Source organism: Mus pahari, chromosome 1 (assembly GCF_900095145.1).
Source record: "Mus pahari chromosome 1, PAHARI_EIJ_v1.1, whole genome shotgun sequence".
In the NCBI taxonomy this organism is placed as follows: domain Eukaryota; kingdom Metazoa; phylum Chordata; class Mammalia; order Rodentia; family Muridae; genus Mus; species Mus pahari.
In genome coordinates this window covers 40,481,121-40,551,120 of record NC_034590.1, presented here as the reverse complement: position 1 = coordinate 40,551,120, position 70,000 = coordinate 40,481,121, and the positions used below count along the sequence as shown (strand labels likewise).

At 42.7% G+C, this 70,000-nt stretch overlaps 1 long non-coding RNA gene and 1 pseudogene across 2 annotated transcripts; both read right to left on the bottom strand.

Annotated features, from left to right (window-relative positions):
* Window positions 1–21,809: 21,809 nt before the first annotated feature.
* LOC110336780 lies at window positions 21,810–22,964 on the bottom strand (annotated as a pseudogene). Its single transcript, XR_002381232.2, has one exon. The product of XR_002381232.2 is annotated as a tetraspanin-7 pseudogene (transcript).
* Window positions 22,965–30,426: 7,462 nt separating this feature from the next.
* LOC115064065 lies at window positions 30,427–58,500 on the bottom strand. The gene is made up of 3 exons (XR_003843933.1): window positions 58,425–58,500; window positions 49,701–49,789; window positions 30,427–30,531 (listed from the first exon to the last, which is right to left on the bottom strand). It is a non-coding gene; the product is annotated as an uncharacterized LOC115064065 (long non-coding RNA).
* Window positions 58,501–70,000: the final 11,500 nt, after the last annotated feature.

Genomic DNA, 70,000 nt, shown 5'->3' with positions numbered 1-70,000 from the left:
GAGAGCAGGCTGAGCAAGCCAGTGGAGGCAAGCCAGTAAAGAACATCCCTCCATGGCTTCTGCATCAGCTCCTGCTTTCTGACCTGCTTGAGTTCCAGTCCTGCATCCTTTGGTGATCAACAGCAGTATGGAATGCAAGCCAAATAAACCCTTTCCTCCCCAACTTGCTTCTTGGTCATGATGTTTGTGCAGTAATAGAAACCCTGACTAAGACAGGTACCTAGAGGCCTAGAGGGCTTAGCCAATAAGCTTCCCTTCCCAAACATTCCTCCCTGAAAAGGGTATTGAATCTCAGTTCTTTATGTGTTCATTTTTTGCCATGAACAACCAATAAACAGTTTAGAACCATGGACTGTCTCTTTCACCAAAATTGGCCATAGGGAGCCATGGAGATAGCATATATGTATATGTGTGTGTGTGTGTGTGTGTGTGTGTGTGTGTGTGTGTGTGTGTGTGTGTATGCTAACATAAATTCTACAGTGCTAAATCCAATAAATGAAAAATTCAGAATAGAGGTTTAGCAGAAAATTTTAGTAAGCAGGGGGACATATTAGCACACTTGGAATAAGATCATTACTATTGTATAATTCTAGGAGCAGAAACGTTATCAAAGGTCGAAGTTTTAGATAACATCAAGGAAACAGTATTTTCCTGACATAATCAGGCAGATATACAGATGAACTCTCAGCAATTACAACAGCAGGCACAAGACCTGCACGAGCTACAAACAGACAAAATCCAGCACAGAGGTAAGGTAGACTTGAACTCTGACCAGCAGCTGACAAACTGTTAGCATTTGGTAGTTGCTGGGAGAGGGAGCCTATTTTCTCTAATAACATGGCCCCCAGTATGTTAACCACATTCCAGAGCATGCTCCACTCAGGGGAAAACCCCAAAGCTGAATGAAAGAGGTGGAAGAGTAGAGAGGGTAGCAATGGGAGAAGCTATGGAAGAGACTATGTTCAAAATATATTGTATGGTATTATCAAAGAATTAATAAAACAACATTACTTTAAAAGTATTCTGTGGCTTGAAAAGCATGAGGATGAAAAGGAGTCTTAGAACTTTGAGAGATCATCAAAAGCTGCAACAAGTACAAGGAGGATCTGAAAAAGGAGGGAGATAAACAAATCAAATAGTTGAAGAATTGATGACAGAAGAAATAATGTCATCTCAAAATTGATGAAAAAATGTTAAGTGGATATTCAAGAAGCTCAGCAAAGCCTAATCTCAAAGCTATGCATCCAAACACATCGTAGCCAAGCATTTCAGTCAAAGCTATACATCCAAACACATGGTAGGCAAGCATTTCAATGACAAAGAAAGCCATGAAAGCCCAGGAGTGGGCAACACTGGATAAAGAGCTTTAACAATATCACCAGTACATTTCTCATCACAACCCACACACAACAGAAGGCCTCCAAAGTGCTAATGGTAAGAAGAAAATGGTTGTCAACAAAGAATTTTCTACCCAACAACAAGGAGTTTTTCTATCCAACCATATTATATGTAAAATAAAGAAAAAACTACAACTTCATTGAAATTATAAACAGAAAAAAAAATCCATTGCTGGAAAATCCCTGCCTTAAGACTTTCAGACAGAAAGGAGAGATCTATAAGAAAATTCAAATATTGAAATGAAGAGCTCCAGCAAAGGAAAACACATAGGTAAATAAAAATGGGGTGTAAGTGTATTGTAGGCATAGATCTTGGTTTCTACTGTGCCTTTTAAAAGTAAGTCACATTTGGAAATAATTGCAAATATGTTGATGGGCATAAAATGCATAAAGAATAATTTCTATGATAATAACAGAACAAGATATGAAGGAGGGAGGGGCTGCACAGTGGGAAGGTTTTTATATAATATTGTAATTAAGTTGACATTAATGCAAACTAGATTGCAGTAAATTAATAGGTTAATTGGACCCTCAGGGCAATCACTAGGAAAATATCTCAAAAATATATATAGTAAAAGAAACAACAAGGGAATTAACATAAAACATTACAAAGTATCTATTTAACACAAAAGAAGCCTGTAAAGAGAACAAAATATATATATAGGGAATGCATCAAACGCAGATACAAAATGGTAGAGTTAGGTCTTACACATCAGGTGCAAATGGAGAAGAAAGTCTCCAAGTAAAGGCGGAGATGTTAATTAAAATAATGCATAATCTAAAATCATAGTGTAAGCTGCTACAGAGAGAGAGAGAGAGAGAGAGAGAGAGAGAGAGAGAGAGAGAGNAAAAAAAAAAAAAAAAAATAGTAACAGGCCATATCTGGTGAGCTTACTACCCAGGTGGTCCCAGCTACTCTGGTTCAAGACAGCAGTGGTTATGTCACATCTAAAGGAAATTCCCACATCACAGCTCTGAATTGCCAGGCCAAAGCAGAACTATATGGAATTTAGTCTTTAATTCCAAAATTGCCAGCCTACTTCTGTCCCTAAAGCGATTGACAAATTCAGACTATTTATATCCTTAATTAAAGAAATATCAGTGAAACAGTAGACTTAGTGACTCTGGGTGGTAACATAGCAAATTGAAACATTTACTTGGTCTCCTATTTCTTTGTCATATGGACTCACATATAGGCTTTTTAAAAGAATGACGCAATGGCTCTTTGATAAATGGAGACTTGATAAAGTGCCAGTAGATGGTATTATGCATAATGGTACAGCTAAATGGCTTGTCCTATTTACCTGTAACCAGTGATTGAAGTTATTATCCATAGGTGTATACCAGTGGTATAAAACTCAAGAAAAAGAAAGAAATAGAGGAGGGGGAGATGATGTTGATGTTGAGATGATGATGATGATTAATATTATTTGGATGGTAATGGTGCAGCTGGTAGTAAAGTCCATAAAAAACTGCTTGGGACATCCGGTCTAACCCACTCTGACCTTACAAGCAAAGGGGTAACAAATTCTTAAACCTTTAACTTCTGCAGGAGCTGCTAGAGAGAGAGAGAGAGAGAGAGAGAGAGAGAGAGAGAGAGAGAGGGAGACAGAGAAAGATACACAGAGAGAGAGAGAGAGAGAGGTAAATTAACTCAAAAGAAAAAAACAATAATAAATATCAAAGAAGAAATAAATAAAACCTCAAGTTTTTCTTAAACCAACTGCAAAACCGATAAAATTTTAGTTAAGCCAATGAACAGTGAAGTGAGAAAGAAAACAGAAATTGCAAAATGTGGAGTAAAAGAAAGTGATCCCTTCCAACTTTACAGAAATGGGGAGGATTACAGAGATATCCTGAAAAAGCATGCCAACAAATAGTCTAATTCGTAGGCAAAAAGCAATGTTTGGGAAAATGGAAACCTACTCTAGAGGAAGAACAAGCTTGAACTCCTAGACAGACAAGTCCCCTACAAAGAAATCGCAGGGCATGGCGGTTTAGCTCATTAGCCTTGCCAAATAATTAAATAGCTTACACCAACAAACAAAAGAAATGAACCTTCTCTAACTTATTCTATAAGATCATTTTCATCGTCTTAATACAAAATTAAGTCAAAGTCATGGGAAAACTGAAAATCACGGGCTGCTATGAAAACAGATACAGAAGTGTTCAACACAGCAGATGCCAAACCCAGCAATGAACAAAAATCATTACACACTGTCAACAGGTGAGGTACGTCAGGGTAACGTAAGGGTAGTGTAGTATTTGAAAACCTCTTCCTGTAATGCACCTCAGTCATGGAAGAAGGAACAAATGATATGTGGTTATCTCAACAGCTATTGGAGCAAATGCATTGATAAAATGCCACAGGGTTTGTTTGTTTTTTCACAGTGAAAATATTCCGCAAATAAGGATACTAACTGAACTTCCTCAAGCTGGTCTCTGAAGAAGCATACTCACATTCCTTGCTAATGAAATACTGAACAATACCACCCTCAGACAAGGAGCAAGGCAAGGATATCTATTCTCCCTGCTTTCCAACATTACCCTGGAGGCTCTAGCTACACCTAGTTAGGAAAGATTCCTGAGTCTTGAGAAGAGTGCAATTTTTAAAAAATATCTCATTTTGGGCTGAGTGCTTCCAAGCCTTTCTCTCCCCAAACATTGTCCAGTTGTAGGTCTCTATGTTATTGCCATCTACTTCATAAAGATTCTCAGATGAAGATCAAACAGTGCATTGACCTGTAGGTATAACAAGACCTCATTAGGCGTCATTTTATTACTACGTTCTTTAGGCAGAATAATAGCTGTAGGTTGTTCCCCAAGGGACCATGACCCACTTGGCCTTAGGTGCTTGGCCTCAATAACAGTATTAGGTACAACATCTATCTCATGTAGCAGGCTTTAAATACAATTTTAAAAGCCACTGGTTACTCCCAGTGGACAGATCTTACAGGCAGGTCACTGTTGTAACTTATAGTGTTCAAAGCTGGTGACTATTTTTATGGAAGCCTGTGTCTGTAGAAGCTTCCTAAAATGTAAACACATATAGAAAGACTTTAAATGGATATGGTTACCATACCGTTGGGGACATCATATGCTACCAAATAAAACCACCAGTGCAAGGAATGGGTTGTGTATTTTTTGAGTCATTGACCAAAGGGTTCCCCTAAACACTACAGGCTATTGCTAATGCTACTTTTTACTCTCCACAACCTGAAGCTAAGAACCTATTGCTAAGAACACCACATACTAGGGCATAGAACATGGAGAAGTCAAGCTGGTACTCAACAGGATGTTTTAGTGATGCTGGAAGGTACTACACATTGTACTGGAGGATCTCTTGAGCTGTAGTACCTCAATCAGTGTAATGCTTTATGATTGCTCCCATTCATCTGGGAATTTAATATATCTTCCCACCATGCCACATTTTCACCATCTATTTATCAGTTGATGAATGTCCAGACTGTTTCCATGTCCTAGTGATTGTGGATATGAACATGCATGAACAGCTATGAACATGGATGACCATGTCTCTACCACAGTGGTATGCAGAGACCTTTGGAATATGTACAGGAAGAGTATATTTGTGTCATACGGTAGATCTATTTCTATATTTCTGAAGAATCACCATTTCTTTTAGTTTTATCCCACTCCCTCATGCCCTCGTGGCACTCAAACATTTGAATGAATGAACAAAAGTGATAAAGGGGCATTCGCATTTCAGATGAGAACAAATGTTCTACTAATTGTCTTTGGTTATTAGGTAACTAGTGGGACCAACTGTATGTATTCTGTGACTTCATGTGATATTCCTTGGAGACCCAGAAAGCCCATAGCAGGTGACACCTGAAAAAAGTCACAATGTTTTCAGTGTGTTAATATAGCTCCAAAAGACTTGAGCTGTGCAGATCAAGTGAAATGTTGCCCACCTGTGCTCCTCAAATGTATATTACTATTGTGATTTCCAATGACTGTTGCTCCTGTCTCATCTCCCTAGCGACCACAATACCTAGGACATGGAAACAGCACTCCACCATCAATCTTCCTTATACTTTCTCTCTATAGTGAAGCATTTGCCTGTCACCAAACCAAAGCCTGCTTCACTGCTTGAGAATTTCAGTCATTTCCCATGCCCTGTGCACCAGCATCAATGTCTATGAAATTCTACCTATCACCTCATCTGTCTTTCTGCTACCCCCAATAGCTTGTTCACTTCTGCCTCCAAACGACTGCAATAGCTCTTACATGCAAACCCACATACACACACTCCCCACTAGACACATCACTTGTCCCCAACATTCCTCCTGTAATCCCTCCTCACACACACGGAGATAGAGCTCCAGGACCGTTTTTCCTATAAGGCCCTGTCAATCGTCTCAGAACCTTCACTAGAATAAAACAACTAGGAATTGGTATCTGCCTTTGTTTTTCTCAGGTTTTAATGTATCAGTCAGTGGATTTTTATTTTTGTTTAGTAAAATAAAAACAGAAAATATTATTAGCCATGGCCCGAGGTCCTCTCTAATTACTGAAGAGGAGATTAGTGGATGGGACAGGTAGTGTTTGAGAAAGCTTCCCTCTAGAGAACACAACTTGACTTACTTCCTTCCCTAAATTGAGTAGGGAAACTAACAGCTACTTCTATCTATCAGATAAAGTCCAGCTGGTCCTCCATTTGCATAATTTGGAAGATTAAACCGAAGAGCATGGAAAGCAAGAAGAGGTCAGCCATGCGGGCTCCCCCCAAGCACTGTCTGTGACTCCTTAAATACACCATAAAATATGTCTTCTTCATCTGAGGAGTGTGTCATCTTTATTTAGAATTGACTTTTGATAGAAGACACCTTCAGGAACTTTCTGGAACTTTACAGAAGGTAGGAGAAAGTTACACCGATGTTGCAGGTAAGCTTTCTGCAACAAGAGCAGCCCAAGGTGTCTTTGAACTTTGGGAGAATTCCCTTAGCCTTAGAACTGGGACCTCCACCTTCTGTTTAGCCAGAGACCCTGATGGAAACAGAGCAACTTCCCAGCGCCAGCCTTCCCACACTCGACTGCTACCTCCCAAGGCCTGAGCTCTGTTCTCACCTGCCCCATTGGATCTTAATCGAAGCAACTTTGAGGTGTCAGGAGGCCTCTGACTCTTAGAAAGTCCCACAGGCTCCACAATAGTGCCTAGCCCCAATTCTCTTAAGGATTCATCCCTGTAGAAATATCATCTAGACCCCCCACAAACTGTCAGCCAAGTCAGAAACTTCAAAAGTGTATGATTGACACCTAAAGGTGGACTCCAGATCACTGAGCAAACTGAGACGACCTCAGCTGATAGTTTTGTAAGTACAGAGGAACTTCAATTTCACAGTGAGGAAGTTCTTAATCCTGATACTTGGGGCACAAAGAAATGTCTAGTTTGATGGTACTGTTTTTCTAATAGTTAATAATTAGAATGGGGTCTCAAGTCTATATCTGGTCACAATTTAGTAATACTTTTTTTTTTGTTTTCTTGTATGTATGCGATTTTACCTTGTCTTCATGGCAAGAAAAATAATTTTAAGGGAAGAAGTTCACAGAGCCTTACCCCGTATGCTAAAGTATTGGTTTCACATAGGCTCTGGGAGAGGGATGAAGTCAGTGTCTTCAGTTGTGTGCCCACCATTGAGCCCACAAGACTCCAGCAGATAGCCCCAAATCCACAGTCACACAGACATCCTTGGTTAAGCTCAGTAGGTTACTAAGCAAAATGAATAGACAAGAACATGAGAAAAGTTTGTCGAGAAGAAGGGTCATAAGTGGGATTAAGAAGAAGATGGGAGAGGGTGGGGTGAGAGAGCTCAGTCTGCATTATGTACATGTGTGACCTTGTTAAAGAACACATTTCATTAATGTAAAAGTGCTTAGTTTTCCAATACCAGATGTTGTATTCGTTCCTTGTGTGTCATGATATGACAAATTACAAGGGAAAGTTTCCCTTTGGCTCAGAGTTCAAGGGCACGGTCCATTACATAAAGGAAGCTAGGGTACTGGGAGCTTGAGTTGGCTGAGTCTTGCTGCATCCATAGTCAGGAAGGAAAGAGATAAATACTGGTGCTGCTCAGCTCCTGATCATCACTTCTATTGGGTTCCAGCCCATGGAATGAGTCTGTCTACCTCAGTTACACTAACTTAGAACACCCCCCTCCCCTAAACAGATATGCACAAAGATTTATTTCCATGGTAATTCTAAATCGGACTAAAATGACCATCAAGATCTTTAACATTGACGTTAGTGGGGGTGGCAGCTGGGAAACAATCGGTTGAAGCAACCAATTAACCATGCTGGTATCCAGCAAACCTTGGCAATAGTGAGGGATTTGCACCACGGTAGTGGCCATGGCCACATAAAGAGTTGTGCCACTTACAAAGGAGGGGGAGGGGATATTTGGGAAGCAGCACACTCTTGCTTTAGAGATAAGAAAACCCACTGCGGGTGGAGCTTCGTCCCACCATCCCTGGAGGTAAGACCACACCCTACTAAGATCTTGACACGGAACAGATTTATATTTTTACTATTACTGACAGAATACAATGTGGGGAGACACTATTAGATTTCTTCACAACAACCATCCCCTCCCCTCTTTGTGTGGAGCTACCAGCCATGGATGACTGGCTGGAAACAGTGCTTTGTGAAACAAAACCCTCCAGGCACCCTAGGCTGGGGTGCAGAGTGACTAAGTCCTAGTCAGCAAGGTGGACACAGTGATTGACCGATACAAATTCTAGGAGGTCACCTTACTAGCAAAGCATCCACACACACCCTGCCCTGGACTCCTTTTTCTTTCTTTCTTTCTTTTTTATTTTCATCCTGCACCTCTTGCAGATATGATGGCTTGAGCCTTGAGAGCTATCTTGGGTCAGGAAAATGAGAGTATCTGCACCAATACTGGAAAGAACCTGAGAAGCAGGCGACCTCCCAGACCTGCTGAGTCTGCCTCAGACCTCAGACATCTACACACATTTGTATGGGAGAAGTACCTGCATTGTGTCTAAGCTCTGCTGGCTTAGGTGCTACCAAATCCTATCTGTAGTAGTATTTAGGCTTTGCCTCCAGTGGACTTCTTATTACTTATAAATCTATACAGCATCCACTGTCATGTTGGAACCTTACCACCACTTTGAGAAACTCACAGACAGGCTCCTACACCAGCTCACACAAAAGCTATAAAGAAAGGCATAACACTGGGATGATTTGTGAAGACCAGAATTTCCTCCAGAACCCCACACTCCATACACATATATCCATACAGGCATAGTTGTAAGTGAATGATGCTGGCCTTTAATCCACTGTTTCCTCAACCCCTAGACAACCACCCAGACTATCTTTTATCTCAACCATTGTCTGGATTCCTTGGGTGAACTCAGCTAAGAACTCTGTACCACGCTGAATAAAGCCTCTCTCTACCCTCTGCCTCACCTTTCCTGAAGCATAGTTTAGAAGCATGCCTTCTGCAAGTGCTGACTATTAGACTGTGGAAGGGCCAACTCTGGCCCTTGCACCTTTCACTTTTTTTTTTAAAGCTTTATTTATTTATTATATGTAAGTACACTGTAGCTGTTTTCAGACACTCCAGAAAAGGGAGTCAGATCTCGTTACAGATGGTTGTGAGCCACCATGTGGTTGCCGGGATTTGAACTCAGGACCTTCGGAAGAGCAGTCAGGTGCTCTTACCCGCTGAGCCATCTCACCAGCCCGCACCTTTCACTTTATGCACTAGCATCTCCCCAGTCAAGTCTGGAGACCACTGTTTGCTGCTCTCTGAGGTCTGGCTCCTGGATTGAACATCAGGCCTCCGGCAATGTTTCCATTACAGCTGATTGCTGGAGCAACATCTGGCTAGCCACACAACAGCACACCCCACCCAGCAGACAGAGTAGGCAAGTCCTGGTCCCCCTACCATTGCAATCATACTACTACACCAGGCACAGCTCTCTGCACCATGGTCGAGCCTGATAAAACAATAGGAAGTTTGCAGATGAAGAAAGACTAAATTCTAGGAGTGGCTTCACTACTAGAAGAGCGTCCTCCAAATAAGATGAATGCATGACAGCCTAACTAGAGGCAAAACCAAGTCAAGGAGGTCTAAGCTGAGGAGTGATGGGCCCATAAGCAGCCCAGCGGTGAAAGTACCCTGGGTCATAGAAGTCCGTGCTCTCAGTGCCAGGGAGCTTCCTGGCTGGGCCTTTAAAAGCTGGGATGAATTAGCAGCACATGTAAGGGCTGGAAATCAATCCTCCTAATGGGCTCCACATTGTTCCTTTCCTCGTTAGCATTCTTTACCCAGTCTACGGCCTCTATGTCCTAAGAAAGATGTCAAGACCTGGAGATGGTCCAGAGAAAAGCAATAAAAATGATAAAAGGCCAGAGAAAGAGGGGCTGAGAAAATGGGAGACAAGAATTAGAGACTGGAGAAGACTGGGTCATAAAAGACCTAACCGTGGCTTTTGCCTGAACAAAAGGTCAGAGGCATCCAGGATCTGCACGAATCACTCCACACACGGGCTGCGTCCAGAGAATCTAAAGGGAAGGTATTGTGAAACACTGTCTCTTGAAGCTTACATTTCATTTTCATCCAGCTGGTGGTGTGTCTAAATCAAGCAGACAGTTGCCTCTGGAAATGGTACTGTTCCTGTGGTTTTAGGTTTCACAGAGACTAACACTGAGATTCATGAAGTCAATTTTTGAGGGAAAAAATAATTGAAAAGGACGCCAGGCGGTGGTGGCAGATGCCTTTAATCCCAGCACTTAAGAGGCAGAGGCAGGCAGATTTCTGAGTTCGAGGCCAGCCTGGTCTACAAAGTGAGTTCCAGGACAGCCAAGGCTACACAGAGAAACCCTGTCTCAAAAACAAAACAAAACAAAACAAAAAACAAAAACAAAAAAAAAAGAAGGAAAGAAAGAAAGAAAGAAAGAAAAGAAAAGAAAAGAAAAGAAAAGAAAAGAAAAGAAAAGAAAAGAAAAGAAAAGAAAACATCTGAATCCCGAGAAAGGTTAGAGAATCGACTCAGAGAGGTACACATGAAATGGAAGGGGCCAATGTTGGACATTGGATGTTTTGTAAGTTTAGAGATGGACTTCTTGCCCAACCATGCCTAGATGGCCACAGTGGGACAAGAGTTATGGTTCTTGCTATTGGCCTGATCTAGAATGTCCCTCCAAGTGGTGTTAGTGGGAGGTAGTAGTATTTTTGACTGTTAGGACACTTAGGAGGTCTTTAGGCCATTGGTACTCCCTTGTACCATCCTGGTCTCCCCTCCCCCTTATCACTTTCTGGCCACAAAGCAAATAGCACTGCCTGTGTCTGCTGTAATACGTTATCTCCACACTGGCCTAAAGCAACAGGAACGGCAGACCAGAGGAGGAACCTCTGACACTATGAACCAAAATAAAGTGCTTTGATTAATAAGTTGATTATCTCAAAGGTTTTATTTAGTAAACGAGTGTCGTGTGGCCCATCTGGTACATGCCGGGTGAGCTGGACAGTGAGAAATCGTCAGGTTAGTCAGGCATGGTGCCATAGGCATAACATGAGGAACAAGAATTATGGGGGCAAGNNATCTCTTGTTCAGTTCAGTCAGGTATTTTTGCCTCTCCCCCCAAATGATTTGATGTTGAGTTCTGTGCCCTGGGTTGCACAGCCATTGTAGGATNTGAAATGCCTAACTCTAGAACAATACGCCGTAGCAACCTAGCTGGGAGAAAAACTCAGAAAGTAATTCTNAGGACACTAGGTGTNGTCCATTTAAAGTGCCATTCACTTTTAGCTNCACAAAGGGTAACTGATGTCATGGTGATCACTCAGTGAGCACTTGACCAGCCTCGTGGAAACTGTATAAATGCTCCTGGAAAATTAAGTCAGATGATGCCATGCAANAGGGANTCCTCTGAGGAGAAGCAGATGTGGATAGTTATGTGCAGTCCTTCCTGAGTACCTCATAGTCCACTTAGCACGTATCTTCACTTCCGTTCTGATTGCCNCCTGTGGTCCAGAGAGGCCAAATGACTTGGCCCATGGCNGAGTGGATCGTGTTCCTTTCGTTCCAAGGTGAGGGACTGCTGCATCAGCCAGCAGCCAGCACACAATTCAACAGATGGCAGGGACCGAGGGAGGGAGCTGAATGTGAGCTAAGGGAGGATGGCTTCGAACTGAAACCAGGGAGTTCCAGAGAAAGTGGAGACATGGTGACAAAGAGGCTGAATAGGCTCACATGTGACAGTCTTTCCCCATCCCACATGCATGAGAGTCAAAAAGAGCATCAAGGTTCTCTAAAGGAACAGAACTGATCACATGAATATATATATGTATACATACATTTGAGGGTATATGTATTCATGTGTGTGTACTTGTGTGTGTGTGTGTGTGTGTGTGTGTGTGTGTGTAGTGTGTATTAAGTGGCTTACAGGCTGTGGTCCAGCTCATCCAACAATAACTGTTTACCAACAGAAAGTCCAAGAATCCAGTAGTTGTTCAGCACACAAGGCTGCATNTCTCAGCTCTTTTTCAGTATATGCCTGAGTCCCAAAGAAGTGGCTTCTAATTCCAGTGAAAGAATGGATTTGTTCCTGCCAGCGAGAGCCAGGGGCAAGCCAGGAAATGGGGAAGAGACAGAAAGATTCCTTTCTCCATGTTGCTTGGGTTTTAGCTAACTTCAAAGCAGACAAGTTGACAATCAAGGATAGGCATCACATCTATGAAGGAAATAGGTAGGAAACTGCTAAGGCTCTGTCCTCCATGCAGCTGTAGACTTACACTTACTGTGATTGCTTAAGATGCAAGAATCCAGCAATGCAATCTTTGCTGTCAAAGGACGTTACCATCACACTAATGGAACATGGGGGAAATGGAGCGTTGGCTTTGGACACTGCATATGCAGAGAGAAAGCCTTTCCTACCAAACAGTTCTGATCAGATCCTAGAGCATCTCGTGGGACCTGATTACCTGCCACCTGCCACCTCCCTCCCACAGGAGCTCTTGGTTTGTACTGACGTCATGCCTGCTACTCAAGACATGAGTCAGGACGGCAACACCATTGCCCTGTTGCCAGATGACCAAGCTGCAACCTTCCTGTTCTTAAATGTCAGACAGATCCACTTGGCCTTAAAGAGAAACCCTGCCATTTGGAGACTGATTTAGGCACACTGCCCAAAACGTACCCAGACCCTCTCCATAGTTCCCATAGGAATTAGTTAGTTCCCTGGCAGGTAACATGTTATAAAAAGAGTAGTCCCCTCCCCCCTCGCCATGTGATTCCCTCGCCCTCCTATACACACTCTTACCGTGACCGTATTCACAACACTGTGTGACATGCTGGGGAGCCCTCATCAGAGACAGAACAGGCCTACTCAATCTTGGACCTTCAGCCTCCAAACTTAAAGAGTAAGTAAGCTTTTTAAATATACCTCACCCAGTCTCCGGTGCTTCATACTGCAGCACAGAACCCAGGTACTTAGGTTAAGGTCCCCTCTTCTGGGTTCGTCATTTTTGAGTACACAGCCATAGTAGCCCTTTCGTGGAGCACTCTGAAAATAAGCCATCCCCGTGCACCCGTTATGCTATAACAACGTCTTTCTTCCTGGAAACCCATCTCCTCCTGGTATCTCTTGGGTTCCAGTCAGATAACTGGCTCAAGTCTGAAAAATGTTCCAGGGCACATCCGTGGTCTCCTGCTATCACAAGCAGATGTAATGCAGAAAATTTTTCTGCCTTTCAGTTGCAGCAGATAATTCCCCTTAAAAGCTGCCCCGGAAGCCCTGTTGTTCTCACCCTTAACTCTAAGTTAGTACTTAATCACCATCTGCCTTTCATCGTCTCCTTTCCCATGTATTGATAGCTCCATCGACAGCTGAATAAGTTTTAAACTTCTGCCAAACCTGTAAATGCCTTAAACTCTGTGTCCACCAAGCATTCTTTTCTCTGAAATACCAGCCCAGCTCCCACCAGTGACAATTTTAATTGGGGCAATAAGAACTCCATCTACCATGAGCTAGGGGTTGCGATACCAGCTGACTGGTGGGCCTATTTTAATTCCTATTTTAGAAGCTGCTTTGGCATCCTGCTGGCACCAATGGCTGCTGGTTAAGTCTGACAAAAAAAAAAAATACTTTGGGATAGAGAGTGAAGATTTTGAGAAGTCACAGGAGAGCTATGAGAGTTCTCAGGATTCCCTATAGGGAGCTCAGAGGCTGAGTTGTCCTGAACGATATACCACTTCCTATAGCAGTGGTTCTCAGCCTGTAGGACACCACCTTTTTGGAGATTACAAATCAGATATCCCGTATATCAGCTATTAAAATTACTATTTGTAACAGTGGCAAAATTATAGTCATGAAGTAGCAACAAAATAATTTATGGTTTGGTGAACACCACAACATGTACTAAGAGAACCACTGTCCTGGAGACATGGTTGCCAGACCCTAGAACCTCCCAATCCAGCATTCCTTATGTGCAGACTGCCACCAGGGAGAATATAAGGCCTGAAGTGGGTGAGATAGTCTCTTAAAGACTCAAGGGCAGAACAATTTTTGGAGAGTGGCATTCTGGAATAATCAGCAGGAAGTACCCCTAGACCCTGGGCCATGAGCACCTTGATCTTGAAGAGAAATTCAGACATGTCAAAGCATCCTTCTCCATCATCACACACACACACACACACACACACACACACACACACACACACATGCACACACAATCCTGCATTATTACACATCATAAGGCAAAATTCCATTTGAAACAAAAGTCAAAGAGAAAATGAAAACCACATTTAGCACCAAAAAAATTTGCCCCAAACTGTTATACACTTAAGCCACAAGCTTGACTCAGATTTTTAGAGAATGAGGGGGAAATGTAATCTCCCTGTGAGCTCAATATCCAGTGCTCAGCTAAGGGTCTCTTCTCGGGGAAGACAGAGCAGGGAATGAGGAAGTCTCCCCTCTGTAGCCTGACAGAATGCGGGCTTCGCTTAATGAACTGTACAACAACGTCACCATCACACCGATGGGCACTGTGAACGTGTGCATTTCTCAGTGGCCTCTCAGCGGCCACTGGGATACTCACCCCAAGCCCAGCTCCAAAGGGTAGCAACTAAACCAGCTGAAGAACATACACCTTTATGTAGAAAAGACCGAGAGCACAGGAAACCCTTCCGAGGCAGCTCCACATTCCTTCCACCTTTCCAGAGACCAATGTATGAAAACATTTTCAGAACACCTGTCCATCTATGGGTAAGTTCTTAAAAAGAGGGCACACTAATTGCAATAATCTACTGCAGTTTTGAAACATTTGTTCGGCAGTCTTTGAAGACAAAAAAAAAAGCAAATCGTTTTCATTTGGTGGAAAAGCTGGTGATAAATTAAGGTTTCTCATGCCCCATAGAAAATGCCTTTTTGTTTTATTTCCAAATCTCTCCTGGTCCACATTCAGGGAGACATATTTATGAAGGAAGCAAAACAGATGATCTGGCCGCGTTGCTGAAAGAGGGATGCATCTGTCTCCAAGCACCGCAAGCCACTTAGCCACGATAAATCTTCCCAGCCCACAGACATTAGCATGCCACGATTCTGAGGCTGCTCCCTGAAGAGCTCATTCCCACTACTTACCATAGGTACTCTCAAGGCCCCCAGCATCCCACAACCCCTCCTCACCTGCTTACTGCAGCTCATGCCTCTGGATACCAACATACCCACAGTCCCTTGCAATTGGTGAGGTCAAGTTTCTTCTTCTCAAGAATTACCCTCTTAATCTTTTTGCAGATCTTCAAGTTCACATACTTTGTTCTCTTTTAATGGACTCTGACCTCCCTCCGGAATGAAAGAATAAGTGGTAGAATTTAAAATGGGTTCTACTCATCTGCCATCCTTAATGTAACATTACATAAACAGCCGCAGGGACCAGATGAGACACTGCTAAGGCCAGTAGACAGTCTCTGGGAGGCAGCGCCAAGGCCTGCTTGCTATACATAAGTCAGCCAAAGTACCATGCTCAGGATGATGTTCTAGGGCCAGATGAGCCAGAAAATATTGCTAAATCAGAGAGCTCGAGGGTCCTCTGCAGGCCTTCTAGGGGGAGCAAGTTTGGGGGCCAGAAGGAGTGAGGATATTGATACAAAACCATCTTCAATTTATTTTTATGGAATTCCTCTTTCTAGCTGGTTTTAAAAGACAGCAAAGCCTTGCCTTCCAACAAGTTGAGAGGACAAATGGGAAAGCCATCTTCTTGGCCTGGTTCCTACTTCAGCGGGCCAGGAGTCAAGCAAAGCTGTTTTTATTCGGTGGTAAACCAGGATTCATTTGCAATAGTTGCCATAACAAAGCACCACAGATTGTATGGTTTATTCTCAAAAAATTTACTGTCTCAGAGTTCTGGAAAGCAGAAGTCCAAGATCCAGTTGTTGGGCAAGGTATCAGCAAGGCTGGTTTCTTCTCATGCCCTTCATGCAAGCATTTAGATCTTTGGCTTCCCCATGTCTTCACTTGTCCTGTTCCCCCTGTATTTATGTCTACACTGAGGTTGTCATAAGAGCTCCAGTCATGGGGCAAAAACACACACTTCCCCAGGATCTCACCTGAACTTCATTGCCTCTTCAATAACCTTGTCTCCAAATGGAATAGCACTCTTGAGTACTGAGACTTACGCTTCAACATATAAGAAGCGAAACAAGCACAAGTTCATGCCATAATAGGCCAAAATCCCATACCCTAAACACTCTCATGGAGCGCAGAGATGAGACAGGGGAAAGAAGAGAACACACCGACAACTGTCGTGTAGGGTTACTGTTCTCAGCAACTGGAACTCAATCCCAATGGGGAGTTCCAAGATAGCAGGTTCATGAACTGTCCAAGAGCTATGCTAATTTCAGAGGAGGGGTGTAAGTATTTATGCAGAGATTCTGTCCCAGAAATTCTAAGGAAGTTAATATATCTTCTTATGCATGTACGTCTATGTGTATTTATGTGCAGGAGCCACACGGAGATCAGAAGAGGAATGAGACCCCTACAACTGTAGTTATACGTGGTTGTGAGTTGCCATGTGGTTTCTAGGAATGAAACCCTGGTCCTCTGCAAGAGCAGTAAGTGTTCTTAATCACTGATCCATCTTTCCAGACCCAGAACTTAATATATCTTGTGTCAAAATCTCAAGAAAAAAAAACACATGAGAGTTTGGGGAAATGGAAGAAAATATTTTCCAATCAGTATAAAGACATCAGAGTCTCAAAGGAACCTAGTGAATTAGATTGAAAGCAAGAGTATGGATGACAGCTATGCAGGGTGGAAGGTCATCACCTCCAGGAACCGAGAGCAAAATGCAGAAAAGAAACGCTACCATTTAATCTGTACGTCTTCTGGTCATGTGCCAAGGGCAGGTTTCTAGTATTAGCTGAATCTGATGCCATTTTCTAACATACAATAAAGAATAAGTGCATCTAGTCAAGGTCTCTTAAAGCCACGGGGGAATATTAGTGCCCTAGCACCTAAGTTTAGTAAGAAATTAAATTAGCCCTTAAGTTGGTTCATTAGCCTTAGTGGAAACCAAAGGCTGTGCTGTACAATTGCTGTTGCATAATAGTCAATGGTGTCTTCCAGCATTTGACAATTTTCTATAAGCCATGTAATTTCTTTGTAATCACCGCTAAAATACTTTTGAAAAAAATTACTAAATACTGTATGCAACTCTTCTTTGAAATCACACCTAGAATATCTTCTGGTTTGATGAACTCCCGCAGCATTCTGATTTCTTATCTTGAGTCTTAAGCATGAGTCTGCAGGGTATTTGAAGATGCAAGTAAATGGCCAAGACCTAGACCACCAGATGACTGGCCAGTGGCCTGCCTTGTGGGTAAGTTTAGACTTGTCTAGGAGGCAGCTATAAGTGTCCAAGGAGGCCATTCACAGGGAAAAACCTGGAAACTTGAGGGATCTTTGTGGGGAATGGCAAGTCATTATCAGCATTAATCCCAAGTGCCTTAGTACCTGGCAGCGTGCATGAAGACAACAGTAGACAGTGCTCCCTAGTGGCCAGGTGTGGCTGACATGTTTTCTCATGCAGTTTTCCTTAGATTTGTTTTGAGGCAGGTTAAAGAGACAAGAAGAATGATAGGGACCTCCATGTGGGCCACCCTATGAAATAAGTGCCTTTATTGCCCCTTGAACAAGTCAGCAACCTTAATGTGTTCATTTGTTCTGCTTGGCCTTTCTTCTTGCCCCAGATCAGTCTACATGCTCATGGATGTCCTCTGCTTCCCTTAGAGGGACTTCGCTTCCCCAACCCATGGCTAATCGCACTGGCAGTTTTCTCACCTGTGATGGTGAACATTGTCAACTTGACTGGATCTAGAGTTACCTAGGAGAGAAACCTCTGGCATAACTATAAGGGGATTTCTTAAGTGGGTTAACTGACATGAGAAACCCATCATAACCCCGTGGGTGGGATGGAAGACTAAGCAGAGAGGAGAAAGCAAGCTGAGCATAAGCAGTCATTGCATTCTGCTAGCTGACTGTGGAAGCAATGTGTCCAGCAGTGTCATGTTCCTGCTGCTATGGCTTCCCCACCATGATGGATGGACTGTTATCCCTCAGACTGTAAGCCAAAACAAAGCTCTCCTCTGTTAAGTTGCTTTTGATTTGACATTTAGCCACAGAAAGGAGAAAAACAACTAAAACACAGTTATCCAAATCTTAATTATACTTAGTCCTGAAACTCACACATCACTCCAGTCAGGAGACAGAAATTTGAAGACAGACCAGAAGACAGTGAGAAGATGGGTAGCTTCAGCCCAGGAGGAAATGATTCTTTAAAAAGAACTGTGAGGCAGTGACGTGTGAGCAACTGTAAATGTGTAACAGGGAACTGAGGAAGGGCTAAAGTCCAAACTCAGAGGTGTTGTGGCAGCTGACTTGATGGTGGAGAGAGAGATTCCTCTAGATGCTCAAGCTGGAGCTGGTACACAGTACTTCATAAGAACCACCACCAGAGGCTGATGGGTGTACAAAGAAGAATCAGAGTGCCAGGGCCCTCACAGGGAAGATAAGCAAAGCTTGATAAGTAAATATATATGGTTAGAAGGGATAAGGTCAATGCATGTAACTAGGATGGCAAATAGCAACAGTCTCCTGCCCTCAGAATACAAGGCTATGGTACCAGTCACCAAATGCCCAACACACTTGTGCGCTCACACACACACACACACACACACACACACACACACACTCATATTCTGAATTATAATGCAGAAGCCAAAAAATACAAGCACAAATGTAGCGGTAGAACAAGAAAGAGATGACTCTGCGATCTGTGGTTTCAAGAGCTTACAGGACCCTCTACTGAACATGGTGGTCTCTATAAAAAATGGCCATCCGGGCCAGGTGTGGTGGTGCACGCCTTTAATCCCAGCATTTGGGAGGCAGAGGCAGGCGGATTTCTGAGTTCAAGGCCAGCCTGGTCTACAAAGTGAGTTCCAGGACAGCCTAGACTATACAAAGAAACCCCGTCTCTCAAAAAACCAAAAAAAAAAAAAAGATGGCCATCCACATTCACACTTAGGGAAAATAAGTGTAAGAACACCATATTTAGGAAACTGAGAGGATTCATGCTTTTAAAGACAACCATCCTAAAATGCCAGGTTTTCCACCATAAAATTAGTAACTAGTACTGGAGTTTAGTTGCTCCTGGTTACTTAAACATCCATGAGTAGAGACAGGAAATGGATCTTTAAAGGTTCTAAGACTGTGGATTAGCACCCTAAATCTCTGTCTTCCATCTCATCCCCAGATCGGATTGTCTGGGGAGAATGGGGTGGGAGCCAACAGTCAATAAGTGCAGAGCTCAGCCTTGCCCCTGTGGTTGGATGGTCAGTCATAGAGCTCAGCCTTGCCCCTGTGGTTGGGTGGTCGGTCATGTGTTTGAGACATGTGTTGTATGCAGTTCTCTTGCCATTCTCTACTCCCTTATTTCATTCCGTCTTTGGGTAGTGCATGAAATTCAGATTCAAGTTTATTTCTGCTTATCACCCCTCCCGCCCCCCCACCCAGGGGTATCTGGGCCGAGAAGGGGCATTAACTCAGAACAAACAGATCTTTAATACTGTGTCCATGCTAACCTGGCAAGCACATGCACACGCAGGTTCATTTACTATAACATAGAGTACAAGCATGTCATTATAATAGTCATTGGAAAGTACCACTATTTGTCCCTTTTGTCCCTCACTAAAGCCATAGAAACTCACACTTCAAGTCTAGTCTATGATGGGAACTGTGTAGATCATGGAAGATGTCTCTTCAAAGAAGAGTTTGCCTCAACGCTGGTTCTTCAGTGGCTGTGCCATGTTCAGAAGTCTATGTTCTCTGCATAGTGTTGAAAAAGAAAGAAAACTAGAAATCTGCATTTTCTCAGGCATCACCTCTCTATTCCAGTTCCTCACCTCTCTATTCCAGTTCCTCACCTCTCTATTCCAGTTCCTCACCTCTCTATTCCAGTTCCTACAGGGCTCTCTGTCCCCGCCCGTCTCTGTCTCTCAGTAGCCCCTTGCCCATGTTTCAAGTAAACCAGGAATGCAGTTCTGAACTAAGGTCTGGGGTATCTGCTCTCTCCAAGGAAAATGTAAGAGACTCTGGGTCACGTCTTTATTTAAAATTCAGGCCAGGCTTCAAATGCTTGGTTGAGTAGAGTCCAAACAAACATAAAATCCAAGAATGGTTTAAAACACACAAGACAAGCTACAGCTGCACTGCATGGTAAATCCAAGTACCTGAAGTATTTAGCTTGGTATGCTTTTTGTTTTGTTTTGTTTTTTTGTTTTTGTTTTTTGGAGTTTTGTTTTGTTTTGTTTTGTTTTGTTTTTGCCTTTCTCCACATTGTTACAAGATGGCTTCGAGAAACCCCAGTACTGGATTCATATGTGTTGCTCAATAAGGACAGGGAAATAAACCTCCTTTTGTTGTTATGTGTTCACAAGATATCTTCCCAGAATGCTCACTGAGTTTGCATGACCTTAGCTATTACTGGGAATCATGACACTCCCCTCCACCCACATCTCTGGACAAAAATGTGGCACCGTTGTAACTAGTGGAGTGACGATGACTCATGCCCTGGACTTAGGCACGGTGGCCCATGTGTGTCTATCAGTAAGAATGTGTGGGTGATAGGAGGCAATACACAAAGTGCAACACTCAGCTAAGTCCACTTTCTCATCGCAAGGCTATCACACTGTTCAAAGAATGTCCTATATGGAAAGAACACTCCAAATGTAGGGCCACTAACTGCATGAAAAACTACTGTTGGAAAAGAAGTGTGCCTTGCTCATTGGAGGACCTAGCATGCCACAAAGAACAGCCCAAAGAACGGTTATTAACTGGGAGCCATTACCAGTATCCTAAAAAATAATTCTCAATTCTCCAGTACTTTTCAGTGATTTCTAGTGAGGCAGGGAAGTGGATGAGACCCGTCCGCACAGGAGCTCCTACAGCACCACTCTCTCCTGGCTGTTCATCATTGCTCTATTTATTAATGCACAAATGCTAACAAATATCAATGCACTTTGTTGGCACACTAGACAATGGAGGTTGTTTGAGAGAAGTATATGTGTATAGGGGTACACATATATTGATGTATAGAGGCCAGAGATAAAATTAGACTTCTATTCCTCTGATGCTGTCCACCTTGTTTCTTGAGACAGGGTTTCTCACTGGCTTATGGCTTCCAAATTAGGCTGTGTGGGCCAGCCAGTAAGTGTGAGGTCTGCCTGTGTGTCTACCTCCTCAGCACTGGAACAGTAAGTGAAGACCACCACTTGCAGCTTTTACAGGGGTTCTAAGATCCTTATGTCTGTGCAGCCAACTCTCTACCAGCTGAGTTAACCCTTGAAACCCCGATTTTTGTTCCATTTTCCTTTCTGGCCAATTTTTAAAATGTTTTTTTATTCACTTTCCATTCCAATAGAAGCCCCCCCCCACTCCTTGCCCTCAGATCACATGCATTTTGAAGTCAATCTGAGGCCTTCAAAGTCTATAATGTCAATGCAAGAAGAAAAAAAAAAAGGAAACACAAAAATAAAACCCCAACAGCAATTAGTTGGTGGGGAAAACCAGAGTTGGCACCATTCCATTCAAGGAAAGAAAGAACACAGCCTTCTAATGAGGTTGTACAGGTCTCAATTGCATGGCCAACATGCACCAAGCTCTATCTATATACCCAGGTGGAACTAGCTAAAATTTACACACTCAACACTTTTCCACCATAACACATGCTATCTCCTTCTTATGAATAACTACTGGTGTGTCTCTTCATGTCTCCTAGGCATCCTAAAGAAAGTAGGAGAAACCCCAGAAGAAGAAGAAAAAAAAACGCAAACAAGATTAGACCCAAAGAACTGATAACTGTCATATAGTTATCTCTCGAAAGGTGCATGGCTTTTATGGACCATGATAAAGGACTGGCAACCTCCCATACTTCATTCAGGGCCACAAGAGGCCAGTGATGATGTGATAACTAGCCTCCCACAATAACCTGCATTTGAACCCGATTCAGGAGGAAGAGCTTGCACGCACAGGGCCATGGGGTGGGATTCACTATGACTAGCTGCAGGTGGTTACACTGTGTAACAAAGCGGGGCTTCATGAGATGAACAGGACACTTCTTGTGGTCTAAAAGTCGGAGCAGAGATCATGTAGGAGTGCCAGCAACGTGTATGGGGCAGGCCCTGAGGAAGACGGCCATGAGAGCAGGACAGATGAGTTCTGTGCACTACTGCTCTTTGCAGAGGACGTAGTAGTTCTTCTTGGAAACAGGCTCCTTAGTCTATTTCTCTTTTAACGTTAAACACTGTCTCATAGTGTTGGGTCATGATGAGCCGGGACAGACAACAGGACAACCTCACGCCAATCAACTGGGAAAATGTGACTGCAAACAGCACTCCAATGATGATGACCATGTTTGCCTCTAAGAAACCTACCATCAGAACATAGCAGCCCCTCTGGTTAACTTTGGTGGCAACTGCGGTCAGATTGTGTCGATCCTGGATATCACAGTCAGTTTCATCCTTGCAGCAACTGTGGGGGATACCATGATTCAGGAAGTAGGGGTTGTCATTCCAGTCTGTGTAATTCTTCACCCCACAGCACATCAGATTATACTGCACCTGGTCCACGGCCTGGCTCTTCCTATCATTGCTGTTATAATTCCGTACAGCATTGGTATAAATCTTCAGGAATCTGTTCTTGATTTCGCTGTGAAGTAAAATCCCTGAGATGCTAGCAGCAAGCTCAGCCAGGAACACCAGTGACAGAATCAGAGAATACAGCTTCAGCATCCGTGGGCTTCCTCGGCATGCAGAAAAGCATCCAAATAAACCAAAAATTATAATCGTGATACCAGTTCCGATGAGCACAGCGGGAACATCTACGGCAACAAGAGAGAGATACACGCCCAGAGTAAGCGCTCCCCAGACTCCAAAACCCAACAAGATAACCCCAGTGCTCCAAAAGCCAAAGCAGTAGATGAGGAGGAAGATTTTGAGACAGGATGCCACAAATTTGGTCTCCATTCTCCTCAGTGCCACAGTACTACTGTCAGAGAGAAAAAGCTGGGTTTCCAAGTTGACTCTTCCTATAAAATCCTTGCTGTAGACTTGTTTAATTCCCCTGAGACTAGAGTCACTGACCTCTGCTCGTCTGGATGACAAGGAAAGACTCCAGGGAATGAGGTTCTTGCTTCCTGTGTTAGGAGGACTGCTTTGCAATAGATAGGTTTCCTTTTGGGAGGTGGATACAGTGGAAGCCTGGGTCCCCCGACTTCTTCCCCATTCGCCTTATTCCTCTACCATGAGGTCATGGACTCATTCCCTCTTTCCTGTCACTGTCCTCATTAGCGCTGTTCATTAGCATTTCCCCTTCATTTCTGGATTGCTGTTCTTCTCTTAAACCCTAGCCCACCTGCAGTGTGGGGGGACTGCATTGAAGTCCCTTTTCCCCAAAAGGATATGGGTGTTAGCCCTTCTCATTGTCCCACCCTGACATGTCACAGGTAGTCAAGCTATAGCCCTCTTGCAGCTGGCCATCTATTTACATTGTGACATAATGAGGAACCCTGTGATCACCACACATAGGTGCTGGCCAAGACAAAGCTACTGAGAGAAAAAGCAAGGCTTCTGATGGCAAGCGAATACCTAAGCTCCATGTCCCATTTTTTTTTTTTTTTAGAACTAAAAATATTTTATTTATTATATGACATGTGCTATGTTCCTTGTATTGCGAGAATATAATAATGAAGCATATTGAACTTTCGTAAGCCTGTAGACAAGAAGAATCATCTTCTTAAATAACTAATATCAGTCTCATGAAGGTCTCAAGAACATTATATTAACTCTCTCCATCATGTACCATAAGTTACAGGTCTCCTATATCATTCTGTCCAACACTGTAAAGGCTTAAGGATATTTTTTGTCAATCTGCTTTAACTCCATAGTTTTTATTTTTTAAATAAATTTTGTGTATTACCCTTTAACCCTAAAAATTATACAAGTCCATGTCCCATTTTTGACTCTTACAGATTAAAGACAGCTGAGAGTTTTTGTTCTCTCTCTTTGGTAGACTGGCTTAAATTAAATTATGACAGACACAACAATTTGGAACTCATGAAGACGTGTCATAAAAGACTTTTTCAACCTCTAACCTGGGGAGGCCAGCTCCACAGAGAAGTCCAGACTGTCAAGAAGCACAAGATACAGAAAGTGAACTTTGACACCCCATGCCCCCCCCAAAAAAAAAAAAAACTGTGCTTTCAAGAAAATCAGTGGGATCCTAAAGGTCGCCAGCACCAAGCAACAANACAAGCAATCCCAGTAACCTTCAGGCATTGAACCAACCAAGCTAGAACCCAGTCATGCGAGCACAGAAGATAACTGAACTTCTGACCCACAACCTTCTGCACTTACAGAACCACAGGTGTTGTTCACAGCTAAGCTTTGGGTGTGTATTTTGCTGCTGTGAGTAGGTAGGCCAAGGAACACTGGGCAAAGCCCCGTCCTTTTCTCTTCTTTTCTTTTCTTTTCTTTTTTTTTTTTTAGAACATTCATATCCTCAAATACAGATAGACCATGGATTGTGTCTTTGTCACTGTCATAACTTATTTCAGATGGGCCCTCAAGAAGACCTTAGCACAGGGTAGGTAGGGACCTATAATAAAAACATACTCTGGGCAGTGATGTGTGGCATTCCTAATTAAGAACTGCTGAAGGTAGCTGGAAAGGCTTCTTATGTTCTTAGTAATAATTCTAAGGCTAAGAGAGTTATTCATAACTGTCTCTTGGATTCCTGAGCACGAGCCCAGGTGAGGCTCAGCAGAACTGTTCTTGCTGAACTTGAAAGTGGGATTAACTGTTTGACATGGTCAGTGGTGATAGCCATAGAAGCATAAGAGGTAAGGAGGACGCCCAGCGTGGTGGCGCACGCCTTTAATCCCAGCACTCAGGAGGCAGAGACAGGTGGATTTCTGAGTCGAGACCAGCCTGGTCTACAAAGTGAGCATGCCTCAAAACTGGTATCATCTACAGCTTTGAACCCCATACTATTGGAGACTGTAATATTATTAGCTTTTCTGGGCTAACTTTTCTAACATTTGGTAACCTGTTGATATAGGCATTTCTTTTGTGTAATTTTAAGCAAGATTAATGATCACATGAGTAAACTCTGTATTGGTAGATTACCTTCCACAGTGTGAGTGTGTATTATTACACACGGGACAAGCCTCTCCTGAGCAGGAGGAATTGGTACATGGGCTGAAACATCAGCTCTTCCCTAAATCTCTGGGCTGTGTACTTTAGGTCTCCCATGGAGGCCTTGGGTCATTTCTATGTGAACTGCTAAAGCTGAGAAACAACCCTCTGGTCTCAACTTATCTCCCAGACTAATGGGTATTGGTGGGGGAGATAACTTTTCATTTCCTTGTTTAAGAGGAAAATTGTGGATAATCATAATATTGTTTTATAAAATAATAAGCCAGATACAACGGGGAGTGAGCAGAGCTTGTCAGGGGAGGAGAGCAGACGAGACCTCCGCCTCCCATGTTCATGCCACAAAGCCTGGAAGGCCATACCATGTTCTAGACACTATTACAGAAACCAAAAAATGCATTAGCAGTGAAGCAAGGTTGCCAACCTTTTTGACTGGACCTTGAAGAAAGCATAGACTAAAACCAGGAAAAATAGGGTTTCACCATAAAATAAAAATGACTGAGCCTATGACACATCATGGGGCTCACTAATGGGTTACTGTGGGATTTTAAGTTTTCGGGGAGCTTAAAATCTCATTTTTAAATTTTTGATTGCAACAGTAGGCTCCTCCCGTTGAATGACTGATTGAAGGTGATCATGGAGCTTCCCACGGACGCTGAGAAGTTAAAGTACTGTCACTGGCTTCTTGAAGAAATTTAGCTCTCTTAGGCATTCCTGCTGCAGGGAAATAATTACAGAGGTGCTAGAGGGGAAATGGTGTCTTAGTGGTAGCCGATGCACAGTAATATATAGGAGAGACACAAATAAAAAGTTCAAGACTGGAAGATAATAATCACAAAGTACTGCCCTGTTGGGGTTCATTGACAGAACTATCCTTTCTCAAGGTCATGTGTGAAGTCTGGGTCTGAGGCACTGTTCTGTATTCTAGTTTTCCTTTTATCTCTCTTGACCTTTATTCTCCAAAGTCCTACAGTAAGTCAGATCCCTCTTCCTTTCTCTCATACTTACAAAATGACTTCGGCTACTGCCCAGCTGGGGCTGACCTCCACCGTGTAGCCTGGTAATGCATTTGAGTGTCCCAGAGGCACATCAACAATTCAACAAATTGCTCTTCCGCTTGCTCTGACACCCCTCCTGTATCTCCACACTTGCATTTTTAAGTCGGCAGCCCAGAAAACTGGTACTTGCCCTTTTCTCCTCTGTAACAGCCAGTTGGTTAGAGACTGTGGCAGCCATTCATCCCCCAACCAAGTTTTGCAGTCCATTCCATCCTGTCTGCCTCACTGTGGCTGCCTTGATTCAGCTCTTCAGTACAGGCTTCCAGGATCTCAGAAAGGGATTCTAACTGATCCACCTTGTTTCCAGAGAAGAGAACTTCTATCCTGTCCAACTTTCCAGTTGATGCATTTCAGCCTTTAATTGTCAAGCTTTTCCAACTAGGGTGTGCCTGACTGTCCATGAGTAGTGAAACTGGGACAAATTCTATGTCTTGGGTGTTTTTATGTTCATAACATCCACAATATCTGCAAAGGTGCATAGAATATTATTGACTAGATTGATGGATGGGTGGATGGATGGAAAGATGGACTGGTAAGTTAATAGACTCAAAAGCAAGAGTAGGCCATTTAATTTGAGGAGAGAAGAGAGATCTTTATAAAGTATGTGACAGTTGTATTAGGCTGCAATCACTGATATAAAAACACTTTAAGATGGACATGAGGCACACACCTTTCATCCTAGGACTTGGCAGACAAGAGAATCTCTGTAATTAAAGCCACTCTGACTTACATGGCGAGTTTTATCCAGGGCTACACAGTGAGACCTTCCAGAAACAAAATAAAACAACAACAAAAAAAAGAACAACAATACTTCGCTTATAGGAATATCGTGTGGAAAGGTAAAGAGGCTTCAATAAGTCAACTATGTTCTAAACTAAAATCTCTGTAGTGTAGCAGGCAGATGAGACTAGTGGAAATGATGCAGGAAAAGTAGAACTGAGGCAGATATTATGAGCTCTCTTCCAGAGGGTAAGGTATGCAATCCCCTGTACTAGTATGGATCAGTCAAATGTGTGGGCAAATGTTTCCTCAACAGGGCACAAAGTTCAAAGTGACAGGCTGTCAGGACTCTGCCTAATAAAGGACTGAAAGGAAGAGAAAACTGCTCTTGGAAAAGCACTGTAATTTGAATTTTTTCAAGGAGACATGTATTACTCCTAGGCCACCCAATTTTAAAGACAAAAGAAGTAAAATTATGATGATCCAATTAAATGTGAATATCTTATTCTCTTACCACCCCCATCTCTCCATGTACATAAAACACTATTCATACTGGTACTGTCTGAACTTTGGGAGGAAGATATCTGACCCCAGACACCTTATGTTTTCCTGCAATTCATATAAAAGGGCACAGGATGTTGTCTTAGTCAGGGTTTCTATTCCTGCACAACATCATGACCAAGAAACAAGTTGGGGAGGAAAGTGTTTATTTGGCTTACATTTCCATACTGCTGTTGATCACCAAAGGATGCAGGACTGGAACTCAAGCAGGTCAGAAAGCAGGAGCTGATGCAGAGGCCATGGAGGGATGCTCTTTACTGGCTTGCTCAGTCCACTCTCTTATAGAACCCAAGACTACCAGCCCAGAGATGGCACCACCCACAAGGGGCACTCCCCCCTTGATCACTAATTGAGAAAATGCCTTACAGCTGGATCTCATGGGGGCATTTCCCCAACTGAAGCTCCTTTCTCTGTGATAACTCCAGCTGTGTCAAGTTGACACAAAGCTATCCAGTACAGATGTATACTGGAAAATGTTCCCTCACATGTTCTAGACATGTTTGAAATGTTTGCTTCAACGAAATGAGCCAATGGGTTATTATTTTACTTAAGACATCATCACTGGCAACAACTGAGAGAAATGAGAAGTGGTGTATCTTTTACCATGGTAAAACACTGAACTTTGATCTTTTGGTGATGGACTATGAAACTTTTGTCTATTTTGTCTCTGAGAAAAAAAACAGAAAAGCATGAACAACACAGATTACAAGATGTCTTCCTGAGGATACTAGTCAGCTACCACAGTAGAGTGGAAACCTGGTACAAGAGAGAAACCCAGTGATGTGGGTCAACATCTAGAATTACTCTTTTGTCCCTGGATCCAAGAAGGTGAGCAAGAATGTATCTAATGATTTTCTTCAGATTAAGAAACTGAAAATTGGATATTAATGGAGAGTGGAGAGTAATTTGACCCCTAATTTACCACACAGACAAAAAATCTAAATGTAATATTGATTTAAATGTGAATATCAGCACAGTAATTAATCTTAATGGCTTCTTGATAGGTAAATGTATTTTTAAATACATAAAAGACACTAGTCATTAAGGATAAGATTATTATTCACCTGCATAAAACTCAAGAACTTCTATTCAACAAAAGACAATACTACACAGTAAAGATGGAAAGCAAGGAAAGAAGAGCCTGAGTCCCCAGTGTAGGAATGAGCCAATCTAACTAGAGAAAGATGGTCAAGTCAATAGGTAAATAATAAGTAGATTAAACAATATAACAACAGGCACCCCCAACTAGACTATAAACAAACAAACAAAGTGTACTAAACCTCATGAAAAATTAAGGAACTACAATTAAAAGTATAATAACTTAATAGTCACATCACAGGTAATTAAAATGGAAGACTGTGATTACCAAGTGCTGGAAGAAAGAAAACACCCAAAGGTGTCTTCTGGCCTCCACATGAGCATAAACAGTCATACATACATACATACATATTTACATACATACATACATACATACATATATACATACATATACACAGAGAAAAAGAGAGACAGACAGATAGAAAGAGACAAAGATATATATATATATATATATATATATATATGACCAATATATATTATTTGTATATACAATAACATATATATACATATGTACATATATATAACAGTTATAAGTGTATATATATATATATATATATATATATATATATATATATACACATATATATGAATAACATCCATGAGTTTACAATGATTTTAAGGGAAATAAATTATCATCAGGGATTGGCAGGAATCAGTTCATGATCTTAAAAGTGATAGAAAAACATTTAGGTATTCATGCTGCCTTTTCTTAACTAACAACCAAGTGGCCAGTTGAAGAAGTCCAATTAAAAGCCATTAAAGAAATTACAAACTTAGCACATCATTATTTTGTAGTCCTCTCATAGGTAATAAACTCAGACCACACATATCAGTAGCTGTGCATACCACAGAAAAAAAATGAGACAACTAGAAATCACAGAGCTCGTAAAAAGCCTTTCTTAAACTTTTCCCACTCATAACCCATTTTGGTCTGATGTTTTTACATAACATTAAATATAGAGATATATAAAATAGATATACAAAATAAGTATTTGCTGATAATAAATTATAAAGAATTTTTAAGACTATTTGTTATGCACATGCATTTAACATTTATGGAAAAGTAAAGGAAATTTACCCAGAAATGAGATGACTATACGTGCCTGTCCAACAAAACACAATTAGAAGATGAACTAATTTGATACATGATGAGGAGTGACAGGGCAACATTAAAAAAAAAATCTTTGTTTTCCATAACTAAACCACCAGGTTTCTATAAGAAAAGAACAAACTTTGTACATACAATAAAAGCACTGTAATTCATAACATACAATAGTCTTGAGTCTACGCTAAAGGGTTTCAGGTGGGTTTGTTGCTGTTGCATGGCACGAAGGGGTTCACAGTGCAAAGTGCATGTGTTGTGTTTCAGAACCCAGGCCACAGTGACAGTGCAAGTACAACACAAGCAAGGATGATGGATTCACCTTAGATAAGTTATGTGTTGGGTCTGAATCCATTTTTGGGGTCATTGTGGGCTCAAAAATCTGATACTGACCACATAACTTTTATCAACACCATATTCAGTTGTAGGACTGAATGCGGGGCTGTGATTCAGTTTAAGAATCTGGGTGCAGAACTTGAAGGTTAATTCAACCTTAGATGGGTTGTGCTCTATTCATGAGCTGGGGGCAAGAGCATCATTTCCTTCTTCCTGCAAGAACAGCCTTGCTCACTGGGAATCCACTGTGTACTCATAGCTTTGGGAAGACCAGCCAGAAAGAAAGAACATGAAATCAACCTAGGATGATGGTGATTTCAAATAACTATTGCGAAGAACACATTAATGAAAACACTATTGCTCAAAGTAGAAATTGCTTTAAGAGACCAGAATTGCGATGTACAACCTTAAGTGGACACAAGACGTCAAGGAATCAAGCTGGAAGTGACCTGGATGCCTCCATCCTGAGAACTGGCTCCCATGGTCTCAGAAGTTGTTGTGAAAGCTGCCAAGAGAGAGGAGCAATCAATCTATAATTCTACATAGCCATTAAGCCTATGAGACACAACAAGGACTAGTTGAGCAAGATATCCTCAATGCAATTGTGGCATGTTTGTCCTAGGGGCAACCATCTAATTGAACTAACAATAATCTAATTGAACTTAGAAAGCCTGTTCAGTAGTAGTGGAGACATGCCAGGTACTGCAAACCTAACTAACTATGCATGCCTGTTAAGGTCATAGACCCTAGAGGAGAACCCACTACTGTCATTCTCCTAAGCTAATACAATTTCTAAGTGTATTCTAAATACTTATCCTTATACCACAGATTAAGCATAGCTTTCATCCTTCATCAAAGAAGCTCTTTCTTTTCAAGAGATAGACACTATTATGCACATATGTATGTGTGTATATGTATGCATGTATGCATGCATGTAAACCTACTGAGTGCAATTAGTGTTGCCCTTATGAACATGTGTTTAGTGCTCAGAGCAGCCTTTCATGAGACTCATCCATGAAGAAAACTTATTCTCCCAGGACAACCATTGGTTGCCTGTTGCTCTTCATCTAGGGATAGGGCCTTGTCGACTTTTCCCCTATCTGTTACCATAGTGACTAGTGTGGTCTCAAACAGGTGTTAATGCAGGCAACCATACTGCTGAGCTGTCCAGAGCAGAAGGTCTAGAAGACACTGTCTTGCAACAGTTCTCCCAATCTTCTGGCTCTTATAGTCTGTCTACCTCTTCTTTCATGGTATTTCCTGAGCTTTGGGTGAAGGGGGTGCCTTATAGATGTCCTTCTTGGTGCTGGGAACCCTATGGTAAGTTATTCTCTACATTTTGACTAGTTGCGGATCTCTGTGATAGTCTCCATCTTCTGAAAAGAGAGAGAGAGAGAGAGAGAGAGAGAGAGAGAGAGAGAGAGAGAGAGAGAGAGAGAGAGATCTTTGATGAATGGTGAGAGCTATACTTACCTATGGGTGTAAGGATAAGAATCTAGAAAGCAGTTGGGAGCTACATGATTTAGCAAAATGGTTGTAATTGATACTCTCCTAGGATGTATGTCCTTTCTAGTCACAGGTACTTGGCTTGGTCTACTGGACCAGGAATGTTCCCTCCTACTGAGTAGGCCTTAAGTCCAATTAGACAGCTGTTAGCTATCACCACAATAACCACTATCACATCCCTGGGGATATCAGTTGGGTTGGTCATCATTGAGGTTCATAGGCTTCAAGGCTGGTTAAGACTGTTGATTCTCCCTTGGCAACATGCATTAACACCTTCCAATGCTGTAAGAGCTAGCGTTCGTAGGGGAGGTTTCTGTGTCTGCACCACGTTGACTGGCTCACATGGCATCTTTCAGTTCGGTTTTACTGTTTGTAAAGCATAAATAATCACTGTTACAAACAAGAAAATGAATCCTCTATATTCTAAACGAGGATTACTGTTCCAACTGGGTAGCTTTCAGGGCAGGTCAGATAATAATACTAGACGCTCAATACAAAGAACTTGGCAGGTAACAAGCATGCCACAGATGTTAGCTACTGTTAACAATCCCTTCTCTACCTTGTGGGCTCAAACTGTCTTAAAAAGCAAGCCTAGGGGTACTGGTTAGTTCATATTGTTGTTCCTCCTATACGGTTGCAACCCCTTCAGCTCCTTGGGTATTTTCTCTAACTCCTTCATTAGGGGCCCTGTGTTCCATCCAATAGATGACTGTGAGCATCCACTTCTGTATTTGTCAGGCACTGGCATGGCCTCACAAGAGAGAGCTATATCAGGGTTCTGTCAGCAAAATCTTTCTGGCATATGCAGTGGTACCCCCAGAGCTGTGTCTCCAGTTGCGTATGTAGCAGAGGATGGCCTAATTGGCCATCAATGGAAGGAGAGGCCCTTGGTCTTGAGACAATCATATGCCCCAGTACAGGGGAATGCCAGGGCCAGGAAGCAGGTATGGGTGGGTTGGAGATCGGGGTAGGGGGCTCTGGGGATAGCATTTGAAATGTAAATGAAGAAAATATCTAATAAAAATATTTTTAAAAGCAAGCCTAGTGTGCTAAGTATATCCTTGAAGGCTCTGCTTATCTCTCAGCCCACCTCCTGCCACTGTCCTTGTTGTCTGAGCCAAAGGAACACTTACTGTGGTCGCTCAGTGTCCCAAGTTCCTTCTTCTGAACCTCTCACAAGCTCTTTGCTTTGCCTGTAATCCTCGCTCCTTTACACCTTCTCCCAGCTTCGGTGTACCCACCATCTTCTCTTACTTTAGGATTCCCCCAGAGCACTGTGTTTCTGCTGACAGGGCAATGAGTAAACTCATCAGCAGAGTCCCCAGGCCAGGTACAATGTCTGCATCATTAGATTCTTCCCTATGGACTAAATGAATGACATTACACATTTATAAAAGTGGGCCTGGAGAGGTGGCTCAGAGGTTAAGAGCCCTGGCTGTTCATCCTAAGGACCAGCAGCCACGTGGCAGCTCCCAGCTAGATCCAAGTGATTTGACACCCTTAACCAGATATGCGGGCAGGCAAAAACACCAATGCACAGAAAAATTTAAAAATGAATCATTAAAAAAATAAAAAAATAAAAAATAAAAGAGAAATATTTATGGATAAAATGGGTTCCTCACCCCATCTCCCCTAGCCCTAAGCACAAAACTCCTCTCACTCTACATCCTCAAGAGTGAGGTAGCTTGCAGTGATCTCCTCTATTCTGAGTTTCAAGGATTCTGTTCTCAGCTGGTCCATGTTTGTTCCACTGTCTCCCTGTCCTAAAAGTACCTCTCTTCCCCCTCACTTTTTACTTCTGACTTTGGAACTCATCTTACAACATAATGACCTTCCCTTTTTCTCATCCTCCTAAGGTGTCTACAATCTTTCTTAAACCCACATCCCTTTTAATAAACATAAAATTTCAGTACCCCAAGCCCGAGAGTCTGAGCTGCCCTACATAGCCCACCAGCCGAGACACTCAAATTTGCACTGATGTTTCAGATAACCTAATTCTGAATTTATTTTTCCACACTCTACTCCCAGATATGTACTCCCACGTACCATCATCAGAGTGGAGAGTGCCCGCTCTAACCTTCCTTCCTGCAGCTATTTAAAGACATTGTCTAGCTTTTTGTCTAGCTCCAGAAACCAAGAGAGAGTTCAGACAGCAGTGGGCTGAAAGGGTTTCATGTCTACCCAAACAAGGCTGACTTTATATCTCTTCCTCCACGCCTCAGCTTCTCTCAGTGTATCTCCCCTACCTGTATCTCCCCTTAAAGCAAGAAGACCAATTCTGCCATCCAGTCAACTTAGGTGGCCCCATGTGGAGAGTCAGTAGTTATTATTTCTCCGAAATAATTGTAGATTCCGGACCCTGACAAGCTTGAGAAGTGTTGAAGCAGGTATTGAGCCATACTTTGGAAATCAGATTAGCTTTCCAATTTGCTACAGCAATGGTTACTTCACGGGCAGCTGTGGCTTCCTACAGTGAAGGCTTCCTCCTGAAAGCATTTGTCTCTGGGGCTTGCACCACTGAGCTGGGCAAAGCATCTGGGGGGTGCCAAGCAGTCTGGATTTCTTCCGTTGGGTCAGGTGGTTGGTGTCATGGCTAGAATCTGCACCTGGGCCAAAGCAACTAAAACCAGCCTCAAGAGAAAATGGGCGGAATGTCACAGATGTGTGGGTAAAGAATTTTGACATTGGATACTTGTCCCCAATAAAGAAGCAGAGGAGACCTTCCTGCCAGTCCATCTTCTCTGTCTTCTGTGAGAATTGGGCCAGTTACTGCCCAGTCTTCCTCCCCTCTTTTCTCACCTTCTATCACTGGAGATGAGAAGCATAGACTTCTGGCCTTTGCCAAGCAAGACAGCCATTTTTGCACAGGTAATTTTATAATGCAATTTAAGATAAAGTAGCAAAGAAGGGGACTTGCTAAAGGGTGTAGAGGAACCAGGAAAGAGCACATTTGTTTACAGCCTCCCCTGACCAGGCTCTGCAGTGCTGTGCACAGCGCCCTCTGAGATGCTGTTCATCTCCTCTTGACCATGGAACTTCCACAAGGCATCAGGGCTTCTTCTGGATTTGGTGTTCTCTCCAGTGCAGGCTGTATCAATTTACTTTACCAGCCAAAAAGTAAAGGATATGGAAGAGATTCACTGAGAACTAGATCGAGTAATTATAAAGACCAGGAAGTGCTAGAAACCCATCTGCAAGCCAGAGGCATAATCAGACATCATTCAGACCAATGAATGGTGCTGGTATAAAACCCAGATTCTGAAGAAAGACGGATCAGCATGCAACAGAGGGAGAAGAGAAATGTCTAGCTTCAAGACTACAGTGGGTTGATGTTTGTTTGTTTGTTTGTTTGTTTGTTTTCTCTCTCTTTTTCTTCTTTTTGTTTCATTGGGGGGAGGGAATGTACCTGTGTATGCCCATGAATTACAGATCTGTTCATCTGTGTATAGAAGTTGGAAGATGGCACCTACACTCCTCTATCAGTCCTCAGCTTATTTTTGAGGTAGGGTCTTTCAATAAGACCTGTACTACAACATTTTGGCTAGGTTGTCTGGCCAGTGAGCCCTTGTCATCTGCCTGTCTCCACTCCTCAGCTGTGGGGGTCATAGACACAGAGGTGCTGGAGACCTAAGCTCCGGTTCTATGCTTGCACACCAAGCATTTTATCCTCAGAGCCATCTTGGCAAAGCCTACAGGCTAGATTTCCCTTGGTCTGATTCAGATACTAATCTTTTCCAGAAACGTTCTCACAGACACATCCAGAAATAGTGTTTTCCAGCAATCTGAGCATCCCAATCCAGGCAAGTTGGCACACGAAGTTAACTATTACTATCTAGACACTGAGAAAGTGAGAAAATGTTCTTTTAGCAACTATGCCTGGAAAAAAAAAATCTATGAAGGATTTGAGGTGTGGGACATGCAGTCTAGGAGAGCAGATGACCCCAACAGATGACCCCAACAGATGACCCCAACAGATGACACCAGCAGATGACACCAGCAGATGACACCAGCAGATGACACCAGCAGATGACCCCAGCAGGCAACTGGAACCCAGATGACTCTTACCAGTAGGAGTCAGTGGAGACAGATGCCTGACCTGCTTCTCAATGGTCTGTGGGAAGACTGGGGTGAGTAAGACATTCCCAAACTTAAGTTCCTTGTAGGTGCAGGTTTCTTCTAGCCCTTTCATTACTGGATACTGCCCTCTCTCCTTCATCAAGCTCAGGGATAGTCTTAGACTAAGAAATGTCGGAAGCCATGATGGACTGACTGTAAGGGAGGTTCTTCGGATGACTGGAGTCTCAGCCTGTCCTTGGCAGGCTGAGATGACATCATAGCAACTACAGCATGTCCCATGTGTTATGGTCCTTTTGCTTTGTCTCTGTGGGGACAAATGAAGACAGTTGGTATAGCTAGGCTGAAATAAAACTGAGCTATTGCTAGTAGTGAGGAAAACATAAATGAGAGAACAGTAACATGAAGCAGAAACAGGGACAGAGTGGACATCCAGGGAAAGATGCTGTTCGAATAAGGTATTGTGTATTGTTGTTGTCATTGTTGCTATTGTTGTTGCTGCTGCTGCTATTGTTGTTGTTATTATTGTTGTTTTTTGAGCATAAGAAGAAAAGAAAATAAAAAGGAGCTGGGGATATGGCCCGGTCCTCAGTCTGTAAAAATGTTTGTCAAGCAAGCCTGTGGATCTGAGCTTGAATCCCCAGCATCAACATAAAACCAGATTTGGTAGCTCAAAACCCTATAATCCCTGAGCTCCTACTGGGAGATCAGAGGGGGGGAAAAAAACAGCAAAAAGATTCTGCCTCAAATACAAATACGGTGTGAGGTGAGGATAACATCCATGGTTGTCCTCTGACCTCTGCACATGCAAGTTCACACACAAAAGGAAACAAAAAGGAAAACTAAAAGGAGAAAGGAATAGGAATAGAGGGAGCGGAGGGAGGGCAGAGAGTATAAGGGAAACAATCTACAGCAACAAGCAGACACACAGCCAATGAGAGGAAGCAGAGAGGATGAGCAGTAGCCAGGAGGAAAGTTCTATCTCCCACTCAACACTTTCTTTGGCCCCTTCAAGCAGACTTGGATTTATCTAGAGTGGCAGTCAGAATAATGCCCCTGCAGTGACATCCACCTCTGAATCCAGGGGCTGTGAGTTGGTAAAGTCAGCTTTGCAGGGGTGGTTAAAACCAAGGAGACTTACCCCACCCGGGGATCCAACCCATCATCAGCCACCAAACCCAGACACTATTGCACATGCCAGCAAGAATTTGCTGACAGGACCCTGATATAGCTGTCTCATGTGAGGCTATGCCAGTGCCTGGCAAATACAGAAGTGGATGCTCACAGTCATCTATTGGATGGAACACAGGGCCCCCAATGGAGGAGCTAGAGAAAGTACCCAAGGAGCTGAAGGAGGCTGCAACCCTATAGGTGGAACAACAATATGAACCAGCCCGTACCCCCAGAGCTCGTGTCTCTAGCTGCATAGGTAGCAGAAGATGGTCTATTTGGCCATCACTGGGAAGAGAGGCCCCTAGGTCTTGCAAACTTTATATGCCTCAGTACTTTATATTGCCTGATCACCAGGGCCAAGAAGTGGGAGTGAGTGGGTAGGGGAGCAGAGTGGGGGGAGGGTATAGGGAACTTTAGGGATAGCATTTGAAATGTAAATAAAGAAAATATCTAATAAAAAAGAAATGTAAATGAAGAACATATCTAATAAAAAAAGAAAAAAAACCAAGGAGCTTAAAGTGAACAAGGTGTTCGAATTATCCATGCAAGCCTGACCTGATCCCCACTGCCCTAAAAGTACAAATTCTTATGGCCTATAACCTGTGAACCATAGCAGGCAGAGAAAGTGTCATTGTCCCTCTCTAGCTTGGAAGTGTGAGGACTATATGAGCCTCGAGAAGCTAATTTCCAGGCAGAAAGAGAGAGATGGGGGATGGGGAGAGACAGACAGACAGACAGTCAGAGACAGACAAAGACAAAGAGAGAGAGAGAGACAGAGAGAGATCAGCAATGCTTTAAGAAAGGAGCAATTTGCCTACACCTTCCTTTGAACCCAGGGAGACTCAGCCAGGACTTCTGACCTCGAGAACAGTAAGATAATAAGTCTGCTCTTTTAAGCCACTAAGTGTGAAGTAATTTGCTAGAGAAGCAATAGAAAAAAAAATGAATATATCTGGAGATGTTAAAAATGGGAAATTATCAAAAATTGCTCTCCAACTTTGGCATTCCTAGTAATCGGTTTCCCATTTAGGCTGGGATTGCTTTTCCTCACTGCAGAACAGAGAATGGCTGCTCACAAGGCTCATTAATATGCATAAAGGCTGGCATAATTAGTTGCCACAGGTAACCCTTCTCTGGCGGTGTGAACTGAGCTAATGTGCAAATGCATGCTGCACGGGCAAGCAGAGCGGTGTGAGCAAAATCCCCTGTTTCATAAAAGGAAATATTTGAATAATATGCAAATGCACTGGATGTTATTAGCAGGATGTCAGGTTTGACAGTCCATGTTATTGTGCAAATAAATGAGTTTTGACACAAATAACTTAGGTATGCATTGATTTAAAAAAATAGCAAATCTCATAACGAGATGTTATGTATTGTGCTGTAGGTTTATAAAGATTTTGATGGCTATTAGGAGAAAACCATAGCAAAGGATCATTTATTAATGTATTCATTAAGCTACTCTAAGGTGTAACAATCATTACTTCCCTCCAAAATATGCACTGTTCCCTTCACATATTTAATTGATTCTGGCAATCCATATTTAAGACAATGAAGAGAGTTGTCAGCAATGTAAAGATGGAAATAAAGAGAAATCATGTCTTTGTCAGCAATGGCCAAAATACTGTGCTGCCCATTTGAACTCCCATGGATATCTCCCCTAGACCCTCATCTTGAAGCAATCCACCTGCTGGAACAGATATCTCGGCCATACTTGTTCTTTCTTGGGAGCCTTCATCCTTTATGATCTTTCTTCCTTCAGAACCCCTGTGCATAGGCAGGATGCCATGCTGAGCTCAGAATTTCCTGCCATGCCTGAAGGGCCAATGGTGCCCACTCTTGCTCATGGTGTTAAATATTTCTGTTCACAAACACACTGGAGAAGCACCTGAACTGGGTTCATAGGCTCAGGTCAGGTTGTTGACTAGACCCATCTATCCTCTGGAGTCTGGAAAAGAAAGACCTTATAGACCTGGACCTGTTGGTCCTCTGGACAAGTCAATGACCAACCAGTCATGCTGCCTTCCCAGCACAGATATCTAGTGTTTCCTCTGTAGGAAAACCCAAGGGGATGTCAAGGAAGCCGAGGTCCAGGAGCTTCCACAGGAAGGAAGCTTTGTTGTCAGGCAGCCAGTAGGCTTCAGGGAGTGGGGAAGATCTGAGGTATGAGAATCAAAAATTATGACCTACTTTAAGCAAAATATAAGAAAGTCTATCAAAAAAAAAGAAAGAAAGAAAGAAAGAAAGTCTATCAAAAAGACTATGAGTGACTCAAGAGCCATCATAAGGGCCTACACAGCAAGGAGCCAGGTAGAAGTGTGGAGTAGACCTCCGTCAGAACTTGGTGGCCTGCCTTTAAAGAGGATACTTCAGAAGTGTGTGGGGGGTTTGCTTCTGGAAGTTGTGTTAACTACTGCAAAAAGCTACTGTACTTGCTAAATTAAATTCTAACACATACCCTTCTTCCTTACAGGCCCCATTCCTGAGTCACTTCTGTCCTGGATCTGCTGGTCAGATTCAGGGTCACACACAGATGATCTCCATTCTGGAAAGATAGGCAGGGAAGCTGTTCTTCGGTTTCCATAGCTGGGTGGTTTGTTGCCTCTCATCTTGAACTATAAAGCTTGTAAAGGACTTGCAGATGTCAGATGGACAGAAACGCTGACACTTATTTCCTGGAGTCCAACACCAGTGTCCCCCTCCCCTCAATACGCACTCTTTTTTTTTTTTTAATCAAATTTGAAACTCCTGTGTTCAAAGCCACTTCTCAATGAATAAAGTACAACTTTCCAAGATACAGCCAAAATCTGATCACACAACCTGGGTTCTTTCCGTGATTCAGGAAAAGTGTGGAGAATGAGAGGAGCGAGAACCTTAGAACCTATACCTGGAGCGTGTGACTGGCATCATTGTGGGGATACTCAGATAGGAAAGACTTGGGGGGGGAGGGGTCACTTCTGGGGTCTTCGATAACACTAGATGTTGCCAGAGTATCATTGAAAACTTAGAAACTCAACTGGTGGTAAGTTGAAAATTTGTGAAAAATCCATACATATGATGTCAGCAGAGGTGTCAGAATGAGAATTCCACAGGAACAATTAGAGGCACTCAAGGAGCTGAGCACCCTAGCACATACAACACCATCTTTTCCTCCACCTGTTTCTTCAAAGGACCAAAGTTCATCTTCTGGTTAATGTCCATTCTCATGCTGACCAGAGGAGACACTTCTTTCTTGAATATTGTCCCCTGTTTCTTTTTCCTGATGCTTTGATAAAAGACCCTGATAAAAAGAAACTTCAGGAGGAAGCTATTTGTTTTAGCTCACAATTGAAGAAAACAGTCCATCATGGCAGGCAAGTCAAGGCGGCAGAAGCTTGAGGCAGCTGGTCACATTGTATCCACAATCAGGAAGCAAAGAGACAGACAAGAAAGCTTAGGCTCAGCTCCCTTCCTCCACTTAGGTATTTAAGGATCCCAGGCAAGGAGTGCACTACCCACACTGGGTGGGTCTTCCCACTCAAGGAAATCAAAAGGCATGACCTAGCTCCAAGTTAATTCTAGATTCTGTCAACTTGATAATTAACACTAACTGTCACAGGGCCTGAGGCCTTCAAGCCAACAGGATCCTCAGACTGCAGACCAGGAAGCAACAACTGGCCAACTGAGTTTCCCAGTGAGAGCCGCTGCTTCTGCTTGCAATCCTGGATCTCCAGGTATGAGCAGAGATAAATGTCGTCATCGGCAAGTGGCCCCCTCATTCTTCCCCAATTGTACAACTAGATGAAGGTTTTTGACTTGTCATTGTTCCTTCCAACTGCACATTGAACAACTATGACGATAACAAAGACATCTGACAAGAGAGCAAAGCTATGTTGTTGACTCCTCTGTCTTGTGTGCTTCACTGACTTCAGGCAATCACTGAGCGAACTTTGGATCGGCTGGGAGATTCATAGCCACTAAGTGTAGAAGAGGCCTTATGCCCTCCTAACTGATTTCTTCTTTCTGCAGTGGAGAAGCCATTAAGGGAATTCATGTGGATGCCAATATCACCGTGCCTGGGCCCCTACCTCCCATCATCCCCTTACACTGTTTATGTCTTTAACACTATATATAACTATCACACATACACACACACACACACACACACACACACATATATATATTCCTACCATGACCTTGAGCATCTAGCCAAAGTCACTCACTGATGAAGACTTTAAAGCCAAGCTCCCCTTCATCCAAGCAGGCAACCATTAAGATTTCACAGCTCTTCCCACTGGAAAATTTTCCTTTCCTTCCTTTCATTCAGGGTTCTCACTAAAGGGTATGGATATACTCTAACTCTCTACCTCAAGTACTTCTATCGTATTGCACAGGGAAATCACCAATCCAAATTTGAATTCCTCTTTCCTGCGACTTAGCCTGGTGCCTTCCATGAGGACTTGAGGTAGAGTGGAATGGAAGACTATGCTGACAACGGCATGCTATAAAACCTCCCCACCTTGTTCCCTTTGTTCACATGCACTCAGCAGTGCCTAACCCTATCCGGCACAGCCTCTTCAACTACAACTCAGACTGTGGCTTGGACCATGGATGCACTGACACTGTACATTCTGTGCTGCTACCGGAGCCTGCTGTGACCCTGAAAACCTGTATGGCCACTGCCCACACTTACTAGTGTGAAATCCAGTGAGTCCCTACTTCCTTCCTTCACTAAATCCACCAAAATCTGCCACATGTGGGTATGAATGATGGGATCATAGTCACAGAGAATTCAGGGGAAGTGAAGATCTAGAGCTGTGTTTTACTATAGCATGTGGTCCCTGCCTCACAATATGGCCCATGAAAGAGGTAGAAATTCTCCCAATTAGAAGCAGAGTTCCTATGCTGGATATTTGATGGGAATAGCCTGTTCTTAATGGGTAAAAGATTACAGGTGGCTACAACCACATTGTATTGAGTCCTGATTCTACTGAGTCTACTTCTCTGCCCCTCACAATGAATTGGTCCTCTTTATTAACTTGGCTCTGCTGACCATAATGAGGAGACAATGACAGTTCCCATTCCACAGAATTGTTAGTGGGGATTAAGTGAGCTAGTGCATACGGCACACTTAAAACAGCACATGTCACCGCACAAATGTTGACTTTGGTGATAGCAATTACTATTGCTGGAAGCTATGTCCTCCCCAGGGATGGCGAAGAGAACTGATACAAAGAATCTATCAGCTACTCTGGATTATATCTGATTGTGTATTAAGAATTATATCTGGGGCTGGTGAGATGGCTCAGCAGGTAAGAGCACCCGACTGCTCTTCCAAGGGTCCTAAGTTCAAGTCCCAGCAACCACATGGTGGCTCACAACCATCCCTAACGAGATCTGACGCCCTCTTCTGGAGTGTCTGAAGACAGCTACAGTGTACTTACATGTAATAAATAAATACATCTTTAAAAAAAAAAAAAGAATTATATCTGATCAACTCATCCATCCTTAAACTCTGCCACTGTTTCTTTTTTCATTTGCATTTTATCAAACACAGTCTTGCTGACTTTCTTCTTTTTTTTAATATTACTTCTCCTATTTTTTGAGATTATAGTATAAATTACATTATGTCCCCTTTCCTCCCTCCCAACCCTCTCGTACATGTTCTCTTACTCTATTTCAAATCCTTGGCCTTTTTAAATTAATGGTGTTACATGTATATACATATATATTCCTAAATACATCCTGCTCGGCTGCATAATGATCTTCAGAGCTGACTATTTGGTAATGAAATTGATGTTCTCTTCCTTGGAGAAGACTGTTTCTCCCACTCAGAGCATTCTGAAGTTGCCTATAGTAATTTGTTTATGGTTGACGTGTGATCTTTCCCCCCCAACAGATTGGCGTGTCTATTGCTGTCGTCCTTGTTCAGTGTATGATTAGAATGAGATTTATGGATGTAGCTTCTGGCGTTACTAGGAGATACACTCTCACAGCAAACCCTTGACCCTCTGGCTCTTACAATCTTCCCACACACTCCTCTACAATGTTCCCTGAACTACAGGATTAGGTTGTTTTGCAGATGAAAGTCAATATTTTTTAAATGAGCCCTCCAACACATGCCAGGGTGTATTCAATGCCTGGATTAAGAAAATGACAAAATTCCTGATTCCATGTTAATGGGGCTCAGAAACGTTAAAGAACTTCTTCTTGGACACATGCTATATGGGGCACCGGGTGGATCAGCTCTCATGTCTGCAATCATATTCGTTCATTCTCTCAGCAACTAGTGGGGAAGCAGCATTTTCCTGGCTACTTTTATGCTGACTTGACACAAGGTAGTCCTTTGGGAAGAGAGGCTCTCAATTGAGAAGTGACTGCATAAGATTGGCCTGCAGGCATCTCAGTGGAACATTTTGTTAATTAACGACTCATGGATTTCTGTGGGAGGACCCAGACGATTGTGGGTGGTGGCATCCCTGGGCAGCTGATCCTAGAATGCTATAATAAAGCAAGTTGAGCAAGCCAGGAGAAAGCAAGCCAGCACATAATGCTCCTCCATGACCTCTGCTAAGGTTCCTGCCTCCAGGTTCCTGCTCTAACTTCCCCAGATGATGAACTGTGCTGTGCAAATGTAAGTGAAATAAGTTCTTGCCTCCCGAGTTGCTATTATTCATGGTGTTTTATCACAGAAATGGAAACTCTCACTAAGAAGAGTATAATTTAGAGGGTATAGAAATTGCAGAGATCTCCCATGTCGATACATGAATTCAGTTGAAGGATTCTTATTCTCAGAGCAGGAACTTATCTTCAGAAAGCAGATTAATAGCCATCTTTCTTGAAGAGCTTTCTTCATAACAACCACACTCTATGGACAGTGACTTATGACAAGTAGGATCTCGTGATAAAATGCTCAGGAAGAATTGAGATAACATCAGGCACTACCCTGAGATCTACGGTCCAGCCCAAGAAAGGAGCTCAGGAGCATAAAAAAGCTTCGGGCATTTTTCCAAAGAGGCCCTTTCTCCAACCTTTTAATGTTGCACTGAATCAAATACTTACAACTCTAATCCTCTCAGCATCTTTGGTTTAACATCCTCAAAACCCTTCTTTATGCCTTCCTAAGACTTTGGTCCTGCCTCTTAAGAGGGAAAGTCAGTCACTAGAAAAGGAGCTGAGTTTGGTCTTTAGGGAAATTAAAAGGTGCAACTTGATACCCACTATTGGCTGTAGACAACAGAAGCAGATGAGAAGGGTCAGAGAGCGTGGGTTGGAAATCTTTCTAAAAATGAAGAAAAATGAAGTGAATTTGAATTACATTTTTATAAGGCTTTCTTTTGAGATATAGGCTCAAATCCTTTCTGTTTTTTCACACTTACAATGAAATATAAATACTCTTCCACAGACTAGCTAGGATATTAACAACATACTCTTATGAAAAACATATCCAAAAATCCAGTTTTTAGCTCATCTTCCTGGAACAGTCATTAGATTGGTGGTCAGTAGCTTATAGTACAATAAATGTATTGTTGCTTCTCAAACCGTGATAGAGCACTTTCATAGTATGCATCTAATTCCACCTTTATTCACCAGTGTTGAAAAAAATAAATAAAATGGACTAAAAATATATGAATTTTTCACTATCACTGGTACCTTGACCTATACCACCACCACCACCAGAAATCTGTACATTTTCCCCTGTAGGAATTGTCGGGGTTAGTTTTATATCTCAACTTTAGTTACCACAGGATACCTAAACATGTATTCCTGGATGGATAGATAGATAGATAGATAGATAGATAGATAGATAGATAGATAGATAGATAGATAGATACATACATACATACATACAGACAGACAGACAGACAGACAGACAGACAGACACAGACATAGACACAGATAGATAAATAGACAGATAAATGAGAAAGGCGTGTAAATTAAAAGATACAGAGTAGGGAATAAGGGGATAGACATGAAGACACACTCAGAACACTAATTAACACAGGAATGATTATGTGAGGAAACTGCTTTGTAAGTGACATGGGTGCTCAATTCTTCCATGTCTCTGTAGCCAAGGCAACCACTATGTAAAAACCAAAACCGGTCAGAGCATCCGGGCTATGAGTTTTCAGGACTAACGTAAGGAGGACTGAGGGTGCTTGCTTGGTTTGTACTGACTCTAAAAGTTATCAGCTTTAAAATACAAGACTAAGCCAGTTGTTCATTTTAAAATATATCTAACGGCAAACACATTCTTCCAGAGATGTTCGGAACTGTGTTAAGGAATTGATAGACCTGGTCCATTGAAAGTTGTGGTGAACAGAATCAAGTACACGGGTTATGGGTTTCTTTTCCCTTGTTGAACATGGATGTACATCTTTCTTTAATGAAAATAGATGTTTTTTTATATAATATATTCTTATTACAGTTTCTGTCTTCATCTCCTCTAAGATTCTCCCACCTCCACACCCATCCAAACACACACCCCTTCTTTGTCTCTCTCATTAGAATTCAAACAGGCATCCAAAACAAATTTAATAGTAATAAGATAAAAGGATACAAACCATAATAAGAAAAACAAGCATGAAGAAAAAAAGCATAGGAAACACATATACATGCAGAACACATATGTTCACACACACAGGACCAAGTCCACAACAGTAATCTAAATGGAATTGCTAAATAGTGATGGAGACAGAGCCCCAACTGGACATCTCTCATCACCAAATGAAGCTTCCAGTTCTAAGAATTGGTTACACATAACCAAGTTGGTGGCCAAACGGTCCCCATGGAAACTCCCAAACAACCCAGCCTATTGCCAAGGCTATAGGTTGTTTCTCCACAAACTGACGGTAAGGTCCTATTTATTGAAGACAACACCTACACAAGTCAATGAACACAGAGGGTTCTAGGTGGTGCCTACACAGAGCTTTCAAACTACGACTAGTGTTCATGGTACTGGAAGATACTCTTCACACTGCCAAAGGAAAAAGGTACATATCAATCTAGCCACAAACCTTTCAGTCTGCAATGGTGTCATGCCTACTAGTGCCACAAGGCAAAGGTTGAGGAGTAACCAACCAGAATCTAAATGGATTTAAGGCCCACCAATGAGCCTATCTACTCTCCGGTTCTTGGTCACCTGAGTATTGAGGATAGGTTTTAGCTGACTGGTACTTCATTACATATATGTACCACATTTTCATTATCCATTATCTGTTAAAGGACATACTCATCACTTTTCTAGACCAGCATATTTCCTTACTACATTCTAAACCTTATCCTTTCGTCCACGGATAAGTATAAGAACCACCCCTCATCAAAGAAGCCTTTATAGCAAATGGAGACTATCACAGAAAAACATAACAGGACACAATGAAGAGATAAATAGATTGTAGGGAGCAGAGGCCAGACAAATACATCTATAACACAGCTTCTGTATCTGTGGCTCAGATACAGAACATCTTGGAAGACTGGGAAGAAAGACTGTAAGCCATAAGCCGACTGCCGGGAAGTCGTCTATGAAGCAACTGGCCTCTTCTAAAAATGGCTGCATCAACAAGATTGGCACAATGGCAGTGGCAGTGCATGTGTAATGTGAAGGGGTGGTTTTTTAGGGTCCACCCTAGACAAAGAACTACAGACAAGTAATGAGTACTGAGAGAAGGAGAATTAGTCCATCCCGGGGATGAGCTACCTTATCGATTGTCCAATGTACTGTGGTCAGCCCTAAAGCCATATACACACAACAAAAATGAACTCAGCAAGCTGTAGTTACAATATTCATGCATACGCAGGCACATACACATATGTGTGTACAATGGTAACCAAAGAAAAAGAGGCTATTTTCTTGAGAGTTGGTGGAACATGGAAGGTCTTCTAGAATGGTAGCTGGGAGGAAGGGAGGGAGGGAGGGAGGGAGGGAGGGAGGGAAAGTAATGTAATTCTATTTTAATTAAAATCATGCTGTTGAGAAATGGGTGGAAGAATGGTTTTCAGGATTAGGAAGACAGAGGAGAGATAAGTTGTATACAAGGGCTCTTTTGACTATGATGGAAGACAGCGTGGAGATGCCTCGCTGAGCATAGATGGAGGCAGACTTTGAAGGTAGAACTGCTCATTGGCACAAAGACACTTGAGCAGGCAGCAGGATCCTGTAGGGAGATAACTTGGATGTTTTCAGTGCAGTCACTTCAGTTTCAGTGAGTAGAATAAAATTAAACCCAAATTAAAAGCAGAAACGAGTTTAATGTGCATCTCAATATTGACTGTCAAAACAAGTTCTCTAGGGGCTGCCCCACCTGGGGGTTCATCCCACGTGCAGGCACCAAACCCAGACACTTGCTGATGCTGGGAAGCGCTTGCTGACAGGAGCCTGATACAGATGTCTTCTGAGAGGCTCTGTAAGAGCCTTACCAATGCAGATGTGGATGCTTGTAGCCAATCATTGGACTGAGCACAGTAACCCTAATGGAGGGGTTGGGGTGGTAGGGCTGAAGGAGCTGAAGGGGTTTGCAACCCCATAGGAAGAACAACAATTTCAACCAACCAGATCCCCAGAGCTCTCAGGGACTAAACCACCAACCAAAGAGGACACATGGAGGGGACCCATGGCTCCAGCTATCTATGTGACAGAGGATGACCTTGCCTGGCATCAATGGAAGGGGAGACCCTTCGTCCTGTAAAGGCTTGATGCCCCAGCGTAAGGGAATGTTAGGGTGGTGGGGTGGGAGTGAGTGGGTGAGTGAGGGAGCACCCTCATGGAGGCAGAGGGAGGGGGATGGAGTAAGGGTTTTCCAAGGGAAAACAGAGAGGGAGAATAACATTTGAAATGTAAATAAACAAAATAACCAATAAAAAATAGAGTTTATTTCAGCTTGGAGTCTGCAAGACTGACAGCCTTGAGTCATCTCCTGTGCAGAGACAACCCCCTGTTCCTCTGCCATCAGAAAGAGACACCCAATTCATTTCTATTGTGTAGCACTTGCTGCTGTCAGGATTGTGAGCCAATGAATACCCAGGAAATCACTGACAGAAATGTAGGGCCTCTGAGAATGCTGTCCATGCACATTACATGTTCTGATTCAATTTCTCTGTTGTCAACAAAGACTGTGTGAACAGTACCAATGAGATCTGGGCAGCATTTGAGAAGGAACCTGCCAGTAGTTAATGATGTAATGGCCAAGCTTCAAATTGAAGGTCAACTTTAACCCTCACTAAGCCTCTATTCCTTTAGTTTGTCTTTTCTCCTCTGCCAAATTAGGAAAAAATATTAAGTGGAATACATATTGTTAAGGTCGTTCACAGGCCAACTTGGGGAGCCTTTCTGTAGTGCTTAATTTCAAGTACGACCTGGCTAGACCATGATGCCCCACTATTTGATCAAATATAAGTCTACATATTGCTGTTAAAATCTTTTTCAGATGTGATTAATATTTAAAATGGTAAGATTTAAGTAAAGCAGATTACCCCTATAGTAAGAGTATGTTACTTCCAACTGTGAAGGACCTAAAGATAAAGAATGAAACTCCCAGAAGAATGGTTTTGCTTCAAAAAATAAGCAGAGAACTCTGCCTGAATTTCCAGACTGTGGATCTAGAATCAATGCAAGAACACCAAATCTATATGAACTTCCTGCTGCCTTGACTGATAGGATCCCTTAAAATAAAACTGTGAATCTCTGTGGATGGATGGATGGATGGATGGATGGATGGATGGATGGATGGATGGATGGATGGATGGACAGATGGACAGATGGATGGATAGAAACATATATCTTTTTTTCTGTTACTCTAGAGAACACTGAGTGGCATTTCCTTTTGGTCTGCCTCACTCTGGCCATTCACTACATCATCCCAGACATATCTGATCTAGAAACTTTTGTGCTGGAAGTTGAGGAACAGAGTAGATTTGCTATGATACTGTATTTTTAATATCTGAGTCTCAATTCTGATTCTGATCCTCAAAATCATATGAACACGATGAAAGGATGCCCTCCACAAAACAGTTGAAATTGCGCCACCTGGGGAAGTTTCTTATTAACACAACCCATCCGTCGGAGGCTGGGGGTGAAGCTAATGACAGATATGAGTGGTCAGGAAATGAGGCTGAAAATGATGACAGTTAACTTTGACCAAGTACATTTGGACCTCAATATTAACTCACATTGGCTCTACCCCCAAAGACTCAATGGAGTTTGTTGAAAATTAGCAGACCTAGTTGAATCTGTCCTTTCTTGTTGCTGTTTCCTGAACAATATGGTACATCAATTATGTTCATAGGTTGCCATGACAGTAGGTGTAAGCCATCTACAGATGACTTAGAGTACATGTGTGTATATGTGTTGACTATGTATAAATACTATGCTATTTTCCACAGGGTATTGAGCAGCCTGCATTGGGGTATCTGTGTCGATCATGCAGGTAGTCTACTGGGTACACAGAGGGAGCAGCTGTACTTCACTAGACCGACTCTGCAGAGCACTTAACATTCTTTATTTCAACACATTCTTTATTTTGTGGCTTATACAATTTACAATAAGCCTTACTACTGCCCCAATTCCAGTTGAGGCTCATAGAGAGATGTGTCTAGCCCAAAGCAACACAATTAGCAAATAACAAAAGAGGATCGGCCACTAGGATAGCCAACGTCCTCACTCTGTTGTCCTTCTAGAACATTGACTAGCTTCTCTTCTTAAAGGTCCGTGTCCTGTTGTCATCTTAACAAAACTAGCCACTCAACAATCCAAATGAATAGCATTCAGCTTAATGCTGCTGACCACCAGTCAGTAAGCAAGGCTGGTAAGAGAAAACATGCAAACAGCCTGGAGGGAGAACCAGCCACTTTTATCATCTGGCACATAGTTGGCCTGAGGGTTAAGTGAAACTTTATTCTTTAAAACAGTAACTACACCTCAGAAATGAGAGTCAGGTACACACTTACCAGTTACTCAGAACACCTATGGTCTTCATAGGAGACTCCTCACGGATAAATACTCAGAAATGTGCCAAGTTCGAGCAGTCTCGTCGCATCTGAGGTAAAGAAAAATATCAAGATGATAAAAAGCGTAGTAGAGGCTCTTCCATCAAACAAATGAGACTATAATAATACTTTTATGCCTTGCATGTAATGATCATTGCCAGCTGGGTACTTAGTGCCTTCAAGTTGTTAGATATAAGACTCATAGCAGCACAAAAAAAAAAAAAAAAAAAAAAAAGAAGAAGTAGAAGAAGAAGAAGTAGTCTGAATATTTCACTAGTGGTTTTCAGACAGGCCATAGACCACTGCGTCTATGGGAGAAGGAGGCAGCAGGAATCCAAGGTAAAATGAAAACCTTAGCACTTACCTCCACCAAAGACATTCAGCCTGCCTCCAGGTGAAATCCAGCAGAAAAGGAACCCAGTCAAGTAAAGGAATGTATGGATTAAGATTCTTCAGAGGGGGTAGGTGCAACAACAATAGGAACTAACCAGTACCCCCTGAGCTCGAGTCTCCAGCTGCATATGTAGCAGAAGATGGCCTAATCGGCCATCATTGGGAAGAGAGGCCCCCTTGGTCTTGCAAACTTTATATGACCCAGCACAGGGGAAGGCCTGGGCCAAGTAGTGGGAGTGGGTGAGTAGGGGAGCAGGGGCGGGGGNGGGTATAGGAAAATTTCGGGATAGCATTTGAAATGTAAATAAAGAAAATAATAAATAAATAAATAAATAAATAAATAAATAAATATTCTTCAGAGGGTCCTTTCTCTAGCTCCTCCAGTGGGGACCCTGTGTTCAGTCCAATGGATGGCTGTGAGCATCCACCTCTGGATTTGTCAGGCATTGGCAGAGCCTCTCAGGAAAGGGGATAACATTTGAAATGTAAATAAAGAAAATATCTAATATATATATATATATATATATATATATATATATATATATATATATGATTCTTCAAAGGGATAGGCCCAGTGGCACATATAACCAGGGGTACATAGAGAGAGACACACATGGGAACTGGTCACACGATAAAGAAGACTAGAAGTACCACGATGGGTCACAAGCAAGGTAGAGACTGAGGTAAACTGTGGTAAACGTCAGTCAGAGCCCTAAGGCCTGGGAACCAGGACCTCTAACCCACGCCTGGGGATAGGAAGAAATGGATGTCCCGACTCAAGCAAGGGATATAAATTCACATACCTGTGCTTTCCTTTTTATTATTATTTTTTTTTATTTTTCTATTTGGCCCCTTGACATATCAGGTACTGCCCACTCACACTGGTGAAAATAGACATTTTCTTTTCACCCTACGGACTGGAGCTTGCCCATAGGCGTATCCAGAAATGTTATTTTAACAGAGCCCTGGCAGCCAGTCACTTTAGTACATTGAAAGCAAATGACGGAAGAACATGCTTGCTTCCCCATTAACTCAACCTGGAGCATTCTCTACAAGATAGCCACACACCGTGTGTATGGCACGCTGACATGACTCTTCAGCAAATGTCCTCCCCCTCTTCCCCCCCCCCCCCATTTCTGAAGAAATCCTTGCATCTTCTGCTCAGGACATCTCTAGGTCCCCTATCAGCCTGCAACAGTGTTATGGCTGAAGCTTCCACTCAGACCAGGCGTGGCAGCCTGTGTACACAGCCCTGCAAACCTCACTGACAGACTCATTTAGAAGCAAATTAGGGGTTAAGTAAAAAGTGCATGACAGAGGCAAAACGGAGTTTCCCTTTCCCCCTTCCTGTCGGTTAGAATTAGAAAGTGCCCGTGAGCAGCGGGTGTCAAGAATATGAACGTGGGATGTCATTTCGGCTGCCTCTAATTGAAGTCAGGATAAATGGAGTGGAAAGGCAGCGTCTAATCCAATCAAAACATGAAAAAGGTATTTTGACATGTAAATTACAAACTTCCTGTGTATTTTGTCTCCCCAATTACACCCTCCCCTGTCATGTTTTTAAAAATCGTATCTTAATCTCCCAGTCTCCTAATAATTATGTCATCATTCTTGGGCCCTGAACACTGTGTAATGGTATTTTATGGGCTATGTCATTCATTATTAACTAAACGCACACTCTGTCCCTGGTGATACCATATCTCATGGTGTTCAAATATGCCTGGTGTCAGCTCCTGCTTTGTAAATGCTTCGCAGTTCCGCTCTCTGCTTCTTGGTGACATGGGAACAATTTTTTGAAGCACTTTTAGACGTTTAATCTGGCGCACTGATGTTTTATATGGGGATACCTGTTACCTTAGTGGGGTTTTTTTCCTAATTGTATGGGTGATTGGCTTAAAATTTAAATCTCTCATCGCTGGGACTCATTGAAATGGTGTCACACTCACAGAATGGTATTGTGGTTCTTAAAGAAATAGCCCACATTGCACTCACACAATTGAGACCATCAAAAGAAGCTGGATAGTTGGGTTTTTTTTTAAGAATGCCTGTTTGACATGCATAGATGATTTATTCTGCATTGATGAGGATACCAGCAAATAGAGTGACAAGTCCCCAAGCAATTGAAGGTTGATAGCCTCCAACACTACCCAGCATGTGGCTCTGGGCTTAAAGACTGAAAAGGGAAGCAGTGAGGTCCAGGGCTTCCTCCAGCTGTCTCTGGGCAACAGGGGCAGACACAGAACTGTATTTCTCGGAGAAACGGCTGGACTGCCTCAGGGTGTCCTATGCTGCTGTCCCAGGGCCCCAGGGGGAACATTCTGGAGCCAGTGTGTTGCATTCAAGGTCACTTATGCCCAGAACTGGGGCATCTCTATGTTCTAAAGACAAGTTCCACAGTGAAAGTCACCACGTGTCCTCAAGGTTTCATTAAAGACCATGTTTTACTCTAAGGCTTACTCTGGTTTAGAGCATGGTAGTACAGCAAGGTAAGGCACTGGGCTCAGAAAGATGCATGTTCTGATTCCAGACTTTAAGCACGTCACCTGGCTGCTCTAGCTCAGCCTCAGGATGCTCACCTAGCATAGAGGTCATAGCACATTTGTATGGGGTCAGATGAAATAGATGTGCTTGCATGTCCATTCACGGGATTAAAATTTAATAACCAAACCAGAGGATTTCAGTTAAAGTCGGGAACCTTTATTTTTGTGTCCCTGTTTTACCACTGATTAGTTCTCGGGCTTCAGTTTCTTCTGTTTTCAAAATGGATAAAACAACACACCTCCCTAAGGAAGGTGAGGTAGCTCAGACCTAAGTGTTTTTCGAAGGTGCACAGCATATGGAAGATGTTATAAGATCACCGGAGCCACAGAGTTTGTCACTGAATAAGTCTGAGTGACATAATTGACAGGTGTCCCAATCCAAGTGCTCAACCTTGACGTCATACACAAGAGGCAACACTGTTTTGGGGTCTTGGCAGGTTGTGCTTCTATGGTTTTGCACCTCTGTATAAAGACAACAGCAACAACTAAGGAACGGGAGGCTGTGAATTTGAGAGGGAGCAAAGGCATTGTCCATGGAAAGGGTTGAGGATGAAAGAAAAAGGGAGAAATGATGCAATTATCTGTTAATAAACAACAAAAATATAGATTTGAAAATTAATTTTGTATTTTATTAATCATTATTACTAATATCTTGGGGTCCAAACTAGTAAATTAAATAATATCATATTGTGCATGTTTGTGTGTGTATCCAAAACAAGACAATTCAGTCTTATATCACTTAACAACAATGACATGTTTTGAGATGTGTCTTTAGATGACTTGTTATTATACAATAGACTAAAAGTATGCTCTTGGCTAGGACGTCACCAAATGATGTCACCACAGAGGATTGTTGACCCCTATGGAGTCCAGTGTTGGCCAAAATATCACTACATGGTTGCAGTACAGCACAGATGTTGTATGTAGAGCTGAGTGATCTGGTTTTAGGTATCGACTAGGAGTCTCGGACTGTGCCCCTGAGTAAGGGGAGACAATATGTTAGGGCTTCAGGAACAGTGGTCCCTGTGCATCTATGCAGATATAGGAAGGAGTTTGTGGATGCCAGCAGCCAGGCTGAGGCTTCTTCTTCACGCTCCTCTGATCAGCGTCACACTGGCCCTGTGTGAATTGTAAAATTTAGGAGGGAAAGGGCTCTGTTCTCAACAATTTCAAAAACACAAATTCAACCTTTGGGGGAAATTAGCCCCAGTACAAACTGAACCGTAAGATATGCTTTTTGAGAGTTCAAACATAGCAGTGCACTGTGCTAGAACATTCTTAAGGAGGCGGGGATAGGACAAAGAGATCATCCCATTGATACAGAGCCGCTGAGTCAGCTTATCAATATGACATTGGACAGTATTATATAAACGGCACCGGCAAGGGTTTTTAATTAGTTCTCTGCAGCAGATTTAGACCAGTAGTTCAAAGCTCAAACTTTAATTTTCTTTTTTGTTTTTTAATTGATTTTGTGGTGCTGGGGATTGAGCCTAGAGACTCAGAATGCTAAATGAGTGCTCTACTGAGGAGCTACATCTCCAGTCCCAACCTGAAAGTCTAACACAGCCAATGCATTTACATGCGGCAAATAAAACCCAAATATTTTTACATTTAAGTCTACAAAAGCTCTAAGTGACTGGGAGATCTCTACGGTCTTCCCTGCGCAGGACAGCAGACAGCATGAACTTCTACAACCTTTCCCCGAGCCTCTGGGTAAAGTGTTTCAACAACAACACAGAAAAAGTCTACAAAATACAGAAGTTCTTAACACCCCCAGGTGAACATGTCCTATTTAGCATCTAGCCACTTTGTATATCTGCCCTCGGCATCTGCTAATCACTAAAATGATCCCTGTCCCTGGGAGACTCCAATCTGTTGCTGCCTATTCTTCAGAGCTCTCCATACCACATCAGAGGCTTCTCATTCACTGTCCAGCAATGTCATCCAGACAGGAAGTTTCATTCAACCTCTGTAAGATCTCATGCTGGAGCAAACGTCCCTTCGCACACAAACCTAGCCCAGCTCCACTTCAGAGGCTGCGTGGCTGCCTCTCGTGCTCCTGTCTCTTCCTCCATTCCTGAAATCTGAACTTACTACAGATGCCAGTGGAACAGGTCCTAGCTTATTTAACTTAGAATGGCTGACTCTGAACTCTAGATTGGGTCATGACCCTACACTGTGGCCTCAGGCTTATGATTCATCCCTTCCAGATTCTTGGTTCTCAGATCAGCGGAGTGAGGATGCCAACCACTGCAAAGTATCAGTTCTTCAGGAATTGTCTACATTACAAAGGATCTTTCCATTTGACTCTACAGGGAAACTATGAAGGAGATAACAGTAAACGTCTAACTTCCAAAGTAATGAGAAGAGGCGATGGTTGAATCCAAGGAACCCGTCTTCCAGACACAACAGGACTGATGCACGTAAGAACTCACAGAGATGATGGCAGCACACACAAGACTTGTAGAAGTTCAAGCCAGAGGATGTCCCAGAACTGAGAGAGGAAATTAGACATAGCTGTCCTGCCCCGAACCAAGAAACTATTTACAATTGTTACCCACTGGAAAAGGGAAAACTAGTTTAGTTTTCTCCAATGGAGTGTTATTGGGTATAACAGCCAAAGTTCAGGACAAGCCCCATGTCCAGGGCAACACAAAACTAATTCCATGAGGTTTTCTCAGGGGGAGGCTTTTGGTTTGGTTTGGTTTGGTCATCTATTTTGTCTTAGTGGATTTTTTTATTCTCATTTTTGTGGAGTTTTTGAAAGATAAAGAAAGAATATGAAGTTGGATGTGTATGGAAATAGGATCTGGGAGAAGTTGGGAGAGAAAAAAGACTGTGGTCAGAATATATTGTCTAAAAAACTGAATCAAAGAAAAGAGTTGGGCTGGAGAGATGGCTCAGCAGTTCAGAGCACTGACTGCTCTTCCAGAGGTCCTGAGTTCAAATCCCAGCAACCACATGGTGGCTCACAACCATCTGTAATGGGATCTAATGCACTCTTCTTGTGTATTTCTGAAGACAGCTGCAGTGAACTCATATAAATAAAAAATAAATAAGGAGAGAGAGAAAGAGAGAGAGAGAGAGAGAGAGAGAGAGAGAGAGAGAGAGAGAGAGAGAGAGAGAGAGTTTGGGTAGTTCCACTCAGCACCAGTGCTGCCTCACTGTATGTGGCAATGGCCATCAACAAGTGGGCAGAGATATTTCTGTCTTCCCTGTTTCTCAAGAGGTGCAGTGATCGCATTTCCAAAGGTGCCATCTGTTTGACTGGAGACTTGAGTGATCCGCAGGCCCTTCAGATGGCAAACTAGCGCCAGTGCTGTCTGGCTTCCATGTCAGGGTTCATGGATGGGTGATCAGAGTTGACGTATGCCTTGTCCGGGTCTGATCTAATTCTGTTGTTCACTTGCCACTGAGCACATTAGCCAGTCCCCACTCCTTCTGCAGGTGCTGGCCTTTGTTAACTGCTGTCTGGGTACCTCTGTCCATAGGCAGTTTTCATGTGCTAAGTCAACGTCTTGCCAGACTGAAGATGGTTTAGACTATCCTGACTGTAAAACAGTATAAACCTTGGTGGTAACTAACTGCTCTTTAATTGAACTTAAGATCTACTGAACAAAATGGAGACCACGCCTGGCACAGCACACCTAGATAACTACTCAGTACTAGCAGAATCATGGTTACTGGAGCAGACTCTAAAACCACTGGTTTACTGAACCACTATAATCCTTAACAAGAGTCTCTAAATATTTCTCCTTATACCCACAGATAAGTGTAGTCTTCACCCCTTATCAAGGAAACGTCCCTTTGCAACAGAAACTAATACAGAAAACCACAACAAATCTATATGCAGAGGTGTGGAACCCACTAGCAGTGGATACATCTACAAAACACTCCCACACCTAAGGCTCAGGGAGAGTTGCAAAAGAGGAGTGGAAACATTGTTAAAAAGACAGGAGTGAAAGTTCTGAGATGTGTCTCCATATAACATCAGAAACTTTACCTGTAAAGTCACCAACATGACTGACCGAATGTGAGCTGAACAAGGAGAATGCTAAGGGACATGGGAATCTAGGCCACAACCCTACACAAGAGCTGTAGGTGACTTAGTAAAGCTGGGGACAAGACAGGGTGTCTTCCCTAGGGAAGAGCACACCAATTGGTGATCCAGGACCAACCAGCCCTGAAAGCATACATACAAGTAACATTACATGGACTTAACAGGTTATATTTATGAAGATAGATAGATAGATAGATAGATAGATAGATAGATAGATAGATAGATAGATAGATAGATAGATAGATAGATATACATATATACATGCAGTAAAAACCACTGCAAAAGGAGGCCATGAATGTGAAGGAGAGCAGGGAGGGGTAGGTGGTAGGGTATGGAGGGAGGAAAGGAAACTGAGAAACAGAAACATTGTAATGAAATATGACCTCCAAAAGTAAAAGATGCCTTCCACTGTCTTCTGATTTACAGTATAGCTAATGAAAATCCACTCATTTCCATTTTTGTTTCTCTGTACCTACCAAGTCTGTTTTTCATAGCTGCTTTTAGAATTTCCTCTTTCTTCACAGCCTTTCACAGTTTGATAACTATGGCACTGATAGAATTTGGGAAGAACTGAGGCCATTGTTCCTTGCAGTATCTTTGCCTTCCTGTCTTCCTTTTCTATAAGATGTACATTGTGCCCATTGACATTGACCTGAGTTTAATTATTCTCCATCTTCTTTGGGACAGTCACTGTAACTGTATCTTCATGGTTACTGTATCTTCATGGTTACTATAGCTGTATCACCAGGATTAATACTATAGCTGTATCTTCATGGTTACTATAGTTGTATCAAATTCACGAATATTTCTCCTCTACTGTCTAATTTGTGGATACTCTACCCAGTGGATTTTTATCTCATACATTGTAGTTTTTATTTAAGTTCTAACTTACCATGACTGTTATTTCTTTCAGCTTATCACATATCTAAATATAATTGATAATTTTAAACAACCTTGTCTACTACTTTCAGTATTTCTGCGCCTGATTTGGGTGATTTATGACTTATTTATGAGTCACATTTTTATTTATTTTCATGACTGCTATTTTTAGAGTATTTCAAACATTATAAACTTCGCTGTTGTGGATGCTAGATATGTTTGAGTTTTTATTTCATTGATTTTTATATACAAGAGTGTTTTGTCTGCATGTATATCTGTGCACCACTTACATGCCTCGTGTCCTTGAAAACCAGAAAACAGTGTTAGACGCCCTAAACTAAAGTTTCAGGCTGTTGTGAGCAACCCTATCGTTGCTAGGATTTGAACCCAGGTCTTTGGGAGAATCCCCAGTGAACTCAGTCACTAAGACACCTATCTATCTAGCCTACGCTTTGGTCTTTAAATAAATATTCTTAAACTCTACTCTGGCCCTACAATTAACACAAAATACGGTTGAACATTATACATTATGCCATTTGAATTCTGAAGCCTTCCACTCTAGCTGGGAATAGTACAAACTTTCCTTGGCTCAGTGGAAGAATTCCAATTGCTCTGAAGCCAGTGCCTTTGCTCACATAAAACTATTGATGGATTGCAACTGAAAGCCCAAAGGATACTCACACACAGATCCACAACACATTTGGTCTCTCTCTCTCTCTCTCTCTCTCTCTCACACACACACACACACACACACACACACATACACACACATCTCCTTTTGATTATTCTACTGTATAAGCTGGAGTTACTCACCCTTTCTGCCATCTCTTCAAACACAGAACTACTGTGATCGCCTCGCTTTGCAGTGTCCCTGGAATCTCTGCAGACCCTGGGCTGGAATAATTACACGATTCGTTTAGTTTGATTTCCCCAATTCAAGGACCAGTGTCTGTTCACTAAAGTCTAGAAAATCATGCTCTTCTCTAAAGACATAGCTCAGTGGCTGAATTCTCACCTAGCAAATGCAAGACCTAAATTCTTGCTCCAGCACCAGAAAAAAAAAAAAAAACAACTAATTCCTTATACTTTAATCTAGTTGGGATTTGTCTGTTTTTAGTTGTTTCCAGGAAGAAGATAAGTCTGGTCCACGCTGCTCACTCTCACCTAGGAGCAGAAATCTGGGTATTGTCTTCTTGACTTAAGGATGCAGAGAGGTATCTTCGGGCTTTAGTCCCACCATCCAGCAAGTTATACTTCGCCACACCTGGTGCTCCTTTGCACTAGTCATCACCTAGGTTGAAGTTTGGGGTCTAATTGTGCTCATTTCCATCTCCCCTCTCCTCCTCTTCTCTTCCATTCTACCCTTTCCTTGCTCTCTAATTCTTTCTCCTCCCCACCCCCATGCTTCCTCTCAGATATCCATCCATCATTTTCAACCATGGGATGACTGGCCCAAGGCTAGAATTAGGGGGTCAGTGGTGAATAAGACAGTGTCCTGCCCTCAATGAACATGTGGCTTTACTCTTTGTAGTTCAAAGTGCATGTGGGATGACTTGGGACGGGGAGTGAATTACACTGTCATTTGGTTTACTGTGACACAGTGCACACATAATAGTAAAAAGATATAACCCTTTATGATTGTTCAGCATTAAATCTGGCACCTTGACTGTCAGTTTCTATAGCCAGAAACAAGGAAGAATAATAATCCCCTCATGATCACAGTAAATATTGAATGAGATCATGAACAGCAAGTCTCTTCAGCACTTTCTTAGTCAGGGTTTCTATTCCTGCACAAACATCATGACCAAGAAGCAAGCTGGGGAGGAAAGGCTTTATTTGTCTTACATTTCCATACTGCTGTTGATCATCAAAGGATGCAGGACCGGAACTCAAGCAGGTCAGAAAGCAGGAGCTGATGCAGAAGCCATGGAGGGATGTTCTTTACTGGCTTGCCTCCACTGGCTTGCTCAGTCCACTCTCTTATAGAACCCAAGACTACCAGCCCAGAGATGGCACCACCCACAAGGGGCCCTCCCCACTTGATCACTAACTGAGAAAATGCCTTACAGCTGGATCTCATGGAGGCACTTCCCCAACTGAAGCTCCTTTCTCTGTGATAACTCCAGCTGTGTCAAGTTGACACAAAACTATCCAGTACAAGCACCAATGATATAACGGGTATTCAATAGATGCACATTCCATTTCTGTATTTTCTTGGTCCCAAGGACTCCATAGCTTTTGTAAACCAAGGCTCCTGCATTATATGACATACTCTATGTGCTATGAAGTGCCAGGCAAGCCAGAACTCACAGACAGTCTTATCATCATGAGTCAACATCATATGCATTCTTAGCCTTTGAGTAGAAAAGTAAAATAATTTAATTCCAAATGAAAATCTGCTGCCTTTTCCTCCAGAGTGAAGTCGGTGAGTGACCAGCTCATGGTGTGACACCATTATTAATGAGTGTCCATTCAGGCATGCACATGAAAACTGGCACCACGAGGGTCTCAGAGTCCTGAGTTCTCAACAAACCCTAGGGTCACTGGAGCACTTATTTCTTATTAGTTTCCTGTAAAAATTCCCACTATGTTCATAGCAGCCTTGTTTATAATATCCAGAAACTGGAAAGAACCCAGATGTCCCTCAACAGAGAAATGGATACAGAAAATGTGGTACATTCACACAATGGAGTACTATGCAGCTATTAAAAACAATGAATTCGTGAAATTCTTAGACAAATGGATGGATCTGGAGGATATCATCCTAAGTGAGCTAACCCAATCACAAAAGAACACACATGATATGCACTCACTCACTGATAAGTGGATATTATCCCAGAAGCTCAGAATCCTTCTTAGAAGGGGGAACAAAATACCCATGGAAGGAGTTACAGAGACAAAGTGTGGAGCAGAGACTGAAGGAACGACCATCTAGAGACTGCCCCATTTGGGGATCCATCCCATAAACAACCACCAAACCCAGACACTATGGCACATGCCAGCAAGAGCCTGCTGACAGGAGCCTGATAGAGCTGCCTCCTGAGAGAGAGGCTCTGCCAGTGCCTGGCAAATACAGAAGTGGATGCTCACAGCCATCCATTGGACAGAGCACAAGGTCCCCAATGAAGTAGCTAGAGAAAGAACCCAAGGAGCTGAAGGGGTCTGCAGCCCCATAGGAGGAACATCAATATGAACTAACCAGTACCCCCCAGAGCTCTTTGGAACTAAACCACTAATCAAAGAAAACACATGGTGGGACTTATGGCTCTAGCTGCATATGTAGCAGAGGATGGCCTAGGCGGTCATCAATGGGAGGAGAGGCCCTTGATCCTGTGAAGGCTCTAGGCCCCAGTGTAGGGGAATGCCAGGACCAGGAATGAGAGTGGGTGGGCTGGGGATCAGGAGGAGGGGAGAGAGAAGAGGGGATAGGGGAATTTAGGAGGGGAAACTAGGAAAGGGGATAACATTTGAAATGTAAATAAAGAAAATATCTAATTATAAAAATTCCCATCATGAAAAAGTTCCAAAGCAGAAGAGATAACAAGAGGGAAGAATCTACACTAATGTATGAAAACATGCCCTGAGTTTAGGTGCAATCATTTCTGTAGAGACTGACCTTCCATTAACCTTCTGTAAAGACAGCAGTCAATGAGACAGCTCCACAGATCAACAGAGCTCACGGGCAAACAGTGACATGGAAGCAGGGCTTGCAGCAGTGGCAATGAGGATGCCCCTTAAAATGAAGCCATCGCCTGTCTGGCCTCTTTCCCATGCTCCTCTGCTTCCCATCCTTCCGCCATGTTCCCTTTCCCAGCATGCCTCCTGTGCTCACATACTTAATTAACTCTCTCACCTCACATTTCCCCCACCCCCGGCCTGCAGCCTCCTTATCCCTTTTTCTCTAGGCCAGGACTAGACCCTCTCCTAAGTCTCATAGAGAAATCGTCTCCCTCTCTGAAAAATCCCTGTGGGCTTCCGGAACCACTGCGGACGTGGTTAGACCTTCTCAACGCTGCTGTCATTTAATGCGGTAAAGAGTGAGCATTGACCATCAGCTCAGATTTCTCCAGCAGTCCAGCTAAGCTCATATGGAAGTCTGAAGTGATAGTCATTGATATGCAAATCTCTAAAAAGGATTCTGGGACACAGAGAGATTTTCCCAAAGGATCAGAGTCCAGCTTCTACTTAACAGCCTCACGGTGTAGGGGTGGGGGAGGGGCTGAGGGGAAATCAACAACATCCTGAAGGCTAGGTGTTAGAAACACACAGGCAAATATTATAGTTACACATAACAACGATGCCTCTGCTGACCACAACCCCTGCATCAGTGCACAGCTAATGCTCCCGGGACACCATCTGTTTAACAGGCACCGCCTTATCTCTGTCCCCTGCTTTTATGTTGGGTCAAATAAAAGTACCAGGAAAGGACATAAGAATGTTGTAATAACCAGTCCAATTAAGAAAGGTGTGTGTGTGTGTGTGTGTGTGTGTGTGTGTGTGTGTGTGTGTGTGTGTTCTGAGGGCTCCAGAGATCTCACTTCAGGAAAGGAAATCTCATGTGATTTGGTGCAAATTCATGCACATGCACACGTCTCCACCATGCGAATGCAGGAGATAAGAGCCACGGGCACAAGTTCATTGTGTAGACAGATCATTTGCACATCCAATTAAGTGAGAGGAGAAATCGGAAAATCCAATTACTTCATCTCAGGTATCCAAAGTTGTTATTTCCTCCCATACTTATTTGCAGGTTAAAAACCACCTTGACTGTAGGTGAAATCCAATATTCTGAATGTGCCTAATTCTTGTAAAATTTGCATCTGCAACTTCTTACTTGCATACCTGGTTGAGTTCTTCTTCAGGGTGTCTTTTCCTCCTTCACGTATGTAACTGTATTAAATTTAGATTTTTTTTTCAGAAAAAAAGTCATGAGAAGAAATATATTGTCATTATTTCAATAAAGGCCAGGCAGAGTTTTGAAATATTTATTTTGCCATACATAATGTTCTAATTGGTTTATAACTCTGCCTATGTGGCCAAGGTATGTGAGCAACACCCAAGTAATACCAGCATTTTCTAAATCTCCTTAATGAGCTACACAGAGATGCAAGTTATCAGTTATACAGTTTGATGGAAACCCAATTCATCTGTACAGTGGTTTATGCAGCTCCTACCTCACGTATATCCAGCAGCATCCAAGAGAGGGCCTGAGAACTGACTGCTGAAAACAGAGATCAAACTTAACAGAGGTCTTGTATCCCTGGATCTCATTTATTGACCCTACCATGCAGAGCGTTTGACCTCAGGAGAAAACCACTGTTGGCCAGAATTTGTGCTGAAAAGATCCACTATCCATAGAGCAGAAAACATAGCCCCAGTACCTAATCCAGGACTTAACACAGAAAAATGTTAATTTTACGTGTGTGTGTGTGTGTGTGTGTGTGTGTGTGTGTGATTACAAAATATATGTGAGAAAAGTTAATTCTAGGAACTTCTTTGAAATTTTTCAGCTTTTCTATCACCAAAAAGGCATCTCTTCTAGACATGTAAAAATGTGTCCATATATGAAGAACACATGGATGCAACGTACCACACTAGTAAGCTATAAGGGAAAAATCACAAGATCGTCTCAGTAGACACATGAGCATCTTAGCACATTGGAAGCAGAAAGGAAAGTATCCTCCTTAACTTGACAACGTTTACATACCAAAATCCTATATAAACATCGAAATTAATGAGAAAATTAGACATCTCCTCCAACTGGATATAGAACAAGGGTTACTCTTATTTCTAATGTTGTTTAAAATGGCTCATGTTTTAAGAAAGGATACGTAAATAAGAAGTGTTGAGATAAATAAGAAGCAGATGAACATTGCTTGCAAGGAGTGTGTTCCTTACCAGTGAAATTGACAGGCTTAATAGATACGCAATTACAACCAAAAGCATCACCCAAAAGCTCCCTATGTAGAAAGTCACTAACAGAGAAAGAATAATGTTTTCTACACAAGCAACAAGCAGTAAGGAAAGATAACTTAAGAAAAAAATCACAATAGCTTTAAGACTATATAAAACATTTAGATATCATGGAAGAGGAAACATTTCAATGTATAAAGTATAATGGTTGTTGTTGGGGTCTGATGAGCGGAATGAGATAACGGAAGAACGAAAATCTCAATAAACGGAGAATCCTGATGTTCTCCAGACAATACTGACTCCATGACATGGAGATGTAGGTTAGAAACTGGTGGTGGGAACAGAAGGAGCGGACCCATTTGGTAAAACTGTCAGATTAAAAATATGTACGTTCCAGCCAGGCATGGTGGCACACGCCTTTAATCCCAGCACTCAGGAGGCAGAGGCAGGCAGATTTCTGAGTTCGAGGCCAGCCTGGTCTACAAAGTGAGTTCCAGGACAGCCAGGGAAACCCTGTCTCTAAAAACCAAATATATATATTCCAAGAGATCCCCACACCTAAGATGACAAACCTAAGATGGCCATCACAAAAGGTTATCTGGAGAGCCCTGGGCAGTTCAGGGGTCCACCCCTAGGGGGCAGTGGATAGCATTATAGTCCAGGTAGACCTGAAGCAGGAGGGTTGAAGATATATGCACACCAACATGAGCAGACCTCTAAAGCACCGTAGTTCATGGGAGAAGAAGAAAGGACAGAACTAAGTCAACAGTCCAATACATTTTTGAAAAATAGAAAGCCCACAAAAAGAAATGCTTATTTTGCTGTAGTGCCTGCTGCTAAACAGAATGGTCTAGTAAAATGTAAACCCCGTTCTTGTAAAGTCAAAGGTCGGGGGAGGCAAGGCAAGGGAAAATGGAGATAAGAAAACGAAGGGGGAATGAATGAATGAATAAATGAATGAATGAATAAATGGTGTTTCTCAACAGTTTGATATTGATAAATCTTCCATGAGCTGAGAAGCAAGCCTCACACCTGACTTCATTCTATATCACTTATATATTCTATCATTCTCCATATCTAGCATTCTACATATTCTTATATTAATATTCTGTATTATGTCTACTGTGCAGTATCTATATGAGGATGCGTTTTTAATGATCAAACCAATACAATCAACTACCTGAATGACTTCCAAATAAAGCAGGCAAGTTGTTCAGAACATGTATGAGACTCTCTTTCCTGACATAATCACGGTCCACAAAAGAACAATTGTAGGTTTTTAAAAAATAAAAATAAAAGACCCACTTGGCTATACTTTACCCTGTACCTAATGTAGATATGACAGGTACAAGAGAAACTGTAAATGTAACAAAAAGAAAGCGAGAAAAGGAATGGAGGGGCGTGTGAAGAATAAACCTGAAAGTGGCGTTACCAGTTCCTAACCAAATGGAAAAAGGGGCAAAATGGAATGTACAGCGCGGCAGAAAACAATCCTCTGGGTTTTTTCGAAGACCTCTTGTGTCCCGTGGGAAGTGGATTTGAAAGTCAGGAACTCTGCAATCTTTCCTAGGTTTGGGGACAAATTCAGGACTGGGCTGAGCAGTCGATTCCATCCGTGGAACTCTGCTGCCACCTACTGGTAGCAGCCTGCTACTTCTCCAGGAGCCCGACTTGTTAGCCCCAGGCTACCCACAAACCAAGTCCCTTGTCCCTTGGGACTGAAGTATGGGGATTCACTGCTGTCAATCACTCCACCTAGAAGATTTTCAGATCAATACATGTATGTGTTCCGAGGGTAATTAACAATAGGCTAGTTTATCGACTAGGTGAGTTTCTGACTTCCTATTATTTCTCTCACTTTTGAAAATCAAAGAGAAGACAATTATCACTCGAAGCATGGCCTCTTCCCTGTCTTTCTTCCCCGCCCCCCCCCCAAGGGAGGTGTGAGTTTAATTAAAGAAAAGAATCACACGTTTTATGGTAGTTTGCAAAGCACATAATGGGCTAGTGTCTAACAGCTCTTCCCCTTTCCACATAAGGACCAAGGACTGTTTCCTCCTGGCTAAGGTGTGAGCTGAGCAGGGCAGTAAACCAGGCTTGTGCTTGTGGAGAGGTCGGGTCCTCATGGGGGGTGTTCACCAGCTGAGGGAGGCAGTAAATGGATTTAACGTCGTTCTGAGCTCCAGAATAATTGCTTGGATTTGGTTGGGGTACAAAAGAAAAGAAGAAAGCACCATCGAATCATTGAGTCCTTACTTGATCAAACAACAGGGATTTGAGACAGAAATTACAGTAAACTTTTGGTCAAATTTACTTATTTCCCACAATTCACCTTTAAGTTTGGTCCACGAGATTAGTTTGCTGGGAACGAAATAAGATGTCCGTTTTATCTTGATTCATCGAAGCTCTTTAATCAAAGTCAGTGACTAGACTCCAACCACCACCACCACCACCACCAAACCCTCCATCAAAGGCTGGCCTGAGAACCCCACACAGAGATTCCCTGAGCAGGATGGATAATTAGAAGCTTGGTAGTTCCAAGTCCAGCCTTAGAGAGGAGGAGATGCCAGAGATGCGCAGAGAGGCGGCTCTTTACAGAGAAGGGTCCAGGGAAGAAGGCAATGGTAATTACCAGGCTATGGGAGCCCGTGTACACCTTGGGAATTATTGGTCCATAAAATGTCTGGAGATTTATGCCAGAAATCTAACCTCTCCTGTGCAGTGTGGCAAGCTGAGCTAAACCAGCCAGACATGATGACTTGAAAGATAGGGAGTCTTGTTTAGGACAGTAGAAGGAGCCAGCGGAGAGGGTTTGAATGGAATTATACACAGCACTCAAGTCCCACCCTCACCAGCAGGGTGGTTCACTCCAGAAATATTGGAGATGTACAGATGCAACAGCTCTAAGCTCAGAAACGATGCTGTCTTTCATTTGGCTCATTTAACTAGGAGAGTGACTCTCCCAGACTCCAGGGTATGTATGGCCTGCCCTGGTGACTGTAGTCAGTTGCTTCCTCTGATGTGCAGGTCACAAAGTATTGGTTTATCCCAATGCAAGAAGGAAAACATATCAATAGAATTTGTGAACAGTCAGTTGATCAATGGTCTCTGGTGTAGAGGCTCCGTGAGGGAGTGTGTGTGTGTGTGTGTGTGTGTGTGTGTGTGTGTGTGTGTGTAGATGACTCTGTGAAGTTTCACTGGCTCTAGGAACCCAAACCGCATAAAGACCTTGTATCAACCTGTCTAAGGCCAAGCTTTCTCTTCCTAAGAAACAGCAGACACCCATTAGTATTGAGAGGATTCCATGAGGGCAGCTGATCAATCCCTGGCAAGCCCTGGGCCACTCTTGCCCCTTTCCGCAGAGAACTGGGAGCCCTTGATAAAGACCAGAGCTGTGTCACCATGTGCCTCTCGCTGTCTCTGCCCTTGGGCCACGGTGCTCCCAGGGATGAAACAGTCTTCTCTGAAGTGCCTCCCCAGTCCCTTCAAGCCTTGGCTTTGATTAAGCATCTGTCAGCTATCGGTTACACCACTGCAAATTAGGGGTGAGTGAAAGAATATCAGAAGGGATCTATAGCCTTTATTTTAGACAACCCTGAATTTTTTTTCAACAAAACCGCTGCAAGATGCCACAGAGACAATGTAGAGTGGACAGCTGCTGGGGAGGGAGCTTGTGCCAGGCACCAGGTGTTCCTTCAGCCCTCGCCCCACCACTGCGGGGAGATGGCACCGGGATACCTACAATATGGGGAGAGAAACATAGGGGAAAGGCTTTTGACAAATGTGTCCTTACTCCCACTTACTTTGCTAAATAATGTGTCGTAAGAATGATCCATTTAAAAAAAAAAAAAAGTCTTCAGTAAGACTACTTTTCACTTCCTTAGTCATAGACTAAGAGAAGCCATGTACATAGGTACTAACTCTACTATTAAGAGCAATTTCAAAGGGTTTCTTGTTCCAGATGCCAAACTGGATACATGTTTGCATTACCTTTGTCAAAACTTCTCATTGGAAATAACACACACACACACACACACACACACACACACACACACACGTATGAAACAAAATCCGGGCCTATGCTAAGAACATTTGGATGGTAGAGACGTGAGCTAGCACCACTTGTCTTCTTTATCCTTTTGTTTTGTGTTTGTATACATGAGTGTGTACATTTTCATGTGTGTGCACCCACATTTACATGTATACACATATCTGTGGAGGTGGAGGTCCAAGGTTGATATTAGACATCTTCAATTACTGCCCACCTTATTCTTTTGAGACAGGATCTTTTACTGAAAAACGAAGCTCACCTCTTTTTCCAGTGAGCTTTAGGGATGCACCCATCTCTGCCCTCTCAGCGTGAGAATTAGAGGTCCAGGCCGCCGTTCTGGTTTTTTACGTGGGTGCTGAAAAAAATGTAAACCCTGCTTGCAAGCACTTTACTACGTGGGCTTACTTCTCACCTTCCAATTCATTATATTTAAACTTAAAGGACAAAGGACAGATGGGTTGAGTTAGATGTAGATTAAAAAAAAAAAAAAGAGTTTAGCTCTGTTGTCAAAACAAGCATGGAAAAGTCAGGAGGGCTGAGAAGAAACACAGGGACATTGAGTAGGAAAGACCATGGGAGGAGTTGGTGGGACCCGGTTTCCCGTGGACACAGAGTTTCCCACACAGTTTCTAGACCACTAGAGTCAGAGTTCATGACCTCCAGACCAAAACCAGAATGAACCCTACCATCTAGTGGTGAAGTGGCCAGAGGAAAATAACAGGGACACTGGGTGATGGGTCTTTACTTTGAAGGTCCCCCACTTCACAATCTGGAGGGCTCACAGAAGGAAGAAGGTCAGCCTACTTCTAAGCTGCCTTTTGTGACATTGGCCTGCTATCATGTTAGAAAGTCTATGTCCTACAACGTTCATGTATTGAGACTAAATGTCCAAAGCAATATCGCTAAGAAGTGGGGACTTGGGGCAGTAATTATGTTGTGACTTCTTCCCCTACTTGAAGGGAAGACCGACTGCTCCTTCTGCTACTCAAAGAATCAAAGCGGACGGTGCTGAGGAATGACACCCGGGGCTGTCTTCTCTCCACACGCGTAGGCACACACTTGCACGTGCAACACACACCTTTGCACGCATGCAGACGTATACACATGCACACACACACACACAGAGAGAGAGAGAGAGAGAGAGAGAGAGAGAGAGAGAGAGAGAGAGAGAGAAATAGGATTTGCAGTACTCTGAAAAGGATTCACCAGGGGAAGTTTTCAAACACCTGAAAGACTCACTCGCTCAGAGAGGCAGGGCTCCTTTTCGATGGCTAATTAGTAAGATCTAATTAGTAAGATCATAGATAGAAAGGTGAGTTTCCATTTCATCAGCAGATTTATCTGTCCCCTAACGTTCGGTGAGGCTGAGGCGCTGTGGACAGTCAGCAAGTAGGACTTTTGCCCCTGAACGAAAGCTGAAGGACGCGCCAACATCGCTGAGTCCCCGGGTGTGTGGCCCTCAAGTGCTGCCTGTGCTGCTCACACCGGCTAGACTTGCAGCTGAACATCACCGCAAGAGTTCTTTCTGGATTTACAATCCTAAATTTAAATCCAATTTAGACTTCGCAAAGGCTGCTCTCGTGCCGGGAGGATCATTTCATATTTCCCATGAATTTTAGTAGGCAGCAGTAGAGATTTCAGATTATTGTTATTTTTTATGTCATCGTTGTCACTGGGAGTGTTTATCAAAAGGAACTTCTAAATTAGCATATGGAGAATTATTTTTAAAAGAGCCGAATGATACACAAATTCCAGACCAAGCTAGGCACACTAAGGAACATCTGTACTTACAGCATGTGGGAAGCAGAGGCGGGAAGATCATAAGCCAGAAGCTGGACTGAACTACACAGCAAGTTCCAGGTCATCCTGCATTAGTACTGAGACCTTGTCCAATTTACTAATAAAGTTGTAACATCTTGCCTTCATTCAACAAAACGATTTCTAAGAGAGGCAATATCTGTCTTCTTATTCAAATAACAGGTTCCGGGGAGGCATTCCCTTGACCCCACTGTGGATTCTGCTGGCCCACTGTTCTTGAATGCCTCTAGCCATTCTTCAAAGAGCCATTGCTTTGCTCTGTCGCCATAACTCAGAGAATAACCAGATGCCCTCTGCAGCCATTTGTCCACCATGACTGTAATATTTTATGAAGGGCATTGACAAGCAACACGTTTCTGAATTTCATTTAGCATATTGAGTTTAAACAGTGGGAGGTGGAGGTCCAGTGTCCTCCAAGATTACCCAAAGCAAAGAGGAGGGTGACCAGGTGGCAAGGGCTTTCTACGTGCTAGACCCTGTGGGAGACGCACACTTGTTCATTTGAAAAGTTAGGTTAGACAACATGGAATTCAAAACAGTCCCGAGATACCTGAAGTTGTAGGCAATGCCATAATAATGGCATAAATATATATATATATATATATAT